General features: G+C 41.0%; 3 protein-coding genes across 5 annotated transcripts in view; all 3 read right to left on the reverse strand.

Moving 5' to 3' along the window:
- Positions 1–5,211, reverse strand: part of prkcea (protein kinase C, epsilon a) — a 48,603-nt gene extending 43,392 nt beyond the window's left edge. The window contains exon 1 of the mRNA XM_061708939.1: positions 4,219–5,211. Within this exon, the coding sequence (XP_061564923.1) occupies positions 4,219–4,563 (345 nt within the window). The 5' untranslated portion in view covers positions 4,564–5,211. The remainder of the gene's footprint in view (positions 1–4,218) is intronic.
- A 4,853-nt stretch (positions 5,212–10,064) lies between these two features.
- On the reverse strand, positions 10,065–13,429 carry six3b (SIX homeobox 3b). Its single transcript, XM_061707958.1, has 2 exons — positions 12,512–13,429; positions 10,065–10,911 (listed from the first exon to the last, which is right to left on the reverse strand). The coding sequence occupies exons 1-2, from the start codon at positions 13,219–13,221 to the stop codon at positions 10,773–10,775; spliced, it is 849 nt and encodes a 282-aa protein (XP_061563942.1). The 5' UTR covers positions 13,222–13,429; the 3' UTR covers positions 10,065–10,772.
- A 14,810-nt stretch (positions 13,430–28,239) lies between these two features.
- Positions 28,240–58,728, reverse strand: ppm1bb (protein phosphatase, Mg2+/Mn2+ dependent, 1Bb). 3 transcript variants are annotated; one of them, XM_061708985.1, is made up of 7 exons: positions 58,362–58,728; positions 44,628–45,471; positions 41,535–41,652; positions 38,837–38,948; positions 35,644–35,701; positions 29,773–32,739; positions 28,240–29,561 (listed from the first exon to the last, which is right to left on the reverse strand). In XM_061708985.1, exons 2-6 carry the CDS (start codon positions 45,456–45,458, stop codon positions 32,383–32,385), a joined length of 1,476 nt encoding a protein of 491 aa, XP_061564969.1. In that variant the 5' UTR covers positions 45,459–45,471; positions 58,362–58,728; the 3' UTR covers positions 28,240–29,561; positions 29,773–32,382. The 3 variants fall into 3 exon arrangements, with proteins under 3 accessions (XP_061564969.1, XP_061564968.1, XP_061564970.1); XM_061708984.1 differs by having other exon boundaries at positions 29,773–32,765; XM_061708986.1 differs by lacking the exon at positions 29,773–32,739.
- Between the last annotated feature and the right edge of the window lie 8,970 nt (positions 58,729–67,698).

Genomic DNA, 67,698 nt, shown 5'->3' on the forward strand with positions numbered 1-67,698 from the left:
ATTTCATTTACACACTTGGCTCTGGGATGACCTGAAATCATTTCCACATCAGGAAGCTCTTTAAAGGATCAGTAACCTTGAACATCAGTTGTCGACCTGCAGCAGCTGAACCTCACTGACCCGGACCTCTCCAAAAAAACAGATTATTCAGAATAACAACGACCAGGAAAGTCTGGTCGCTCCGTACCTGTCGGCGTGGGGCCGCTCATGCACGGACCAACCAGCTTATACAACACAAAACAGATGAGCAGCGATTATGAGACACGCGAAGAGAGCACGACGGTGCTCTCAGGTCAGAAAACAATTACACCGCTATCTCTTCACATAGCATATAACTGGTTATTGCTGTATAAAAAGGTGTAAAATGTTGCATTCTGGGCTTTAAGAAATGACAACGGTCACTGAAAAGACGAGACTCCACCACATCTCATCACACTCACTTACGTTATTACAGTCCTGAAAAACTGCCCCATCTTGGCAGAAATAGACGAGCATTTAAAAATGAAAAATTGGAAAAATTTAACTCATATGACTTATTTGATACATATACTATATATATATATATATAGATGTTAGATAATTCCCTTGGTAAGTCTAAAAATAATAACTTCCCCTACACTGGAGCAGAAGCAGAAGAAGGTAACGGTGTCAGGAGGAAGCAGATAGGACATGAGTGCAGCAGGAAGGGGAAGATGATGGTTAGATGAAGAGGGTGGGCGGAGGGGGGGGGTAAGTGTTAGAAAGAAGAGCGAGGAATTCACAGTTGGGGGGGGGCACAAGTGGCATAAGTGGTGAGTAATGGAGTAATGCAGGGAGGGGGGTGGAGGGGAAGTGGGAGGGACGGCGGTGCTCTGAGGCAGAGGCATTGACTCCCCCAGCTGGCTGATCAATAGGATGTGGTCAATCAGCGGAGTGATCCATATCCTCTGTCCTGGACAGCTGAGAGGCGAGCCGAGCGTGTGCATGCCTATTTATATATGCTTACGTACGCTGATATAGCATATGGTTGTGTAACTGTACATCAATTAAAAGCCCCCCCCCCCCCCAAAGAAACCTTTGGTTGAGGCTTCACACACGCCTGAGCTTGAAGTCGTGGACACCTTGGACATCCACAACGCTCACAACAAGGTTCTTACAGAGTTACATCTGAAAGTAAGCTTCCCGGGACATCAGATTGGAGATTAATTCAACACAATGGACATTTTGTTGCTTCTTTTTTTCTTTTTTCTTTTTTTTAACATTACATCATGGTCATATGCTAATCCAACTGAGAGCAGGAACTCTAATAAATACTCTGACATTCAGGAGACTCTTTATGCCACAAAAACAGCGTCTGACAGAACATTTGCTGTTTTGCTGGGAACTGTTGCTGCGTTTAAGGCCCCCGTGAAAACTGCTCACCTTTATCTTTGACACAGAATTTGCAGAGCAAAAACAAATCACGCTTGATTTCCCACATCCGACCGCCTCCTGAAGACGCTCGGCAACATCTAGGCTGCTGTCTGGTAAATACAAGGGCTCCTTTAAATACTTCCAGGAAAAAGGGAAAGAGAGAGATGAAGGCTTGAGGAGCAGCAGGCCAGAGCCGGGACGCCCAAATCAGTTTAAAAGCTCCAGGTCTCAGACGGACGTCAAAGACCGGAAAACAACCCCAACATCCTCTTTTCTAATCTACCACATTCTGACACTTGGTGATCTATGGCGGCATGTTGCTGTCAAATGTCAGAGAGGAGGAGAGGTGGAGGAATACTGAAAAGTGACTCCCATGACTGGAATTGAAATACTTATTTTAGTTGCACTTTCAGTTTACTTTTATTTCCTTTTTCTCACCTGTCTTGCTACAGCATTGTCCACACGCCCGGAGGGTCATGTTTCCCTGCAGGAAGAAGCATCTCCTCTATTTCCCAGCCACATCATCGACGGAGAACACGCTCCAACGTTTTTAAAGTGTTTTCAAGACGATGACAGGCGGTCATTCAGACCAACACTCCGCGGTTCGTTAATGGAGGTGGAAATGCGAATTCGAACTCTGATGTGGTTCAAACAAACCAACTCTGGTCCACTTAAAAACGTAGTCCGATTCAAGCGAACCAAATGCGAGAAGAAGCAGACTATCACGGTGCATCATGGGTAAACACAACCTAAACAAACACACGTGTGAAGCACGATGGCCCCGAGAAATGTCTAGCGGTCAGATGCGGTAAAAGCTCTGACAGTAGTACGGTCAGATGAAAATACATCACAGTCTGCAAACTAATTGGCGGGAACGCCGCACTACATCAACCAATGGATGACCAAGGTTTCTTCTTCGTTGCTTCCCTCGTCTCCTCTTTCAGTAAATGGTGATTCAGCGCCACCACAGGTGAGGATGGGGGGGGCATGTTATTGAAAAGGTTCAGTTCATTTGATTTAAGGACAGCGTGAAAGCAAACTCGGACCTCAACTGCACAGTCTACTGGACTATTAGGTGTGAAAGCAACGTCACTCTCCAATAAGAGGACGACTTTAGAGCCCGATGCTAAAGTATTAGTAACAACCCCCCCACCAGAACAACCAGGTGTCATCTAAACAGTCTGACAACATATAGACACTGAAAGAGAAAATGAAAGACGGCGATGATGATGATGATGATGATGATGATGATGATGATGATGATGATGATGATGATTATAGTGACTATGTTCAAATCCACAAAAGCAATTAATAACACTAAAAAGGTCCAAACTAAAGCCAGAAATGTTCTGAACAAAGCCGCTGGGGGATGACTGTGTACCAATACATGCTCTATAATCAGCTGAATTGCTCTCGGCCTTTAACACTTATATAAAACTTTACACTGACTCTTTACACTGACACTTTATACTTTATAATTTATTTATACAACTACAGTCACTCTATTGTAAAAAAATGTTTGACATTCTTATATTTATATATATTTTTTTGTACATAACGAGACATGCCCCATTTATCTGTTCATTTTATTCTATTTTACTTCTTATTCTATTTGATATTTTCAACGTCTTGCTGCTCAGTTGTCTTGCAATTGCCCCTCGGGGATAAATAAAGTTTTCTAAATCTGAATCTGAATCTGAATCTGAAAATACACTTTCACCTCCTCTTAATGCCATGACATTCAGGTTGAATCAGGGATCCACTCCTGAGGAAATCAGACCAGCACTGTGATCCACAGCGAGATTAAAGTGGAGGTCAGTTCCACCTCACCCCGAACACACTACATCACACACACTATGCAAAGCATGGAGGCCTAACTGTAGCGCTGTTTGCTTTGTTGTTGGTTTTTTTTTTTTTTCCTTCCTTTGTGGTTAAATCACACATCACACACACACACCCCACGCTCACTGTCAGCTTGCACATGCAAAAGCAACTCTCTGGGTGCCCCGTGCAGCCTGACACACACACACACACCAGGGGCGTCAATTGGGTATGGCAAGGTATGGCAGCCGCCACACCTTTGCTTCAAGGGTTAAATGTAAATGTTTGTTTTTTTAAATACATTTATGGAATAACTACAAATGCAAATAAGAACAACATGATCGATTTCACTAGTTATTATACACTGCAAAAACTCAAAATCTTAACAAGAATATTTGTCCTATTTCTAGTTAAATCTCATTACATTTAAGACAAGACTCAAAAACAACCATTTTCACCTGTTTCAAGTAGATTTTCACTTAAAATAAGTAGAAAAATCTGCCAATGGAACAAGATTGTTTTGCTAGTAATGAGAAGATAAATCTTGTCCCACTGGCAGATTTTTCTACTTATTTCAAGTGAAACAGGTGAAAATGGTCAAATAACAAGTTATTTTTCTGGTAATGACTCTTGTTTAAAGTGTAATGAGATTTTTGACTAAAAATGAGACATTTTAACTAGAAATAAGACAAATATTCCTGGTAAGATTTTGAGTTTTTGCAGTGAGCGAGACTGCATTTGAAAAAGTTCCAATTTTCTTGACCACACAGATAAGCTACATAGCAGACTTCTGTGATGAGTATTTGCTGGACGTGTTGATTGATACTCTAGATCTGTGACTCGTAACCTTGCCATACCTTAGCTTCCACTGAATTGACGCCACTGACACACACACACACACACACACACACACACACACCCACACACACACACACACACACACACACACACACACACACACACACACACACACACACACACACACACACACACACACACACGTACCCAGTCCTCGTAGTGGCGGGTTCCGTTCTGCAGCAGGTCCTCCAGCTGGATGGTGCAGTTGGCCACGAAGTCGTCGTATCCGATGGGCGCGTCGTGGAAGACGGACAGCTCCAGGCTGCGGCCCTCCCGCACCTCGGTGCAGAACTCCTGGTTCCAGGCGGGGCTGTTGGTCTTGGTGCGGGTCTGGGTCTGGCCCAGGCGGGTCTGGTCCAGGTTCAGGGCCAGGTACGGGTCCAGCAGGAAGGAGCCGCTCTTGCCCACGGCGTGGCGCAGCGCCCACGGGGTGGGCTTCAGGTCCACGGCCTCGCACACCCGCACCTTCAGCAGCCCGCTGAACACCGGCATGGTGCTGTGTGTGTGTGTGTGTGTGTGTGTGTGTGTGTGTGTGTGTGTGTGTGTGTGTGTGTGTGTGTGTGTGTGTGTGTGTGTGTGTGTGTGTGTTTAGGGTCTTGGTCCTGCTCCTGCTCCTGAACGCAGCGCGTTTCCTCGCAATAACCGGGGGGTGGGGGGGTCACTGCTCAGTCCCGCTACATCCCATAACCCCGACGGCTCCTCAGTCGGACCCAGCCATGGTTCCCCATGTGTGTTTACGCAGGAAAAAAGGAGGGGACGGGCCTGGATTAGGAGCCACACAGACCTGGTGGAGAGAGCAGCAGCCGGAGAGGCTCACGTGGACGTCACGGGGCTGTGGCCGAGGTCCTGTCCCCCTCCCCGGGTCACGGCGGGGGAGAGCAGCCGCGCCTAGCCATCCGGGATCGGTGCCTGGTCTCCGGCCAGCCGCTCCTGTCTGTCCGGCCGGGAGAGTCTCCGGCGGTCCGAGCTCCGAGCAGGGAGGAGGAGGAGGAGGAGGGGGGGTTGTTACGGTCTCTGTCGGGCTCACCAGCCCCCCGGATACATCACAGAGTCCCGCTCGGTTTGGGGCTTTTTTTTCCTCTGCCTCCGGTTCCCTGCGCTGCTTTCCCCTCGTTTCCCCTCCTGATCCTGAATCCGTCAGTGCGAGCTGCAGGAAATGCGCAAAACGCGTCACTCGCGCCGGATGAGAGAGAGAGAGAGGGAGGGAGAGAGAGAGAGAGAGGCTTGTGATGTGTGTGTGTGTGTGTGTGTGTGTGTGTGTGTGTGTGTGTGTGTGTGTGTGTGTGTGTGTGTGTGTGTGTGTGTGTGTGTGTGTGTGTGTGTGTGTGTGTGTGTGTGTGCAGGGGCGAAAATCCCGTTTCATAGTTGGGGGGGACAATAAACAGTAAAATTTTAGAGAATAAATCCAGTGGGGGACAAGGAATAAAAGTTTTAGCCTTCCTTTAATACAGCATTTTGACATTTTCAACTCTATCTCGCAAACAGGCAGAAGACCTTTCTTAGAGTAATACAAAACAATGGTATTAGGTGGAAGGTGGCAATAATACAGCACATCTGACATAATACACTGCAAAAACCCAAAATCTTAACAAGAATATTTGTCTTATTTCTAGTTAAAATGTCTCATTTTTAGTTAAAAAATCTCATTACACTTAAAACAAGACTCATCACTGGAAAAAAACAACAATTTTCACCTGTTTCAAGTAGATTTTCACTTAAAATAAGTAGAAAAATCTGCCAGTGGAACAAGATTGTTTTGCTTATAAGATAAATCTTGTTCCACTGGCAGATTTTTCTACTTATTTCAAGTGAAAATTTACTTGAAACAGGTGAAAATTGTCAAATAACAAGTTATTTTTCTGGTGATGACTCTTGTTTTAAGTGTAATGGGATTTTACAGTTTATTATTATTTTCGATTTCGGTTTCAGCCACAAATTTTCATTTTGGTGCATCACTACTAAATACTACTGCATTGTTCCAAAATTATTAATTCTGTCTCAAATTATTCTAGGGGGGGACAGCTTTACTAATGGGGGGGAATTGTCCCCCCTGTCCCCCCCGGGATTTTCGCCCCTGTGTGTGTGTGTGTGTGTGTGTTGACATGGAAGAGGTATTTTCAAGAGACGCAGGGAGAACGGAATTCACCCTCAGGCGTGGAGTCTGGACGCGTGGGTCATGGCCAGTCAATCAGTAGGTCGTCCTTATGCATGGTCACAGACCAAGGGCGTAGGTTTGGTCTCAACATTGGTAGGGACGATATAACAGCATAACCTGCATGTACTTTTTGCTGGGGACGGGACATTAATAAGACCAAACAGATTGGGTGAAGGGGTTTTTTTTACATTTGTCACGAATATGAACCTAATTAATTGATAGGCTAAATGATAAATGCAAAATAAATCTGTATTGACTTATACTAACTTTCATGTGTATTGGTTCACCTGATACACAGTTCGATTCAAACCTTCGTTTTCAAAAACTACTAAAGAAACATTTTTAAAACTTCCAGAATATTCCAGGATTTTATTAGCAATTTAAATTGAAATATTTGAACATAACTTAAATTATATTAACATACACAATAAATACAAACTTATTAATAATCTCTTAACTACTACTTAACCTATATAAGGAACTACATGTTAGCCTACATTGTCCTTCACCACAAGAGTAATACATTGCTTTAAAATAATTCACTTAATAATGGTAGGGTCATTTCTATCCTTACAACATTTGGGAAGACAATCTAAATTACCAATATATCTGAACTCATTATATAATGCAAATAAGGTTGCTTAAAAGTTGGTGGGGACAATTTGAGCCTCCTGAAAAGTTGGTAGTGTTATGTCCCTACCGTCCCTATGCAAACCTACGCCCTTGTCACACACACACACGCACGCACGCACGCACGCACGCACGCACGCACGCACGCACGCACGCACGCACGCACGCACGCACGCACACACACACACACACACACCACACACACACGGGCAACAAAGTAAAGAAAATGTTAAAAGCTATTGGTTATATCTATCTATAATCCTGGAATAGGATTGATGATAGTGGCCTCAAGGTGTTGCCTTCTTTCTCCAAGTTTAAAAGACAACTAAAAAATCTTTTACTAACCTATATATAATATAAAATGCTTCTTCATGGACTGCTGGGATGTATGTGTGTGATTGTATGTGTATGTAATGTTAAGTATGTATGTTAAGTGTTTTTTTGTGTACTTTGTATGCATTTTTCCATCACCATCTTTTTACAGATGGTAACTGCTTATACCATTGACTGTACCACTACCCTTATATGAACTATGGGCCCCCACCTATAAGCTTTCCTAGCTTCCTTGGGGGACCCATTCACTCTACCCACTTAATTTGATTGTATTATTATAACTATTATTATGGTATTGTGAATAAACTCAAACTTCAAACTTAAAAAAAAAAGCCACATAAAGAAAACAAAGAAAAACTATCAACTTGTTCAAAGCGACACATTTTGTGAAAAATATATGCAGCAACGACTCAAAATAGTTAGAGCAGGGTGGCTTTTACCAATATGAACCCCTTTTCTTATGTAGGAATGTTCCAGAGATAACAAACCTTTGGTTTATTACTACACACAGGAGTATACACTTTGTGAATCGAATCTGTTTTGAGCCAAAACTGAGTCCATTTGTCTGCAGCAAAATCCAATTAACCATCGCCCAGAGGGCCCGTCGTGGTGACAGAATAAACAGCTATTTTAAGCCTCTGACATGACTCAAAAATGTCATTCTTCTGAAGGACCAGTGTGTGATTTTAACTGTGTGAGGGTACAAAAACTCTTGGGTTGTTCTTCCATTCACGCCAGCTCTGGTCGGAGGCCAAAACTTCCCTGGAATTGTCTTACTGATCCAGTTATAGGGAAGCCATGGCCTTGAACTTTCCTCGTAATTTTCCATCTATTGACAGTAGTGATTGGACATTTAATAGTTGATTGGTACGACGCTTACTGTTTATAGGGCAGGCAATAAAGTACTTGAAATTTCACTATTTCAACTCTACAGGGTTGTTGGAGAATACCAAAGGACCTTCTTTACTTTGTAACTTTTTCTTTTGATGTTCATAGTAAATTCAGCTACATAAGTTACCAAATATGGTTACTTGCCCTGGTTAGGATTCTTTATTTTTCGCTTCATATAATTTGTGATGGATGGATGGATGGATGGATGGATGGATGGATGGATGGATGGATGGATGGATGGATGGATTGATTTACTTGCTGCGGTACAAAAAAATTCCCTGTTCAAAGATTTTAACCAAGCACCAACTAACCTTGAAGCCGACCTGGAAGTAAGAGAAGTTGCAGTTTATTGATTGACCACTGGGGTTCGGGTCCAAAAGAAGTCGATCCCCAAGGATCCCCGTGTAGAGAGATGTTGGAGTTCTCCTGCTCTACATCTCTGACTTCTGCTCATCAGCTTTTCAGCATTCGAGGCCTTTTTTCTGATCATCAGCAGGTCTCTGGAGAGCTCAATTCCACATGTCGACCACTCTCTGTTGTCATGTAAGAATTACCAGAGGAAATCCTCCAGAGAAAGCAGCATTAGGGACAACTACGGCCTGGTCTACAGAGAAGAGTTGGAGCAGCTGGTATGCTGGTCCAGACAACGGTCTGATCTCTTCAGGGAGAACCAGCCCGGCCGGGCTCCACTCCTCATCAACGACAGGGCTGGAGGTGCTCAGCTGAACAAAGTTCCTGGGGGTGCACATCCAAAACAACCTCACTGCATCACTGGTCAAGAGGGCACAGTATAGCGAACAAGCTTCCTGCAAAGGTAGAGCCCCTCTGCCCCTTACTCTGTGTACAGTTAGATGTTCATCTGAATGACAATAACGTCTAAGTCTAAACATGCAAACCAGCATGGAAAGGTTTCAAAAATCATAGTTTCAATGAAAAAAAATATATAACAAATGAAATCTCAAGAAGATATGAAGAAACACAGTCTTATCAAGGAAACTGCAACAAGCTGCCATTTGAGTGGCAGCATTATTGTAGAATCATCCTACAGTCAATAAAGTGTAAATATACCATAATTTAGTTCCTGGTTATGATTTGAATAAGAGTTCATATATTAATTTAACCTGCAAGCTCATCAAAATCACGAGGAGAGCGTAAAGGGGTTGAAAAGCTGAACCGCAGACCTCGGTCACCAGGCCGGCTCACTGGTCAGTGGCGCCACCTGCTGGCGTGCAGGGCGTACAACCGGCATGATGACGTCAACAGATTAGGATTTCACTGAGTGGTGCGTTCAAGTGCTTCTCGGAGTTCGAGATGTCCTATTCGGTTTCGTTTTCTGCATAAATGAAATTAAATGTCGTGTTTAAAAATATATCAGTAGTCCTCTTATTTTTCCCCTTTCAACATAATAAAATAATGGAACATTTTTATGATTCACACCTGAAAAATATGAATATTAGCAGGGGGTAATGTAATTAGCTATGGAAATATATTGGCTACTTTAAAATAAGTGCATTATCTTATCAGAGCTGGTGTTTCTCAGCTTGAACGTCTACATTTTTCAATAACTTCCATCAAAGAATATGAATAAAACTTGTTGGCAATGAAAAATAAATACGTAGACATTTAAGTTAACGTTTTGGTCACTAGGTGGCGCTGCTGTGTGTTGTTATGCCAGAGTCCTATGTAGAAAGGCTGGGAATCTCAATGTATTGACAGGTGTATTAACTTCACGTGGTCAATTTTTTTCGTACTTTCTATTTGAACAGATCGGTTGTGACTTTTGTGGGATTTTGTTTTTGCACCATAAACGTTTGCCCTGTAAGAAAGTAGAAGAAAAGCTCCAGCGATGTCAGTTTTAATTAAAATGTAAGAAAACTAAGAGGTAGAGATTTAAGAGGACAAAAAGTACACACTCCACACTTATACATGCACACAGAGTCCTCAAAGACTAGTTTTCTAACACGGTGTTATATTAAATAGTTTTATTCATATAAAATACCAAAACATTTATTCAGCACTTGAACATGGGAGATGACATCACTGCACAGTGAACTTTAAATAAAACTGTGATGAAGGCAAAGAGAAACAAACATGTTAAACATACAAACAGGCAGGGAGGTAGAATTGGTGGAACTGATTGTCTACAGCAGTATACATCCAAGGGGCCCCCAGGGGCCTCTAAAGGAACAACTAGTTTTATTGGATAATAAAAGAAATGAAAGTAAAAAAAGGTGGCTTAAGAAAATAAGAGTGATTGGCTCTTTGCCAGGTTTCAGTCTGTAAAGGTCTTGCTCTGTGGGGTTCCCGGGGTTGAAGGCCAGGATTCAGATTGATGTCCGTCTAATTAGGTTGATGATGTAGGCTGGGTCAAGAGGCAACATTTCAAACCAGTGGGATTAAACATGAAAATAATGGTTAAAACTCCAGACCTGCACTTGCAGCGCCAGAAAAGTAGAAAAAACAAGTAAGGAGTAGACAAAAACCATTGTGTTGTCATAAAACAAAAGGAAAAAGGTTCATACCTTCATGTAATCCGCATTTATATTATCGGTGTGTTGGAGTGGTTTAAAATAAAGATGGTATCCTGGCCAGATTTTTTTTCTTTTGTCCTACATAACATGTCCTTTTCACAATTAAACGCCGACGGACCTCCACAGGGCGCCCAAAAGGCCCATATAATCCGCTAAAAGTTTCAGACATCCAAGTCTGAGTCACTGTCCGTTACTGAGAGGAAAGTTTCCCCGTCTGCGCGCTCCGCGCTGCCATCTGGACTGCAGCCTCCTCTGCCAAGTGCACGGGCGCTGTCTGCACAGATGCGGTGGTGCTGCAACCTGCACACGGAGGGAAATTAAGAAATGTTGTCAAAAGAGAAAAAGGTGACAATATTCCTCTTAAAAAAAAGAGGCATCCATTTGAATCAAATTCTATTTCTATCTTTATCTTTCTTTAAATCAGGGTTAAAAACATTACTGTTTACTGAAGTGTACTCTTAAATTAAACCTGCTCTAGTTCTACTGCCCTTATTTTTTTTAACAGCTTGTGCTTTTTATTATTTTACTTCTTTTCTTATTCTTACCTTGTTATTATGTCTTGCCGCTTTTAATGTCAATGTAAAGCACTTTGAATTACCTTGTGTTGAATTGTGCTATATAAATAAATTTGCCTTGCCTTGCCTTGCCTTCTAATTGAATAAAAGAAAAAATCTACTTTGCATCCAAACCTTATAAAAACTGTTCAGGTTTACTGTAAAAAAACAACAATAAAGTAAAATAAAAATAAACGGCCCCTTCCTAGTAAGCAATTGTGCTTATGCACGCTTTAGCCTTTACCCCAGCATGACTGACCCGTACACTCACCCTGAAGCAAATTGTGCCCTAAGAGAAGGGGAAGAAGGATCGAGCAGGTCATATTCCCTGAAAGAAAACAAAACTCTGCACGCTGAATGGCTGTGCGCTTTTACGCATGAATGGCGCTTTTACGCGGCACCTTTTGCTGTCTGTGGTGAACTGGTTCATGTCAGTGTGAATGAGCACAGTATAACTAAGAGATGGACAGCATCAAAATGACGAAATACATTGCAGATAGGATGCATGTTTGTTTTTAACTGAGCAACACGTGGGACTCTCAGTTTGGAGCTGAAACTTATAGTGATGTCCAAGTCACTGACCCAGGGGCGTCAATTGGGTATGGCAAGGTATGGCAACCGCCACACCTTGGCTTCAAGGGAAAATGTAAATGTTTGTTTTTAAATACATTTATGGAATTAGTCTGTGTCTATTTGTATTGATTATTCTATTACTTAATACATATCGATTTCACTATATTATACACTGCAAAAACTCAAAATCTTAACAAGAATATTTGTCTTATTTCTAGTTAAAATGTCTCATTTTTAATCAAAAAAATCTCATTACTTTTAAGACAAGACTCAAAAACAACAATTTTCACCTGTTTCAAGTAGATTTTCACTTAAAATAAGTGGAAAAATCTGCCAGTGGAACAAGATTGTTTTGCTTGTAATGAGAAGATAAATCTTGTCCCACTGGCAGATTTTTCTACTTATTTCAAGTGAAAATGTACTTGAAACAGGTGAAAATGGTCAAATAAGTGTGATGAATCTTGTTTTAAGTGTAATGAGATTTTTTGACTAAAAATGAGACATTTTAACTAGAAATAAGACAAATATTCCTGGTAAGATTTTGAGTTTTTGCAGTGAGCGAGACTGCATTTGAAAAAGTTCCAATTTTCTTGACCACACAGATAAGCTACACAGCATACTTCTGTGATGAGTATTTGCTGGACGTGTTGATTGATACTCTAGTTAAGTTCTGTGACTTGTAACCTTGCCATACCTTAGCTTCGACTGAATTGACGCCACTGGACTCTCAGTTTGGAGCTGAAACTTATTACAGTTATGTCCAAGTCACTGACCTGTTTTTGGCTGCGGCTGCACGGTCTCTCTGTCTCCGGTTTTTAAACCAGTTCCCGACTTGAGTGGGCGTGAGTCCGGTGGCGTTTGCCAGCTCTCTCTTCTTGCCCGGGTTCGGGTATGGGTCCTGCAGGTACCACTCTCTCAGCAGTCCCCGGGTGCGCTCCTTGAAGCAGTGCGTCTTCTGCTCCCCGTCCCATATAGTCCTCGGCAGCGGGAACTTCTTGCGGACCCGGTACTTGTCCACGGGTCCCAGGGGCCTCCCCCTGAGCTTCTCCGCTTCCCGGTAATGAGCCTCCAGCCACATCGCCTGCAGCTTGCTGTGGGACTGGCGCGTAAAGCGGTGCGTCTCCAGGATGCGGTACAGCTCTCGGAAGCTGCCCGTGTGGAAGGCCACCACGGCGCGGGCCCGCTGCACCGACTCGTGCTCGGAGATGGAGTCCCGGCCGTCCGCGGTCACCGGCAGCGACCACAGGAAGCGGGCCAGCCGCTCGATGTCCCCGGTCTCCTCCAGAGTCTCGCACACGCTGGCGATCTGCGTGGCGGAGAAGCAGAGTCCCGGCAGGGCCAGGGGGGGGCAGGCCGCGGGGGGAGGAGGAGGAGGAGGGTTCTCCGGGGACCGGGACCGGGGCAGGGCACCGGGGACGTCCGCAAAGTGCGGCAGGAGAAGCCGGGAGGCCGAAAAAAAGTCGAGCGGAGACCTGAAAACCATGTCCGAGCGAAGCCAGAGGACCGACTGACGGAATCAAGCTGAAGTCTGACAGTTTAGTTCACCTGAGAGTCAAAGAGGGACCCGGAGTTGACTCCTCATTGGACACCCGGAGCTGATGCGCCGGTTGTCATGGCAGCGCTGTCAATCAAAGAGGATTGATCTCACTCCGGCACAAGCTGGGGACAATGAAATCTCCTCTGATCTGCCTCCTTAATGTCATTTTATTTCACATACTTGTCTATTTGTCATCTAAAAGTGCAACACTGACGTCGACTATGCAACACAAAATGGCATTAAACACAATCACAAACACTTAACTTTTCACTTGATAAACAGGCCACAGTTTTCTTCCAACAAAATCTCTGCAGGAGGCCTGCAGATAAACACATTATTCTTGCACTTGTACATAAGAAATTTGTTCTTAAATTGCTTGCCTGGTTAAATAAAGGTTAAATAAATAAATTTAAAAAAAATTCTTGACTTTTGATGAGAATGGAGTTTCTTGTCCTTAGCCGATACAGCACTACACTGTAAATTAGTTCTAGGTCATGTTACAGAAATGTGACCATATCTCATACAACTGTAATGACAACCCTTGACTTATAGTTATAAAAAAAAGGGTTCATTAAGAAGAAGAATGTGGCCCCAGCTGTACTCTTGCAGTTTACCTTCTGATGTGCTCGGTGTGTGCTGTGTGTACTACACAATATAACCTTTTTTTAATTTACACAGTAACTGTGTTGTATCTATAGGCCTATATGTGTCGATTGCCCTTTTCTTTTTCCTTTTTTTTCTTTTCTTTTCTTTTTGTTTGTATTGTATTCTGTTTTTGATTTATACCTTTTGTGTTAATACTGAAAATCAATAAAATATTATTATGAAAAAAAAAGAAGAAAGTGAACTAGGTATTGTATTTGAGGAGGAACTCTGTGAACCATCTGAGATAAACTGAACCGAGGAGAACTCCCAATGCAGTCTGCTATCAGCTAAATCTCATAACCTTTGCGGTCCTGCCGGTAAGCTGCTTGGAGCAGTAATAGCAGTAATGCCGACGGTGTGATCAGAAATCTCATCCAGACCTGAAAGCGTATGTTTCTCTAAGTGGTCTCCCATCACTCTAATCACTTTCTAAACACTTTTCTATTCTCTAAATTCTCTAGTACCCACAAACTCAGAGATTTGGGATTAGCACCGGGGCTATGCCGCCTACTAACATTAGTGTAATGGAGCAGTATTTTCAATCAACATTAACATTTGGTTGCCCCGGGCCATATGTTTTGGAGTGTGGCACACTTCACACTGCTCTGTGTGTGTCTACACTTGTATATCACACCAGTGGGGACATAAATCTGTTTGTGCAGCCGCACTGTGAGGACGCCTCTGTTTTAGGTATAAAAAGTAATATTCCCTGATGTTATTCACTCAACACCCTGATCTAAACTAAAGAAGGGAGATTTGGTTTAATGTGAAGCAAGAAATGATTATAATTAGATAAGTCTCTAAACTTATAAAATACAATCCAAAACCCATCAAAGTGATGGAATAAAAACTGTTAGTGAATTAAAATCAATTCATCAAATATAAGCACAATATAAGGAATCATGGATGCAAAACAAAACAAAAAAAGGCATTATTTTTAAGTTGTCACACAAACACACGCCGCCACATGCCCCAGTGCCGATATGTTGGGGCCCCGTTAAAAAGGGGGTCACCTGTAGTTTAAAGGGTTAATGCTAATTACTCCAACAGACAGATGTCACTGCACGCTCATGTGAGGTGCTTGTGTGCCACTTTTCAAATGTAGACGAATCTAATCAAAAAGAGCTTTGTACTAATAAAGTAGGCAACAAATTAAAGTGGGCATCAGATGGCCACATCCAGCTAACGTCATCTTATTTAGTTGACTTCAACATTAGCGTTACAGAGATGGAACCTACATCTCTGTAACAGTTTGTAGTTACTTAAGAATGCTTAATATAATATATATATATATATATATATATATATATATATATATATATAATATATTTAAAAAAAATTTGAAGGAATATTCTGACATTAAAAAAAGCTTCCGTCTGTTATTAGATGGGAGAGAGACATGTCACGGTGGGGGTAGAGTAAGACAGATGCAGGAGAGACAAGGAGGCAGGAGTTCCAACAAACAGTGATTTATTAACTTAGAAAAAGGAAAAGCGTTGATGAGCAGTAACTACAAAAAAACAAGCGCTTGCTCATGAAAAATAAATAAAAACACGGCAGGTAGGAACGGTACAGACCAGCAGTGAGCACGAGAAAGACAAGACTAGAAATACACAAAAGGCTTGACGAGACACAGGTGCAAACAATCAGGTCAGATGGGAACAAAGGGGGTCAAGACATCTGTACACAGGATTTCAAAATAAAACAGAATCCTAACTAACCAAAACTGTGAAAAACCCCAAACCGTGACGAGAGGAAACTTTTGTTCGGGACCAAAACGATGGGAATCAAAGCAGAAATTAGTTGGAGTGGAATGTCTTTGACAAAAAAAATATTTATTGTTAGCATGAATTGTTATTTTTGGTACAATTCACCTACTGAAAAACAGAATGTATTTTAAGCCTCTGACGAAACTCAAATGTAGTTGCACTGAAGTGATAGTTGGTTTGGGTTCTTACATATGAACTGAGATACTTTTAACTCTCTAAATGTACAAAAAGTTAATAAAGAAGATGGTCTCTGCTGTCTATAGACACAAAAGGAGAATTCACAACCACTTGTCTATATCGTCACCCGTTTCTTTGGAATCAGGTGAATGTTCCCTCATACAGGACTGTCTCAGAAAATTTGAATATTGTGATAAAGTTCTTTATTTTCTGTAATTCAATTAAAAAAAACAAAAATGTCATACATTCTGGATTCATTACAAATCAACTGAAATATTGCAAGCCTTTTATTATTTTAATATTGCTGATTATGGCTTACAGTTTAAGATTAAGATTCCCAGAATATCCTAATTTTTTGAGATAGGATATTTGAGTTTTCTTAAACTGTAAGCCATGATCAGCAATATTAAAATAATAAAAGGCTTGCAATATTTCAGTTGATTTGTAATGAATCCAGAATGTATGACATTTTTGTTTTTGTAATTGCATTACAGAAAAATCACAATATTCTAATTTTTCTGAGACAGTCCTGTATATGATATGATGATGTCTGACTGGTCAAACTTCTGCAAGTTTCCCGAGTGTTGAAGTGTAAAGCAGCCCATTGTTTTGGATTGTCTCTGTAATTTACCCCTTCCTAATAAGACCTATTGTTGGACATTCCTGCTCAAAAGCATATGTCTGTATGTCTTTGAAAGATGTGTCTGAATAAATTTGATGTATACACAAACCTAAGAAAGCCAGCACCACTCTAAATGAGGCATATATAATCAAGGTGGTGGATAGCATAAAGACAACAAAACCATATGGAGCATTTGCTCAGCTGTGAGCGTTTGAGGAAGGCCATAGCTGAGTAATGTCTTCTCTGATTTGGATGATTGACATCTCTGGGGAGTCAACGGGTGGGTCACAAATCCAAGTCACTTCAGGTAGCAGCCAATCAGAAAGGCTCCGGATAGAACTTATCGATCTATTTCTGCACACTTCTGGGATATGATTTATGATGCTGCAAGACTTCAGAGTTAGTTCATATCTTTTTTTTTTTTTACGATATGTTCAATTGGTGTTGGAATTGTGTTTTGCTTAGGCTGGAATGGTCTTTGTAGGGTTAAAATTGAACTTATTCATTTTCATGCTTTTTACACTTAAAATGGGCTGAATAATCCCTGAGTCATCCATCCCAGTACCTGGTTTGCTACATTGCTTTTTTTCCCCACACAAATAACAATTTTTACCTTTGAAATGAGGCTCCTCGTGATCTTTTCCTTTTTTCGTCGTGATGAAAAAGTGATCCTGCAGGATCATCTAATTTAAAAGACCAACAGTGGAAAATATTACTGTTTAACTAATTGGGTTTTTTTTACTGATGAATTGTCCAGCCGCTGAAGCTTGTTCAGTGTCAGTTTACTTTGTTTTCCTTGTTTCAACAAGTGGATAATCACATCGCGTCACTCAGTCTGCTCTCGTGAAGACGTCCTCGGACAAATGCAGCATGTTTCTCTGTTGTAACAAGCAGCACAAAGAGTAAACACTCGCGGGACTCGCGCTCGGAGCTCCTCAAACTCGAAAAAGGATTCTTCTAATCAATGCAGGGAAGACATGCCAAACATACTTGAGGAAGGATGCTTGAGGTGTGGGGGTGTCGTGACAGTTCCAACTAAGTTAATTCAGTCCCGTCTCCTTTTAGCAACAGAACAATAATCAGGGTGGAGGAGGGAAAGTGGAGCTGGCTAAAAGCAGCTGGATGACACTTCCAGGATGGCTGGAGGAGCACAACGAGGAGACCGAGTGAATCGCCACCTCATCTCCTTATTCCTTGTCAACAAAAGCCGAACTCCTAATTAACCTCGCTGCTGACCTCCACAACTTAACACTAACCTCTTAAGCCTCGAAACTTTAACCCCCTTACCAGTTTCTTGGAAAAGGCCATGCATCCCTCTAACTCCCTTCCCAAAGCCGCCTCCTCGTTAAGCCACTAATCACTTCCTGAGTCTTTGTTGTGCTTTTGTGCTCCTACAGGGCTCCCGGAGAATCTGGTGGACAATGGTACCCGGACAAAAGAGGGGAGGGGGAGTAAAATGTAGCAGACTGAGAGGGATGATTACAAGGATGTGGAGAGAGCTGGAAGATGATGCTTTTTGTGCTAACCTCAAGTTCTCAGGATGTATGTTAACCAAGCATCCCTCGGGAGTCTCGTTTTATTTAACGATCATGTCATGTTTTGCAAACAACAGCAATCATTAATTAATTGAGAATTAAGAGGGGAGTGTTGGACCACAAAAGAAGGAAAGCTTACGCTGCTCGCGGACTGATGGATGTAGAGCTGCGTTACGTCGTGCATCTGCCTGTGGTCGACATGTGACCGTTTCATGACCTTTGTGGAAGAAAGCCGAGGATGGCAGGTACTCAAATAACTGTACCTGAGTGACTAATCACAGCGTATGATTGTGCTGTAACTCAATACTTCATGCTAAACTAATCCTGCCGATTTATCCGGACGGCGATTGTGCAGCTAAGTGGGAGCTGAAACAGCGGGAGAGGTCACAAAACACCTAAGCAGGTTTGTGTCATGCAAACACGTGCAGATGCTCACAAATATGTACCCAGATGGGTGACACGGAAATTAAACACAAGCACCTTGCAGAGAGACGAACAAACAAAGTAATCAGATAATTTGACTAATAATTCCTCAGATGTGCTGCTCTCTGGGCTGCTTTAAGACGACAGATTAGAACAGCTGGGCCAGATGTAAAGGTTATAATAACGTAATTATCCCGTGTTTTGTTAGTGTCATCTCACCACTCACCAGCGTTTTTAATTAATAGCTCGGGTGAGATAAACACAGCGGCGCCCTGACAAATAAACACCAGCAGCCAAAAATACAAACAGCTGGAGTCTGAGCAAACAACTGGCCCTCAGGTTTACCGTGGCGGACACGAACACCCATACAGGCTGAATAACCTCATACACGGCTAATGCTTTCACAGCCTCCGGCTGATTTCACTGGTTGAAAGAAAGGAAAGTGTGTAAAGGAAGAGGAGATCAAAATTAAAATCAAAGTTCTTGTTTTCATTTATCTAGATATTTTGCTTTCAAACGCTGTGATGCTGAGTCTGAGCTGAAATAACGATGCACGTCTTTAAATTTTCCTGTTATCATCAGATATTCATTCTTACTCAGTTAGAGGTGGGAAGAACTTTCATTTACCTCTTTGTCGTACCTCCAGTCACCAATCCTTTATCAAATTCCATGGCCCTCAACTCTGGAACTGTTTAGATAGATCTCTTAAGTTAGTGTCATCCTTAAAAATGTTTAGGACCAGCTTGGTGGGGTATCTTTTATTTAGACAAAATTAACAGGGTATTCTTACTGAAATGAAATTGCCATTTCATGGATATTTTTGTTTGTGTACTTATTGTATTTTTCTTTGTTTCTTTTACCTTTTCTTTTTTCCTTTCTAATCTTTTGCTATTGACTGATTTGTTTTGGTGATTTTGTATTGAGGGGGAGGATTTTTTATAAGCCCTTTGGGCTTCTTTTCCTCTCCTGCATAAATTATTTGTCCTTGTATGATAAAAAAAATTATTGTGTTATCACTGTGCAATTAAATAAATAAATAAAAAATAAATAAATTGTAGGTGATTTCCTGGCTTATCTGCAACAAAACTGGAGAAGACAGACAAACCAATACATCCAACAACCTGTTGAAAAAATAAAAGAAACCTATGGAGCGGTTCACACACTGAGATATTTAACACTATACAAAGATTTACATCAATTTAATAAAACAGACCAGAGACGCTGAACCACAGAGAAGAACAGTAGAACGATGTCACACGCAAGAAACAACATTTTGCAGAAGGAGAACAATCAAGACCATCACACTGGCCGAAGACACTGCTGTTTGGTTGGATTAGGGCCAGATTTACTAAACTTCACTAAACTGGGGACATGAGTGCAAATCACCAACAGTGAAGACAGGAGTTTCTGGTTCTGTGGGTTTAGTGCATAGACTTTGAGAAGTACCAGAGAACCCTGTGAATTTTCAGAATAAAACACCACGAGCAGGCTCTGATTCGTAACTGGACATTTCCTTCTGGAGGCTCTGGGTGAATTGTTCACAGGGTTTCAGAAAAGATTTGAACCATGAATAAGATGAGCTTCAGTTTAGAGATCAAAAAGCGTATTTTATTTTGAAACCACTCATGCTTTGTGTAAGTATAATTCTAGAAAGACCAAGGACTGGTAAGATATATGTATTTAAACGAGCAGAACAGTGCAGCATTCTTACAGGATCTAGAAACCTTTGTGTAAACTGAGAATCACATGATTCCAGCTGAGGAAGCAATGCCTGAAATTGTCCTGTTTTGGAAATGCTCCCAGTGAGACCTGGGAACGGAGCACAACCGCTGCAAAACTGCTGCAAAACTGCAGCAAAACCGCTGCAAAACCGCTGCAACCTCCACCCCGCGTGGGACTCGAACTTTAGATTTTCAATACTCTTCAAGACTCGTGTCAATTTAGTGAATGAATCAGAGGATCCAGTTAAACCTACAAACAAACACAACCAGTTCATTTCAGTAATGACTGAAGCAGTCTACCAAGATCGATGCAAAAGAGCAAAAACGTGTGAGGAGTTTAAGCAACAATCCCCTGCTCTCATACCAGTGTCATCAGACTTAAGTTTAACTGCATTCAAATGTTCTTGTTGTTGGTGCTTCAGGATTGTCTTCCACATTTTCAGGGTTCGTGCAAGTCCTTGAATGGCTTGAAAATGCAGGAATTTTAATTATGTTTTCAAGGCTTGAAAAAGGTTTTGGTTTCATGCAAATTCCTTTAAAATGGTTAAAAAAAATGTTTTTTTGACTGAATATCTTTCCACTTGAAATTAAATACTTCAAACTTAAGATTAAATCTTTTTCTGCCTGTAACCACCTGTAACCACAGAAATGTTATCAATGACATCTCCGTGACTAATAACTGTTGGCTAGAGACTTACAAATACACATCACAGAGGAGAAAAGGTGGATTGTTGACATAAAAGGTTACTTATGTCAGATGTCTATTAACACAAATCAACTAAAAACCCAAATAAAATGAAAAACCTGTCATTTATGCATGTTTTGGCAATCACGTTGTTCTGATAATGTCTTCATCTGCCATCACAAATAGATTTGCAGGAATGGAGAATTTCTTCCTTCACACACACGTCACATGCAGAGGTGTGAAGTGGAAACTTTAACCCAGGCTTTATGCCACAAAGCTTGGCAAATGAAATCTCTTTTTATGCCTCATTTAAATAATTTCCTCTCCAAATTTGGAGTTCTGGAAAGGAAACCATAACTTCATCTGCAACATGGCAGAGTTAACTGACCACTGTGGGTCATTAGTGAGTACTAACTAAACCTAAATCATTCACTTATAGTACTGGTTTTGGAAAGAAACACTTATTGGCATAGACCCCTCAACACAAGGTCTACTACATGCTGGATTGCGCGATTTTCCTCTGTTACCATAGAAACAAATTCCACAGCATATTAGTGCAGAGCAAAAACACAACATACGGTCCAAGGACACCTACTGTTTAAGGGGGCTGTTAAATAACTTTGTAAAATGGTTGCAATCCCAGTGCGGACATTGAAATAAATAAAAGATAAGGAAAGAGATTGGTAACTGGACCGCAGAGATACATTGATTGTGGAGGCAGAAAGTAAAAGGGATGAGGGTGCAGGAATTAAAAAAGGCTAAGAGAGGATAAACCAAAATGAAGTTGGGATCAGAATGAGTGAAAAGAGGAGGAAAGCTGAGAGGGGAGGGTGGATTGAGGGAGAAAAAAAGGGGGAGGCATGAGGGAGGAGGCGGGAGCGCCTGTCGTGTCTGGTGTGGTTGGGGGTAATCTGGACTAATCTGCTGGATGTTAACCTATCTGAGCAGCAAGAGCCAGATTATCCCTCTAACAATGGCCAGCCGCTCATCTGCTAAATTACTCCACTCAAAATCATATGCTTAGACACACAAGCACGCACTCATCATTCCAGCTCAGACACACATCAACACAGGATTTTGGAGGCCTGTCGGTATAATATATTACCCAGAGTGCTCCTCTTGGAGCGCTCGTTGGCTGAATTAAATTTAAATGCACAAGAGAGGTGTTAAGTTTGAAACATGATGTCTTAACAAAATCACTTCCGCCTAAGGTTGTGGAGAGCGAGTGATAAGAGCCTTGATATTGGTTCTGGATGTTAGTTCTGACAAATCTGTCCAATAACTTCTGAGGTATTTGACCACAAAAAAAAAAAAAGAAGCATAATATATGGACTTCTTTGTGGCACAAGGACAAAAATGATAAGACCAATCAAGTTAGCACAATTCAGCTTCTGGACACCAAGATGTTTCCATAAAATGTGCTTAAAACAGAACACCTTAACCTTTGGCCCGAAATGCTTTTTAAACTTATTTAGTAGTCATGAATGCATGGCGGCAGCAAATTTCAAAAGAGCTCATACACGAGAAGCAACTTTACTGAATCTTATTAACCATATCTTGTCTTTGCACTGGAGAGTTTCAAACTAGCGCTGATGGATGCAGCAAAGGCACTCGTGACTCACATCGCTTTTCAGAGATTCTGTTGAGCCCACACAGTTATTTTTATGACAACATTGTGTCTGCTTTAGATGCGGTGTCTCCAGAGTGCCCGAGGATCAGGAGCGTTCAGTACAGATTTCTGCCGTGTCCCATGTGTACAGAGATTTCTCCAAATTCTCTGAATTCATCCATCTATTTTCTTCATCCTGTTCAGGGCTGGGAGCGGAGCTTTAGCCTATCCCAGCTGTCACCGGGGAAGAGGCGGGGCTTCCCTGGACACAAACCAGATGAACAATCACACACACTCACACCTACAGTCAATTTAGAATTACCAATCAACTTAACGGACATATTAAGCCCCTGATGTAGCACATATACTGTACAAACCCTTCTGAGACCTCTGCACCAACCCCGGGATCAAAACAATATTAATAAGGAAATTAAACAATTTAAAAAATTCTGAAAAATATATACAATAAATAGATAAATAAAATTACCCAATGTATTAAAAGTGATACAAAAAAAAAATTGTGATTGTTAAAGACAGAATTAAGAGTTTCTTTTATTTCAATGTATTATAAATAATATGTAAAATTTCCTGTGCATTATTATTTCATATATCAGGTGTCAACAGGTTAAACTAAGGGGGAGAAAATGGTTAAGTCATATTGATTAAGATAAGATTTTCTCTCGGGATGACAAGGAATGATGGGATTAAACAGTCAGGGTCTGATGTCTTGGAGACAAAGTAAGAAGCTAAACTGAGATGCTTTGGACACAAAAAGAGGGGGATAGTGAATAGTCATAGATTGGCTGTGCAGATGGAGATGTTAGTGAGGAGAAAGGGAGAGGCTTCTGGATGTGGAAAAAGAGGATACAGAGTTGGTTGGTGTGACAGAGGAAGAGGAAGACAGGAACAGATGGAAACGGGTGACCTGCCCTGAAGGAAAACGCTGAAAGAACTCTTCAGTTTCAACATTGGATATGTTGTCTTTGTACCACTTTCACCTAGATGAAATATTAAGAGAATGCTTCCAGTGGTTTCCAAACATTTGCACATAATCCCATTTTTTTCTGGAAGATAATTTATTTTATTTTAAATAACAAACTTACAGTCAACATTGTTAATAGTAATGCTTCTAGTAAAAGGCCAATAAAACAGGACCAGAGTCAGAACAAAGATATGCAAAGAAGTCCTGCAACTCATTTACTGTGTGGTATTCTGGGACCCTGATTTTTTTTTAATATGGAAACAAGATTAGGTTATGTAATGTAGGTACAGAAAAGGAGAAAGAAAGAGAGGCACGTCCATTGCGATAACTTTTTCTTAAGTCAACTAGTTTGCTGGTACAATAAAGGAAAGGCAAACTCACAAAGATCACTAACATAGCTTGAAAGTGACAAATGCTATTTTAATTAATTCACTGAAAACTGACCAATGAAAACCAGATATTTGAATTGTGGTTCATAAAATAAGAAAGCAAATTAAAGTGGCCTGAAGAAATGAGTTGGTACTCCTAGAAAAGATTAAAAATAATTTGTCAAAATGCACACTGGCAAGCCACGATGCTTCTTTTGGACTGATGAGAGAAAAAAAATAGCAACATGGCAAGTCACCTATTGCTTTATGTTAGCAGAAGCAAAACGAAAACACTGAAGGAAAAGAAGGTTCAGTCATTTACCGGGGTTGCTTTGTTGCATGTGACACAGGGGTGTCTTAAACTGTGCAGGGTTACGATGAAATCTCAAGACTTTCAAAGCTTTTTGGACCACAATGCAGTGTCAGAAAACTAATGACTCAAAACTCTCAGCTAAAAACAGCCGAGGGTGGCTAAAAACAAAGCGTTAGATGAGTCTGAAGTGGCCCTCCATGAGTCCTGATCTAAATCCTACTGAACACCTGTGGAAAGAGCTGAAACATCCAGTCTGGAGAAGAAACCCTTCGAACCCAAGACAGCTGGGGCAGGTTGATCACGAGGAAAGGACCAAACCAACCGTCCACATGTCCACAGTCTCATTGAAGGTTACAGAAATTACTGGATTTCAGTGATCGACTCAAAAGCTTATGCAAAAAATATTAAGATGAGGGATCCTTTTTATCCAGTCCAGTTTCATTAGTTGTCTTTTTTTAATGATTCTATTGAAGCACAATTCAAAAGCAATGTCTGATTTTAGTCAATGATTTAGTTATTTGCCTCCGGCAGGAGGGTCCCCCCTTATGATCCAGGTCCTGCTCAAGGTTTCTTCCCTCCTAAAGGGGAGTTTTACTTGCCATTGTTTGGCTTAAGGCTTTTCTCCCACTAGGGGAGTTTTTACCTGCCATTGTTTATGTAATAATTGCTCGGGGGTTTATGTTCTGGGTCTCTGGAAAGCGCCTAGAGAAAACTTTTGTGTTGTTTTCTCTCTTTAATCGAAGGCGTGCCCACAAATGTGTCAATGTGTCAATGCTAATTTTGTACATCGAGTGTTTCTACTTAAATTAGGTGAAATTAGTCAATATTTTTCCTTTTTATCATTTTGGAACAGTTGGTAGACATTTAAAGTGGACAAGGGAAAAAAAATGAGTACGCCTAATATTTATTGTGGCTGATCTACATAACCGTCATTAGTGTCGATGTCAAAACTATGCCGTCCTGAGCCTCTTGGACTCATCTTGTTTTTCCAAGTTCATTGTGCTTCTGTAAAAACAAATTCAAGTGGAAGAGATTAAACATGAATTAAACTGGGGTGTCCAAACAATTTTAACAGGTCAGTGTCTGTCTATTGTTTTGTAATATCAGGCTTAAAGTGGATTCTGTGGGTGCACAAGCGGCACACTTTGTGCCCCACCCGCCATCATCAAATTAAATTTACCGCTCATATGTATTTGGATCGCTTATTCACCCTCACACACACACACAGCAATCGCATAATCCAACACCAGATTGAGAACACCTTTAAGATACGATGTGATTATGATTAGGGATTATGATCAAATTATGACAGAGTGACAGATTAGACAGGGGTAGTGTGTGTGTGTGTGTGTGTGTGTGTGTGTGTACAGGGATGTATGTTGGTGTCAAATGTTGTGTTTTTTTTTATCAGACCAAATACATTTGTGAAGATCAAGCAGAAAGCTGTCACAGTAAATTTCACTAATCTCTACACGACTTCATCTGCAGATGCACCGGAGATCAATTGTCACCACTTCGCTCCAGATTTGAATTTTGAAAACCAAGTATGAGACAGAAATCCATGAGGCTTTACCTGAGTGCATTCTGGTGAGTCTGTTCATCTACGTGAGCCATCAGGTCACCATTTCAGGAGAGACCCTGACACGGTGGCGTTCGAGCTCTCTGCTTCATTGTTGGATAGGGAAACACCCACCGAGGTGAGTTTCATGGAGTATAGCAGAGAAGCAGCAAAGCACAGAATGGTCCAACAAATGTTCTGATCCCTTCGTTTTGGCGGAGGCTGCACTTCTGCCAAAACTACTTTGGCGGAGAGGGCTGTTTTAGTTTATCTGGTATTTTCGTTCATCACCAAGTAACTTAAAGTCACACTTGTGTTTTATACTCAGTAAAACTCATGAAGGTAGTTTTAACATTATAGATGATTATATATAGATAACAATAATCATGATGGATTTGCAGATGTAAACTTTTCCAAGGTTACACATATTATCATGTGCACTTTCAGAAACTTCCAGAGGTGGACAGAGTACTCGACCCCAGTACTTGAGTAAGAGTACAAATACTACTGGTCAAAATTTACTCCGTTACAAGTAAAAGTAACTCAGTCAAAATATTACTCGAGTAAGAGTAGAAAAGTACTTGCTTTTAAAGGTACTTATGTATCCAAAAGTAAATGCTTTTAAATTTACTTTAAGTAAAAGTAAGAGTAAATTTCTTATTTTCCACATCAGTAAATTACTATATTTTTTCTAAATTAATTTAAGGATCTTTTAACTCTTGTTTCTGAGAATTAACTCTTTGAAACCAGCTGCACTGTTGTGCTGCTTTTAGAACCACAATGTTATATAAAACCTGCAGAAACACCAAAAACAAATCAAATGAATGGGATTATAAGAGGACAGCAGATGATGCAGAGTTTATTAACAATCATGAACTGAAACCAAATGAACCTGCACCATCCAACTAAGTCTGGATCCCCCTCAAAGACCACTGCTTTACAAAAAACTACATCTCTGCTTTCAATAACTCAATGTTGTAGCCGTTGTTGCGGCTCTGTCTTGACTTGTTGCGGCTCTGTCTTGACAAACGCAGGCTACTTTGGCGGTATCGTTTTGAGGAGGCTTGACGTATTTCCGCTTTCCGTACATCCCAGTGGAGAGCGTGCACTGTGATAGGTCTCCTCCTTTGACAAAAACAGCTTGTGTCCAATAGGATTTTAGGGAAGAAGAAAAAAGAGCAGACCTGAAAGTAACGAGTACTTTTCAGCCTTCCTAGAAATTTACTCGAGTAAAAGTAAAAATATTTGTCTTGGAAATGTATTCAAGTAAGAGTAATAAGTACCAAAGAAATCGATACGCAAGTAAAGTACAAATCCTCTGGATATGTACTTAAGTACAGTACTCAAGTAAATTTACTCAGTTACTGTCAACCACTGGAAACTTCCTACTGAACCAGGTCTTGAAACGTAATAAAAGATCCCATTACACGATGTTAGGCACTCATACTAGGTGTGTGATATCCGGATTACGTCATATCTGTATGTATTTCAACAAAATAGCAGCAAAACATGGACAGCTAGCTCCTCCCTTCTTCCCTCTCCATCAGAGGCCGGCCATGCTGGAGCCATGTTTGTTGAGGTTTGGAGGGCAGGATGAACCAACTATGTTTATACTTTTATTAAAGCGCCACTGATTGATGTTGTTCAGTTGCTCCCCGTATCCTCTAAGTACGAGTTGTCGCTTTTCATTCATCGCCACGACTGCCGTAAAGTCACACAGCAAACAGAAACCCAGCAACCATCTCGGCTCCTTCAAAGTTGATCTCGTTTGTACTCCGTTTTCTTTCTCTTCAGCATAGCCATCGTCTTCTTCCTTACATTTATTGATGGTTGGAAAACAGTGAAAGTGGTGCACTGCTGCCACCAGGTGGTTCGGAGCAGGGCTTTCCCCGAGTCAGTACATCCTACCCAGACACGAGGGTTGAAAGGACCGAGGTGGTGACCCTTGACCCCTGCTAATCAAAATGCTGTTAATATCCCCAAGTGGCATGGAAGCAGTGAGCCACAGGTTTATTATTCACAATCCTGATTAGAGACATCATGATGTGGACAGCAGACTCTAGTGATGGAGGGCTGTTAGCAACATCTAAAAAGGTTTAATATTGTCTAAATATTGGTCTTTAATCACTCTTCTTCACTCATGTGCTTCCCAATCCTGAACCATAACGCGTAAGAGACAGTGGAGTTTTATGACACTTGTGAGGATGGACGTCATTAGTCAGAGACTCAGTAAGAAGCTTTTTTTTCAGATCTGAGTTTAAAGGAGCCAATTTAACCTCTACTCACATCCAGGCCGATACAACTTGTGCTAAATTAATCACATTTCTGCTCATTTGTGATTTTACATTAATTCCTGGTGCTACAACTGCAGGGAACTTAATAGACATGAATTGGCGGGACCCATTTTGGTAACAGTTTAGCCGTTAAGGATTTGTGAGCGCACGGCGCCTTGGCTGGGACAGTAAATCTGCTCGTTGTGGCAGACCTCAAGAGGACACACAGAAACATATAGACACCATGTGACTTCTTGCATTAAAATACAACAGCCACCACGGGGCCCTTGGCAGGTATTTTATTTCATATATAGACGCTTTCTGTAATCAAATGTGAGTGCAATCAAACAACAGCAATACAAACATTACCAATGCAGTCTGAGAACCAGGAACAGGGTTAAAACAGGGAGTTCACTCACTCTACACAGCGAGCAGCTAGTAACCTCATGGACAACATTTAAAAAATGAAAACCTTGCCTCTGTTGGGACAGTCTGCTGTCATGTGCACCTCCAACCGCGATGATGCTGAGGCTTACACTCTTCATACAGAAAGTCCAACCAGTGATGCAACAAACGCGCCCCCTCGCCCAGCCGACCCGTCACTCCAAAGCCATGAGTCCCACTCGCACTCGGCTCCGCAGCGGTAACCTCCCAATGTCCCCCATCGTGATTATCATCGTCGTCATCCCAATAGTATCAACAAACAAAATTCAAATTCAAATCATTTCCACTTCTCAGCAGGAGTCAAATCAGAGTCCGGAGGTCCTTCAGGTTCAGTCAGTGTCAACCGTTGGATGATCGGAGAACCACGTAGTTGCACATGAAGAACCAGAGTCCTCGTGCAGTGCCCTGCGCCGGTGGCACATCACATACGTGCACAGGTGGAAGTGGGGGAGGGTACTTATGTGTCTGTATGTTTGTGTAAGAGAGTGTGTGTGTGTGTGTGTTTTTAAAGAGGGAAGAAGCAAGGATATTAGGCAGTTATCAGACTCAGAGCACAAAAAAAAAAAGAAAGAAAAAAAAAACAAGTCCAGGAGAAGAAGAGTTAAATACAGAGTCCGTATGGACCTTATACGTCCTCTTGGCCCTCATTGAAACTTTCACACACAAACTCTCTCGCACGCCGGCAAACATACGTGCACAATAGGTCCTCATGTCATTGTGAAGTCAGGTGTTCAATGTTAACATTCAAGGAAAGAAAAATAACAACAAAAAAAACACCTCAACGGTAAAAATCGTCTCTACCATCACAACGCTTCAGTCCATAAAATCTGGATATTTCTGAAAAGTGATTCAGCTTTTCATCCTGGTTTAAAGCAGTATGCATGTGTTTTAGTTGTTATAGTCTTTGTCCCACTGCTGCGAGCACACACACACACACACACACACACACACACACACACACGCACACACGCGCGCGCACTCACGCACACACAACCAACATACGCACACTCACGCACTCCAGCACACACCACATGTCCTCTTTGAATGGAGAAAGACATGGCGCAAAGGAGAGACACTCCTCCTCTGGGTGGATGCATGGATCCTGAGGAGGAGACGGGAGCTGTTGCCATGGCTACCAGGGGTCATCTAGCTCACCAGCACTCTGGGGGAGGGGGATAAAGAGAAAGAGACAGGGACAGATGTTTATTAGTGTTGTAACTTTCACTACACAATATTTACTTTCACTGATAGCAAAGTCAGAACCTCCCTCCTGTTCACAATCTACTGGTACTGAATGGGGAATGGAGGAAGACGGTGATGTTGCGCTGCCACCAGCCTGTGAGTTCACACAACCAGAACCTCAGATGACTCACCTTACAGAGAATCACGAGGCCAGCTGTCAGGCTGAAAAACAGGAGAGGAATGGAGAGAATGGAGTCCCTAGCATCTAAGCAGCTTCTCTCTCACTCGTCGTTGCCAGCTCAAAAAAAACACAGTAGCAGGTGTTTATAGGCTTCACACACCACCACTATTGTTTTACAGTAGACAAGTGGTCAAAAAGAAAACTTTGGGATTAAAGCTTCAAGCTGACAGAGAACAGCGAGGAAAGAAATAAGGACTTGGACTTTGCTTTGACTGTTTCCAAAAAACTTCACAGGCCACAAAGACACGTACAGGCCACACAGAGCGGAGTGAGGACACGGCGCCGTTTCAGTAAGTGTCAGGGGTTGACCCCGTGGCAGATGTCATCAGATTGCCATGATATTTTAATGCCATCTTTCAATTCAATGTTTTGAGTGAATTTTTTTAGCTTTTTTGTGTCCTGTTACAGCCCTGATCTATAAACAAGCAATGTGACTGATATGACAAAGGACAAGAGGCTACAACAGAAGTTTACAGACAAATACTCATCCGGCTGACAAAAATCATACCATTATACTTCAAATCTCTTTTTTATTTGTTCATTTGTTACTTGCAGTACTGATTTGTCCACACAAAAACCAAATACAACTCATACATACGCACACATACACAGTGCTTTGCATAACTTCGCCTCTCGTTTTTTCTTTTCAAGTGCCTTAAAAATGTTGAAAATCATAAGTGCCGTACATCCATTACCACAGCCACCAGGTACAGACCCATAACCTCCCTCTGGGTACTTTTAAAGAACGCTGTGGGTCGAGCCGTCCGTTTCAACGGAACGGTCAGAGAGATTTAAGATGGCGTTGTTCTGAAGAAGCGTGGTCTTAACCTGCGAGGTATCACATGTGTCATATTTGAGCTTTTATCCAGTCATGAAACTCAGAAAGCCACAGTACAGACATGTAGCCGTTAAATTCAAGCCTGGACTCGAGAGCCCCGCTTCGATGCAGACAGACATTGACAAGTATGACTGGATGTGTGAGTAAAACAGGGCGACAACTGAAGAGTCCATCATTTTGATCAAGAGTAGCTTCTTTTTTTTTGTAATTAATGAATGAATATGTCCTGCAAGGCTCTTCAACTTCAGATCAAGAGTTTACGACAGATCTGTATTACTACTGAGGGCATCTCTATAGTCGTCTTTCATATGATTAATACAAGTGAGGATGTGAATATATACCATAATAAGCAAGAAAACACAAACATTGCACTCTAAAGGTTATGCAGAACTGTTACATGAAACTTTTTAGGATGTTGACATTCATTAGTTTGTCAAGTGGAGGTATATTTGACAAAAAAAAAAAAGTGGGGATGTTTCTGTAAGAAAGAACGTTGCTACCTGCAATAAGCGTTCAATAATAATATCTCAAGTGAAGCTCCTTTTTCTTCTTAAAAAACTAAGTTGTCAGATTCAGATCAACTCAGCTTGACTTTCAACCTTTAATAGCTGCTCTTAAGCTACAATGTGCTTTGAAATGAAGGCCGACAACGGCATCCTGCTACTGACATCTGTTTCCAATACAAGCTCCTACCGCTCTCATACTAACGCATTACAAATATAAGCTACACTGTACAAAAAGAAAAAGAACAATCTAAGCTGCAGTTCAAATTATTGCATTTTTGATAAAAAGATTTTTGTTTTTGTTGCTTTGAATCTCATGTAGCCTCCACACATGACATCCACCTGAACACCACCGACCTGGATCACATATCGCAACCTGCCGAATCCTGCGAGGCTCCGTTCAGAAATGCAGAAGCAACATTTTTCAGTGCCCAGACTGTTCAGAAGCACCTTACGTCGCTGGCAGATACGTGGGTGCAGTCCAGAGTATTACAAAAAGAGAAACAGGACTGATGATTGGCTCCTCTCTCAGTCACTCAGACTCATACGGTCACATGTGCATACATACATACATAAACATAAACCAGCGTGTTCTGAGTCCGTAGATGGAGCAGGCCTGGAAACAATGCAGTACTTTGTACAGCTGCAGTTCAGTGTCTCCGCTCCTGTTCTTTGTCAGGTCATCCACTGTAAGCGGGAGTGGGATGAGGCGGGGAGGGGGGACGGGGACGGGGACGGGGACGGGGGGGGGGGCTAAGAGGAAGAGGAGGGGCAGGGAATCAGCCAGAAGCAAATACTGGAAAATGTCAGCCATATAAAGCAGGGGTCAGTTTGCTTCACCCACCACTTTTGAACATAATACTAAATGATCGAATTATGATTGGTGATGTAAATGTTAAGAGTGGTCAAGTTCTAAAAGTGACCAGCGTGATTGGGAAGCAAATCATCCAAGCAAAGGTGGAGGAGTGTAAAAAGAAAAAAGAAAAAAGAAAGAGTTCTCAGTATTTGGCAGGAATGATACAGTGTGAGTGTTGGGAGACAGAATTTGAAGAGACAGAGGCCATTTTAGTTTTGAATTAACAAGTAAGTGATTAATCATAAAAGAGCGTTGGATGGCCAGAGTGCCCGTTCTAGTTCTGTGAAGAGGAAAGAAAGGTGGGAGATCATATAACATTTGACATATCTCTAGAGTGGGATGAAAGGGTGAGGGGGGGTGTGCTCAGCCAGAGGAGGTATCGGACTCGGGTGCGGGCGTATCTTGACTGGCCTCCGGCTCTGCAGTGAAAGGTGAGGGCGGGGGCGAGGGGGGAGAGGGAGGGGAGGCGGGCTGCTGCCGTCCCGCGTCGTCATCGCCGCCGTCGCCGTCTCCGTCGTCGCGGGGCCTTCTGCTTTCTCCTGCTTCCTCGACGGCACTCTCCCCCCGCAGGTGGTAGGCGGCCAGGGACTCCTCCAGCACCGTGCGGTACTGCCCCCGGTGGTGCAGGCGGAACTGCCGCAAAGCCTCCAGGAGATGAGCCGCCGTGGTGCCACCTCCCTCCTCACTCTCCTCCTCCTCCTCCTCTCCCCCCGCACGGGCCTGAGGTGACACGCCAGGGTCAGACTCTGCAGACAGGCTCCATGATCAAACACACGAGCATACATCCAACAAGCAGCGGCACAATGTTCCCATCACCGACACGCAAAATTCTAGTACAGCCGAGTGTGTCGACGTCACTCGGATGGGCCGGCAAAATGCCACCTTTGAGCCCGTCACCAACTCTTGTTATATTTGCTAAGCGGTGTAACGGGGGGGGGGTTGAGGGGGGGAACACTAGAGCCACACAGTCCAGATAAAACTGCCTGCAAGTAAAGACTTGGCTGACATTAATACAACAAAGAGACAAGTTTTTTTTTTGTTAAACATCCTCACACTCACCCTTGAGGGCTGTTTAACCTCATCCTACCTGCATCTACAGACTGACTCATAGGAGCGTTTGGGGTTAGCGGAAGAAGCTTTGCATGGGTAGGCACGTGATTGGAAAACAGCATATAGCAAAGGTGAGGATAAAAAGCGATTCTCCTGCAGAGACTACTTTGTTTTGATCTTTGTTTCTCATTTAAGGGAGATTTATCAAGACACATATACACAGTAACATATTTTTGGACTAAACATTGTCGGTTGCAGAGATACCCAGTGGACGGAGCAGATAAGAGAAATCTACATCACACAGGCCTCGTACAGACACAGAAACAAAGAATTAGCTTTAGGACCAAACATCTGTTTCATATTCAGAATAAAGACATTTGTACAAACAGCGTGGGCCGTTACAGGTGTTCCTTTAAAAAGCTGGACCTCAAACATTCCTCATACAGACAGCTGTGGATTTCCTGCTGTGTACACACAGTTCTGAATCTGGTGAAGCTTTAGATGTTGTGATTATGCAGCTCTGTTTCTCCTGTGAACCAGGAAAAAACCTCTTAATCATGTGATTTTCTTTTAATCAATATCTTCTGGTTAGATACAACCTTTGAATCTTTGAACTTCTGCATTATCGGCCTTTCAGATAGTGGGCGGCACGTGCTGCACTCACTGCAGAGGTTGGGGAGCAGCACGGGAGAGTAAGGCCCAAATCGCATCTAGGTAAGGCGCTAGCTGCTAGGCGACCAATGAGCTCTCCAGGAAGTGGTTAGCAGGCGTTAACTACTTTTGTCGAGTCACTGAGACGGAATAGCTTTCTACTCGTCACTGAGGAAGCTGCAGCAAAGATGACGAGGATGTGTGAGTTGATGCCGAGTTGATGCCGAGTTGAGCGTTTTTAGATTCATCTTGGAGCTGCAGTTGTATTCTTTCAGGTTTACTTCTGGAGTCAGGAGAAGCTTTACAGCCCGATTGCATCAAAAGAAAAAAATAATTTCAAAATAAAAGAAAAAAAAACACTTTTCCTCCACTTTTTAAATATACGTTGTAAGTTGTAGGAGATTTCTTTCAACACCCAAGTTTTCCTCTTTAAGTCACAGTAAGTCTACTATGGCACTGCCCAGGACTGTCACTTAGGTAGGAGCACTGGGTGATATAATGGGGGAAAAAATCAGGATAAAAATATTAAAAAAAAAAAAAAAAAAAAAAAACGTAAGTCTACTAAATCATCAGGGATGTATTACATCACCAAATCCAGCTTCATGTTAATGGGTTCTGGAGTAAAGTGCTGCACCCTTCGTGTCCTATCTGAAAGGCCTTTCACGTTGCTTTGTTGTTAAATTACCGTCACCGGGAACCGCTGCATCTACATGCCATGCACATGCTGTGTGACCGTCCTCCACCGCATCCATGTAACCTTACCATGCCCAAGCAGACCTCTTGAAACCAGCTACTGAGCAGCGCTAGACTACAGCATAAGAGCAGTCCTACTGATCAAATAAGCCAAACTTTAGGGGTCAGTCGTGCTTGGGCATGGTAGAGAATACCTAGTGTGAGTGCACCCGAGGGTGTTGAGACCCTGACACGTGAAATTGGCGTGAAAAACCGTGAAGATGCAAGATCCCTCCTTCTCTGTCTCTTCTTGTCGTCTGGGCAAACAAGAAGCTCGTAAAGACACCACGAAGCCAAAAGTGCAACTATAACTGACGTAGACTCTGTGGCACAGATGGGAGCAGTAGTTGATATGTTATAGTGCATCTTAATGAAACCAGAAAACAATAGGTTAAAAAAACAACAAAAAAAACATAAATGAAAGTAATTTAAGAGTCAATTCACCATTAGTTCAGTTTTTAATGCACAACATAGTCCAAGATCAGTTCCTGTTATCTTTATTATCATAGTCATTATAAGTTGTTTATTGTGATTTATTAAGATTTAATATATCATAAATTAATAAACAGTTGATTTTAGTTTTGTGTCTGTTAGAACTCCAACATTACATTGAATAACCAATGAGATGGATGTCAATGAAAGACCTGAACAAAGTGAAAATTACAACTAATGTTAAGATGTTCAGTCTCTCCCAACAGTGGACTGTTGGCTTTGGTTTTTACAGCCTTTATGTTGACTCTGTCATCTATTTTATTAGTAAAATGAAGCAAACAGTTGACATAATTTACAGGATTTATTCTAAAGATTCAATGTGGGTGGGTTTCCTGTCATGAAATTCAAAATGCTTTGCAGACAAGGTCGATGGAGACTTAGGCACTCTAAGCAAGGGGTTTGAAGGAAAAGCACACAATGCTGAAGAGTTCAGGTTTACCACGGTCCTACTGTCCCATATCAAGGAAAATTGTAAAATTGACACAGGACGTTGATGCTTTTGAACATGGATCCACTGAGTTTCACTAAGCTTTACCAAAATTATTAAATTTGTTCAATCCTCCACACATTTCTCTCACACATACGTGCTCATACACCAAAAAAGTGCCCTTGTGTGGGGTAATGTCCCTTCATGAGGTCATCCTGAGGGAGGATGAACAGTTTGAGAAACTAAAAGGCTTCAGAAAGCATTACACTCACCCCTTCCTCTTCTCGGTGAGGATTCAGCCTGTTGTACACTGCCTCGATCACACTTCGTCTGCGAACATAAAACCAGACGCACAGTAAGCTCCTTAGAGATGGACAACATCCAATATAACGATTCTCCATTCATTCTTAGCAAATGTATATTGATTCAGATGTTAATGGAACTGGTCGTAGAGGCAACACAACCTTATATAAGTACTATCCCATTCCGATCAAGTCGGCTGACTCATCTTGCACTGACCCAGCCCCATTGAATAATAAAAAAATATTCATATATACCATATTTTCTGGACTATAAGCCGCACCTGTATATAAGCCGCATCCGCTCTATTTTTAAAAAAACAATAAAAAAAGATATACAAGCCGCACCTGTGTATAAGCCGTATCCGCTCTATTTAAAAAAAAAAAAAGATATGCAAGCTGCATATATTTATGTTGTTAGATTAGATATTTACTACATGTACGGAAGGATTTTGAACTGTAAATGATGTACATGTTTGTACCTAAATAGATCCTTTCCTAACAGTGTCTTTTAACACGGCAACAACTTTGCTGATTAAAACGGGACAGAACCAAGAGAAAATAACCAGTATTTATTTATCTATTTATCTGTTTGAAATCTGCTTCTACCTACTTCTATCTGCTAAAGAAGAAGTAGCGTATTCTTCTTTGCATTTATTTTGTCTTAGTTTTTATTCTAATTCCGGCTGGCACTCCCCCGAACGGTGGAAGAAAAATCCACAGAATAGCCGCACCTTTGTATAAGCCGCACGGTTCAAAACCTATGAAAAAAGTAGCGGCTTATAGTCCAGAAAATACGGTAATTCTAACTAATGTGGTAATTAGAATGAATATTTATTGGGGCTGTACTGGACTATAGTCAGGATGAAGAAGGAGAGTTACACAATAAAAAAAAAAAATCCCTCCTACGACTTCTGATTAATTGACTGTGGTCCCGGGCTCTCGCTTCGAAACAGGATGAGCAGCTTGGCCATCCGGGAGGGGCTCAGAGTCGAGCCGCTGCTCCCCCCTGTCAAGACGAACCAGTTGGCGTGGCTCGGGCATCTGCTTAGGATGCCCCCCTGGGAGGTTTTTCAGGCATGTCCCACTGGGAGGAGACCCCGGGGAAGACCTAGGACACACCACAGGCACTATCCTGGCTGGCCTGGGAAGGCCTTGGGATCCCCCCAGACGAGCTGGACAAAGTGGCCGTTGAGAGGGAAGTCTGGGCTCGCCTGCTTAGGCTTCTGCCCCCTGCGACCCGACCTCGGACAAGTGCAGGATGGATAGATGGAGGGATGGACTTCCTTCCTCTTTCTTACAGCACCCATTATAATTATAAACAAATTGTAAAGCCAATAGCTACTTTCCTTACTGAAGTGTTAGCAATACTTTCTGACATCAATGTAGCGCAAACGTTAAGTGGGTTCTGTGAATTTTAGGGTGCTTTCAGACCTGTGGCCCGTTTGTTTTGTTCCGATTCAGTGGCTAAATCGATACAGTTGTTTCGTTTCTCGTTTGTGGGGCTTGTGCTCACAAGGCAACCGTCTGTAGCGGTTCAAAGCTGTTAACAAATGCCATGCGCAAACCATCTGTTCTCTCATTGGTCAGAAATGAACGCGGAAGGAGTTTCCTCTTCCGTACCCCGGGAAAAACAACAATGGCTATAAAGCCCCTTTCACAGAGAGAGCGCAAAGCCGCCGGCGATCCCATTCATTGTGTGTGTGCTACGGCGGTGCAAGAGCGGACCCGCTTGCCTGCCCGAATCAAAAAAAAATTAATTTCACCGTCCCGTACCGTGCCACCGTGGCGACATCTCGGCACGTCCAATAGGAGAGAAGGGAGAATAGGGAGAAAGTTGTGTCCAATAGGAGAGAAGGTGGTGGAGGCTGCACCGACTCTTCTCCTTGCGCCGCGGTAGCACACACACATGAATGGAGTTGTGTCGGTTGCTGTGTGGATTATGTTCACACTACAAACGCACCGCTCCAGGTCTGGAATGGAAGCGAGCCGAGACCACCTCTCCTAGGAGATCTCGGCTCGCTTGTTATGTGCTGCATCCGAGCGCGATTGCTGTGTTCACATATACCAAACGAACCGATCTTTAGGGGGAAACGCTCCCTGTTTCGGAACAACTGCTCCAAACGGGACAGGTGTGAAAGCACCCTAAGAAATGTGCAATTTGGAATAAGTTCAAATTGGAGCCCAGCTGCAGTGCTACAGAAGCTTCTACTCCTTGCAATTTTGAAATTGGTTGTGTTGTGGATTGTCAAAGTCTCACTCAATCTTGGGAGCAAAAAAATGTTAAGAGGACATCATTTGTGTTTAGGTAATGGCTCTCTGACCACAGGTTTTGCTCAGAAAGCCAATGCTGATTCACCAACAAAGGTGGCGTCTCTAAATAGTCTTTACAGGATCTAAAACTAAGATTGAACAAGAATCCATTTTGAATGAATTTCAGGCTATATCTAGCATTTATCCCAACAGAATAAGTTGTGGTATAACATATTGCCAGCATTACCAGGAGCTCCCCACCAGAGCGGACCTGGTACCCGGGCCCAGGAAGCGACAACCAACCCAATCAACCCAACCCAGCCCTCCTCCCAGCACCTGTTTTTTGGGGGGTGTTTTTGCAAACTGCTGGCTGCAATATTCAATGCCCTCACCCACTGCCAGCCATGAACATCAACTGCAGTAATGCTTCAGTTATTTATATCTGTTACAACAGATGGCACGTCTGAGACCTCAGTAGTCTGGACCACTTTAAATTGAGTGATGACAAGTTCGCAGATCATAAACTCCTTCCCTGTCACTTTTATTTAAAGAAAAACATGTTTCACTTGCATTCAAGTTCCCTGTTCTGTTGCACACTCCTCGGGTTGGCACCGCATACCTTAATAACATGCTTACTCATGTTCGTCATGGTCACGGGTGTGTGTGCTGCACCATGGCCTCACGTGTGTGGACCAGTGCATCTCGGTTATGCGCCTGTGCGGACCTCACTTGACTGCACTCATTTGGTCATGCAGGTGTCAGCCGGGGTGGTTTCATGCCTTATACAACCACGGCTTCCAATGTTTGTTCTAATCTTAACTCGAGCCCATAAAATGAAAATTGTGTTCAGGTGAGGCCCACTATGTTCTACATGTATATGTGTATAAAAAGCAGTTAGCTGTATTTTGTTTACTTGCTGGCCAGGCCTCCACCAGGTGGAAGGTTAGGGATGTTCTCTGAGGCAATGCTCCTTAGGACAGACACCAGGTCAGGGACTCCTGTCTCCCCACAGTTTCTCACAAGCTCTACAAGAGAATAAGGGAGAGTACACAACATTTTAGTATATTTGACACTGAAATTTGAGATTTAACTTCCACATTTCTCTACAGATGCTGAGATATTGCATCAAGAAGTGGGTTGGGTTCCGACACCCCACTTCTTGCCCTCTTGTGGCAAGATCCCAGAGCAGAATAATATTAAATAATTGCAATATATAACAATGGTTTTAAATGTACAAATCTTTTTTTTATTTTATTTTTTTATTTTATTCTTTATTTCATTCAAAAAATAAAACAAATCAATACAAATACAAACACAAATGTTTGTTGGTAAATTGTGAATGAAAAGGGAGCAAAAAGAAGAAGAATCTTATCTAATCTGCCCCTTTTTCCCAAGAAATAAATTCACAAATAACATAAATTAAAAATGTAAGTAAATAAAAAACTAAAATAAAATAAAATTACCGCCGGCTATGGGTATGTCAATCAAACCTAACTAACATATTTCATTATATTTACTTAACATACAGGCTTTAATTGTTCTTTAGAATGTAATGTTTGATTTGGATTCTTTGGTTTCTTTGTTCAGATTGTTCCATAAACTGATTCCTTTCACAGAAACACAACGTTCCATCAATTTAGTCCTGAATCTTGTTTTTTTTTTTTAATCTCTGTTCCTTTTCAGTTATACTTGCTTTCTCTTTTTTCAAATCTTTTCTGAATGTTGATTGGTAAAGTTTTTTTATGAGCTTTAAACATAATTTGCAGAATACTATAGTCTACTAATTCATGAAATTTCAACAATTGTAACTGAAGGAATAATGGATTTGTTGGATCTCTATATCGTTTTCTACTGATTATTCTTATGGCTCTTTTTTGCAAAATGAAAACTGACTGAATATATGTTTTACAGGCATTTCCCCAAACTTCAACACAGTAAGTCAGATATGGAACAATCAGAGTGTTATATAAAATGTACAATGCTTTGTTGTCCAATGAATCCTTTACTTTGTGTAACAGAGCAATTGTTTTTGATATTTTTATCTTTGTATAATGTATATGTGATTTCCAATTCAAATTCTCATCCAGCATGACACCCAAAAACTTGGTTTCCCTTACTCTATTAATTTCAATACCATCTATATTAATCGAAGTGTCCGTGTCTCTCCTTCTGTTACTAAATATCATGAAGTTTGTTTTTTCAAGATTCAGTGATAATTTATTTACCTCAAACCATGTTTTTATTCTTTTAAATTATTTTTTAACCACATTAAACACCTGAGTTATATTTTCCCCAGAATAACAAAGTAGTGTCGTCTGCAAACAGAATACATTTGAGCAGTTTGGATTTATGGCTGATTTATGGTTCCGCGTTTAAATCGACGCAGAGCCTACGGCGTAGGGTACGCGGCGACGCGCACCGTGCGCAGCACGTCACCGCGTAACCTACGCCGTAGTCTCTGCGTTGGTGTAACGCGTAACCATAAATCAGCCTTTATTCTGGTGAGATCTGAAAAAACGAGCAAGCGAGTGATTATATACATTCACTGAGTGAATATTATGAAAGTAAAATATATATTTCTCGCTAGAAATGTAATCAAAACGCATTTTTATGCAGAAACTAACTCAAAATATTGATTTTATTCACTAAAAAATAAGAAATGTCCGCCATGTTTTTTCGTTTGATTCAGTCTGCAAATGATGACGAAAAGCATTCTGGGAAATCTTTCTGGCCCTAGGTCGCGAAGTCAGCATCTGAAAACTCTCGCTCTGAAGGGATAGATTGATAACCACTAGCCCTCGTTTTGGCCACTTGCCTTAAGGCTGAATTATGCTTCTGCGTCAAAACGACGCCGTGTCTACGGCGTGTGGTTTTTGTACACGCAGAGGACACGCCGTCACATGCGCCGTCAGTGACGTGCACCTCCCGAAAATTGTAACTACGCGTCGAGGAGACGCCGACCACACGCAGACCGAGAGGGCTGTGATTGGTTCGTTTGAAAGCGAAGCATTTCCGGTTTCCGGTTTGAAGCAGTAGTGAACTTCCAGGGCTTTTTTCTTCGTTTATGTGTGATTTTTTTTGTTTTTGTTTTTTGCACAATAGTTGTCCTTATTTCTTTGATTTACTGTGACCGGAAAAAGTCGGATAAACCATTCAGAAAAAGATCGCTAACTAGTGGCCGCGGGGGGTACTGCACCGCGACCAAATGGAGAGACGGAGAACTCTGAACGATTCGTGACGGCGTCACGACTGCGCCGTGTGCTCTGCGTGTGTGTGACGCAGAACCATATTTCAGCCTTTAGATGAAAAGAGGAATTGGGACACCACTACCCTCACGGGAACGCGCAAAATTTAGGGGTAGTGCTGAAAAGTAGGGGTAGTGCGTGTATTGGGACTGGGCCTAATATCATGTCCATATCTACACCGTCAGTGGATCCTTTACTTGCACAACTTTTTACAATATTCAGTATTTCTTCTTTTTCTACCTTACCAAGAAAAATACTATTCACATTATCCATTATTGTGTTTTAATATGTATGGTATTTTATTGTTGGCATGTTTGCTGCAAGACTAAACAGTATGTGTGGGTGTTTTAGCGTCAAAATGCTAACCTTCAACACGGTTTTCTAGGTATTTATCCAACTCCTCCTCCTTCTTCACAGCCTCGTCTGAAACCTTGGGAGCTCCAGGTAAACACACCACAACCACGCTCATATTATCCCTGCTCCCCTATGGAAAGAAAAAAACAGCAGAATTGAGTTACATTGCAATTCTATAGTAATTATAAAGTAATTACAAAGGACCCATGTTTTTACTGGACTGTTGAACAATAAGTTACCCTACAGGGTGGGAAATCATTTTTTTGCCCACCTGTCACTGTGGCATTTGAAATCTACTCCATATTGTTTTTTAACGATAGACTTTTATAGGCATGCTTTCCTCGTATAGACGGGTAAAAAAAAGACATTTCCCCCAAGACATCAGCTGTAGTAAATAATTCTAATTAATTTTCCCCCAAAAGGGCATCAATAAGCTATCAGCTGCTCTAATTTCTAATGTATGAAAAAGGGATTGAGAAAAAAAAGGGCGTTAGTCATAGATTTGGAAGATTGATTTACTAATTGATTTTATCAAGTGATTTTTATCACTAATTTAATAATTCATTTTTTTATGAAAACACTGAAATCCATGCATGTATTTTACACAAGCACAGAGTCGTTAGTCTTAGCTCTCGAGAAGTTTTCAGTGAGTGGATCAGAGAGGAATGTTGCAATGTCATTTAAGGCACAGTTAATACAATATTTCAGAAATGATTTAGGCTTTTTAAAAAAGCATTAAAACAAGATAATTAAGATATTAAAATGACTGCGCCACATTCTCTTTTGCAATAGCGCCTCTTGCCATACAAATTCAGCATACCCACTTTCTTTCACAGTGGCACCGTTTTGCTCCCACCTTAAAAACCGAAAGCCAACACCTGACAGACTGTGGGATGTTTTGACATGTTCGAATCAAGATAATGAATAAAATGAAGTTGGGAAAACGAATTCAGCCGTTTAAAAAACAGTCAACGAGTGAGACGATAAATATAATGAATAACCATGATCAAAAGTTAATAAATTATCGTATATATAGACCAGAATCTCAAAGAATTGTGCTCCAGTCCAGCAGTGCTGAAAGAGTCTGTCTTACTGCCAGTCGTTTCACATTATACCAGACACCTAAAGATGTGAGTGATCAAGTAGTCAAATGTCAGCAATTGCATGGAATAAAAGAAACAGTAAACTCAACAAGGAATCTGAGGAAAAGTTGGTGTTTATTGTGTTATTACTAAAATCTTTAAAAAAAAAACAAGGACAGACAGCAGACAAGACTGCAGCTCTGCATCTTCTTTATGTTTTTCCTTTAATACCAAGAAAAATATTTAAAATAATAATAATTTAAACAAACAGGATATAACCAATTCATTTTAGTTCTCTCACCAGATACTGTAGAGCTCTTAAGTTGCTTTTTAAAAGATCATATTAATTTAATTAAGCTTTTTCTTTAAGTTATTTTAATTAATAAACCAATTATTAATACATTATGTGAATGTATATCAAGAAGTGTAAGAGTTTCAGGGGAAGAACAAGTACAGGTGTATGTATGTATGTATGTACGTACGTACGTACGTACGCACGCACGCATTTGAGACTCCAGCCGACTGGCTGAGAACTGGTGTCAACAGTGAGTAAAGTGTAAAGTATAAAAGGACTACATCAAGTCTTTTCTTTGCATCAGGTTCAAGATCACAATAGTGGCCAATCTTGAGGAAATCCGGGTTTAAGCATTGCTCTCATAGAAAATTTTAATTCTTACTGGAGAGAACATTATTGAATTGAATCACCAGAAGAAAATAAAAATAACTTGAAGGGACAACAAACAGCATTGACAAATAAAAGTTTAATTTCAGACTTCATGGTTTTCAGAGTCAGCTGATCATTCAGGATCTGAATGATCAGATGACTGACAGAAACTTGTTCACACGACAAGTTTCTGAAAACCACATTTTATCAACAAACCCAACATTTTCAAAAGTCTAAAGGTGTTTGGTTACATGTAAAACTTTACTTTTGAGAATGGGATGATGGAGAAAATGAGCAGTGCAAGTTGTTTGTGTGATTATTAGTTCAAAACACAAACAATAAAATGAAAAGACAAAGAAAGTGTCAAGAAATAGATTAGCAAAAGAAAGTGGAGATACCATTAATGCCAAAAAACAGTTGGAAGTGAGTATATAAAAAAAAAAAAAATCACTTCTATTGAAAAAGTAGCTGCCTGCTGTACTCTTGTTTTGCAAATGTCCCTTTTGGATTCCCTTCCTCAAGGAAATCTCACCCCCGGCCTTTCATTAGCTTCAGCTAGAACCAGGATTCATTCACCCAGTGACTCCAGATATTTGGTTTAATTCTTGGTGGCCATTGGCAATGGTTCAGTGATGCAATTACAAGCATCTTTTAGTTGTTCGTATGGTGACAAAGCCCCTCCCACCTTCCAATTTGTCAGCAACACAACAGCAAGCTCTGTGACTGGCAAATGGGACCTTATATCAACTTGTCTGAAAGAGCCTCAAGCTAAATGTCAGACAGATGCAAAGCAGTGTTGTTGTGGAAAACAAACAAACGCCCTGCCCCTTGTGTCAATCAATCCGCTAGTTTATTGAAAGAACCATTCTAATAATTATTGTTCAACACTTTCAATATTTCATTGCAATAATTTGCTGCATATGAAGGCTGAAATATGAGCAATATTACCAACAAGCTTACCGTGCCCCCTCCCTAAAAAAAAAATCTATCCAAGGTTGTGGCATTTATGATATAACTAGTTGCATATGTACAATTTTTTTAGTAAACTATATTTGAGCAACAGTTTGTAATAAACAAAGTATGAGATTTCTAAACATATTTTGACTATACACATTCATTAATTTATCTTTTAAAACCAACTTTATACTCAATAGTATCTGTCAAACTGTAGCCACAAAATAGTTCTGCCTTATTCACCACAAACTACAACTTTAAAGATTGTCTTAAAACAGCCACCTGCAAAGTTTAAAAATCGTATTGAAATTAAAGCTTTGCTTTATAGCTGTAAAATGAAAGACCGTTATAAGCTGTTAGTGTAATTTCATGTTATGTATAAATCAATTGTAGATAAATTCTTACCTTATGAAGACATGTGTCCACCACCGAGTTACACACCTTCTCCAGGTCATCACAAACCAGCAGTCGTGAGCGGACAAACTCACACAGCTCCTCGTTGGACATCACGTCCCAGATTCCGTCACACGCCAGCACCACAAACTCGTCTCTTTCGGCCGCCCGCTCTAGCACACAGACCTCGGGTTCAGGGCTTACCAGTTGCTCCGTGGGGCCCTTACCATCCACACATTTGTAGTCATAGTCCCCCAGGGCTCGAGACACAGCCAGGGAGCCATTTACCCTTTGGATCATGACTGAGCCGCCAGCATTCTGGATGCGCTCCTTTTCGCGGGGGTTGCAGGGCTTGTGGTCCTGGGTGGAGAAGCCCACCTTGTTGTCTCGACTCAGCACGGCCCGTGAGTCGCCGCAGTTAATGAAGTAGAGGTGACTGGGGCTGAGCAAAACGCATACGGCTGTTGATCCACTGCGGTCGAGGCCCTGCCGCAGGTCAGAGAAGTTGCGCATGTATTCGTCTATGTTCAGGAACCCTGAGCGGATGCCATCCTTCACGCCTTCCACGGAACCCGGTCCTGGACCAAACTCGGCCCCTCCTGACAAGATGTGCTCGAGCAGGTGCCCAGAACAGTAGTTGGCTACTCGGGAGCCGGCGTGGCCATCGTAGACTGCAAAAAAGGACCAGTCGGTGAGGCCGTGGGGAAGGCCGACCACGGCTGTGTGGGCATCCTCCATCTCCACCCGCCAGCCCTGCATGGAACTAAGGCCATAGCGTAGCCCGTTGCCCTCTCCATGGGCACTATGTTTCTCTGTCTTCGGCTTGTCCAGGAATGCACCCATTGCTGTTTATAAGCTGCGGATCAAACAAGAGAAGAGAAAATAGAAAATAAAATAATCGTCTTTTCTTTTTCTTTTTTTTACCAAGTCAGCCAATTTCATGATAAACAAATATGCCATGTACAGAGCTAGAAACAGTATTAGACCAAAATGTTTTTGTGGATAGATCTGCTTGCATCAATTTAGTGCTCAAAACATCTGTGAACATTAATCACCATAATACAGCAAAGCGAACCAAGGAATACTAAATTATTAATCATATCTAATAAGAGCCAAACCTAGAAACCATGACTTTTCCCATTGGTAAAACTAAATTCTGTCTTTTTGTGCAGGCCCACCCAAGTCTGAAAATATGTCATCCGTGTATGGTTCAAGGCTGCATTAGTATTGTACATTAACCCAGCTCAGAGAACAATTATTGAGCCTATCCATCTGTATCTCCACCATTGATCTAAACCCACAACTTCGAATTGTGCTCCATTTGCTGTGCCTCGGAAGTAGGAAGCTACTTACTCTTTTGCATCTGGGTTTTACTTTGCATCTAAAAGCAAATTCTCATCAGACGTGTTATGGTACAGTTAAGGAAGAAATGAGTTAATAATGCTATAACAGCACTTTCTTTAATGCTTTGCATTTCAACTAAGAAATCTGACTTCTCACTTGCCTTCTTTAATTTCCTCCCAGACAAATGTACATTTTCTGAATTGTTATTGATTGCTTGGATTCGTAGCAACACTGTTCCTACTTGCATTCACCAGTAAAACAGTAAAACCCATATAAGCAACTGTTCTTCTTGTTTTAAGCACTTTAAACTTAGAAGAATGGGCCCATAGTGAAGCCCAAAGCTTATCAATGGCTGTTACTGATCAGCAGTGGACCGTTTCCGTGAACTAGGCCAGCTGAACACATGATTTTGACAATATGGTATCTTAAAAAAGGAGCATAAGTAACAAATGATACTGAAAGGAGACCAGACTGTACAAACTGTAGGACAGATTGGTTGCAGCGTACTCTCCTATGACGCCACAATTCCTTTCCTAAACAAGTAGTTAATTTAAATATAAGAAAGGTTGTAACATGAATCAAAAGTCTAAAGCTGTGAAACTAAAATGTCAAAGATACCGAGGACACAATCAAGACATTTTCTTTCTTAAGGGACTCCCAGTTTAAGCTTGTAGGTGTCTACAAGCTATCACGACATCATACAGTTACATGCAGAAGATTCAGATAGTGTATAGAGATTGTAAATATATATATATATATATATATATATATATATATATATATATATATATATGTTTATTTCTGTCCAGTGGTGTGGCGATTCAGCACTTTGACTATGCAAAACAAGCTTGTGATACACAACTAATAATTGTATGAGGATTTTATTATATATTTATAACTATATGCACGTCTTCCCAGGTGTCGCAGTTAAATGTTATATCACAGATAAACAACAGCCATCCTCAATTTAAGCATCACTACAGCTGACATGAGTTGTACAGCTGAGTAGGAGGGAAAAATAATTCTCGTGTTTCTCATAAATAATATTATACATTTATTCCACAATCTATTATTCTGTGAACACTAAAAGATCTGTGAACAAATAATACATATGGGCTCAATACCTAGCTATTCAAAAAGCACTGTGTTCTCTTCAGTGTGTTATCACATAAAATTAGTATTTTTTTTCTCAACAGTCAGTGGTTTATTATAAATAACAATATTATTAATTATTATTATCATTATCATTATTATTAACTACACAACCTAAAGCACTTCAGCCACTCAGAAAGGGTTGCAAGGAAGTAATGGAACAAGCTGTCAACAAAATTTTGTATGCCGTCATGATTGACGTAAACGGAAGTTTGAAATAGGAACTACATTTGCCTATATTCAACTTTTTGGGTTCATCAGAGCTCTATAGATAGGCCATTTTAAAGGTTTATTTGCAATTAAAAAAAATGAAATTGAAATAAATACATTTGATACCCTGTGTTAGTCACATATAATATAACATATAATACGCTTGGTGTCAGTAAGTCAGTTCTTAATGGTTGTAGCTCAGTAGATTGCTCCCTGCTGTAGCTACAGTGTGCGTTTAATTACTGAGTGGATAGTGTGAGGCAATGACCCTGAAAAGAAAAAGACAGCTGATGAGGATCTACAGACTTGAGGATTACACTGTAGCTGCAAAGCTTCTTTCAACAGAGCTTCTTTGAATTCGAAAACAAGTTTAAAAAGAAAAAGTAAACAGACAACAGACTAACATTAACTCACATCAATCATTGATGTCAATGATTAAAATCCTTCCCAATCCCAGAGGGTATCTTTGTGTGCCGTTTTTAGACCATGTTGGGTAAGGTGTGCTGGTTCAGGTACAGATGAGACAATAAAACAAAAGCTATTAAGGCTAGATTGGCTTATTCAAGAATTTTAAACCATATCAGGGGCCAAATCATATGGCAAACCATTATGTAATATCATCAGCAGGTTGTTTTTTTTGAGTGCTGTAGAAATCAATATTTGGATGCAACAATTGTGGAATGGTTGCAGAAGTGTGATACAAAATAACAACCGATAATGTGTCCTTGGATGTATTTGATTGATCATTTCCCAGGTTTGCTTGCTGATACTGCGTTGCCGTATGGAAAATGTTGCATCTGGCAAACATGTTTTTCTGGACAACATGCCAAACAGACCCTCTGACCTGTATGTTTTAAATGTTTCTCTGCTCATACACACATGGCTAAAATCCGTGGGAAATTGACAGACTCGTTGAGAACATGAGGGCAAACTGATGGTGATCCAATCAGGTGTGTTTGAGCAGAGAAGCATGTAAAGCATGAAGACAGCAGGCCCTGAGGATCTGTACTGAGGAACACGCAAAAAGAAATAGAGCAGTATATTAGAGCTGACAAAAAATACATTTTACTTTAAAAAGAAATAAGCGTGTACATACTATTATTTTGATTAGATATGTTAACAGCATCTTCACATTGCCTAACTTAAGTCTTCTGATGCTTAGCCAGTTTCATATTTTTGGTGTACACTTTTCTTCCCTAATCATACTTATCAGTTCAGATCTTCAGACCATAACAGTGACGTTATGTACTCCTGTTGTTGGTGTTGTAGCACTCATGAGATAATGAAATAAAAAAGGAGGAGGCAAAAAAAGCACCCTGACAAGATTGAGCTTTTTTTTTTTGCCTGGAACGACTTCCCACATTAGCACACACATGGCATGACAGGCATGTGTCCAAAAAAGGCAGTTACATGCAAACAGTGACTACAGCTGGTTTCAGAGGAAGGTGTATGTGTGTGTTTGTGTCCGCTCTGCGCATGTGCTTAGTGTTATAGTCTATGTGCGAAAAAAAGATGCTCTATAAATAAGCCACGCCGGTTTAGATTTCATGACCGGAGTGAAGCAGAGGGGTCAGGCCATTCATATTTCTGTTTGTTCGCTTTTATAAACAAGGGATTATAAAAAAAAGAAAACCGTCACTAAACGAGTGTTAACACTTAGATTTTGTCTGTATTTTTATATGGATGAGTTGTTGCATGTTTGTATGAGAGAAGGAAAAATCTGTAACATTCACCAGCAGTGATTCTCTCTAAAAATAAAACAAACACTCTGCCATTGCTTAGCAACCACCCACCCTGCAGTGCAAACATCCAGGCTAAGCTTCATTCAGCGACATCCCCCTCCCAATGCCTTTCTCTCACATGCTGAAAGAGAAGCACACACATACTCAGCCGCTTGGTCGCGGGAGGAAGACGAAGTTGCATCATCCATCTATTAAAGCAGCTGCAGCGGCAAGAACCAAAAAGGAGACACGCAGACTGCAAGGCCATATGCAGACACTGTGAGGTTTTGCTGCCCGTCAACAGCATACAACGTCGGTGACGGTAAAGACAAACATAGGAACGGAACAGAAAAGCCAACAAAATAATTCCATTGAGACATCAGACTGAAACCAGGAACTCTCAGTCTCAACCACTTAACCCCGTCAAAACTGTTCTCACCCAGGCTGCAACCACAAGTCGAAACCAACGCCCCCAACGTAAGACACTTGTCTGCCAAATACCAATGGCTTCCAAGAGGGAAGTGTAACGTCAGGGATTACATAATGCTGCAGAGAATCCAATAGCTACTCTAAAAACACATTCTGGAGGCACATTAAAAAAATGAATGAATAAAAAAAATAATTTATATCACAAATTCATAATATTCACACAAGTGAATATTCAATTGCTTCTGAATATAATTATCCAGATTTAACACTACTTGTTTTTATCCACTCTTTCTTCAAAGGGTACTGTTGGCAAATCTCTTACACTTTACTATACTCCAACCATGACATTGTCGTCATGTCGCTCTGCCACAAAGCAGAAGAACCAGCATTGCCCATTGAAGTTGAAAGGTAATGAGAGCACCAATAAATGTGAAACACATCCATATCTGGCAGTATAGATTGCTGAGTGGCATGAACTTAATTGTTGGACTCTGTGATTGTGATCTTGTAAATCTCATAAAGCAAGCCATAGGCACCTGAGAAAATTGAACACAATTTTTGCTGCACTTTGACTGTCTTTTCCTATTATTTCTCAGACAGCATGGTACAGAAGGCCATATACTATAGTGTGCTACTGTTAATATTAAACAAAACCAACAGCTGTAATTCCTTAAAACCTAAAGCTATTAATTGCTGGGCCACTTCCGGTAATAAACTACAGACAGTATCCTTTTTGGCACCTTTAAACACCCAGTGAAGAGTTGGTGAAGAGGGCTGAGCGAAAAGGGCAACATTTTGATTTACTAGTCAATGTTTGGTTCCAACGCACACTTATGGTAATTAGCTGTGGCTACTAATTAAAAAAACGAAATTACAAGTTCAAGCTGCCAAAATGAGTCCTGAGAAAGGGTGACTGGGCTAACCCTTAGCGACAGAGTGAGGGGCTCAGTCATGCAGGGAGGGACTCGGCATAGACTCGCTCTTCTTCTACACTGAAAGAGGCCAACTGAGCCAGTCTGGACGTGGCTAGGACGGCTACCGCACACTTTCCACAGGAGGTGTTTTGGAAAAGTCACATTGGAACGTGGCCTCAGGGAAGACTCGATGGAGAGATTATATCTCTCAACTGGCTTGGTAACACCTCATTAGGTGGATTTCCATTACACTTTTTTGCAAAAGAAAAGTGAGACTGAATTTCTGATAAAGGTAGCGCTGCAGGGCGTCTGTGTTTTCATTGAACAGCGTTTTTCTTATTGTGAGCAAAACTCTACTAGTTCTCTCTTTCTCTCCATATCTCATCCTGCAAGACTTCTCTTCTAAACAAAAAAAGATCTCCACTATAAAGAACATGGACAAAAATAACTTTAGTTTTTGACAAATTATTGTGAATGCAACTACCACTGCTGTGGGAATTTAACAGAGGATGAAGGCAGCAGATGATCATTCAAATGATTATTCAAAGCCCTTATTTAAACACATAATGATTATGTAAGCATAATTACATTGTATCAATGAGGCCATAACTGCTGGAAATTAGATTTTGATGGCTGTGGATTGATCGACTACATCCCATCCAGCGCTGCCAAAGATGTTCAAACGCACGAAAAGCATTTCCTTTTCAAACTGGATAATCAACACATCTGAAATACCACCTAGTGAGAGCGTAAAAGGGTTTTTGTGGTATTTGTCCGTTTTTTCAAATTATGGCTGTTTACATTACAGGTTGTTATTTGCAATATTTAGGTTTGATGCAAATTTAGGGTTAATGGAAATGCAACTACTGTCTCCCCAGTACAGCTGGAGGAATTGATTAAGGAGAGGGATGTCAGGTGGGTTTCAGCCTAAACAGGTGCCCTGGTCCTGGACTTTTGCCTGGTTCCAGAAAATGTTCTGGCTGGGTGGATCAATGCTGGACTCAAATGTCTGCCAGAACTAGTATTTGACGTTTCAAGAAATCCATCTTTCATAGAGTGTGTCACAATTAAACACATTTTACCACATGAAACCAATTTTTGGGGGACTGAGCGCAACTAAGTTTTGCAACAAGACACATATAATATAGGCTATGGAACAATCTTTATGTGTGTAGGTGTGTCATATGTGAGTGAGAGAAGAATGACCTTTGTAATGAATAACATTAGTAGCTGGGCGCACAGGTTGTCGTCCCATTCAGCAAGCATTCTGGTCTGACCTAGCTTAGCAGTTAATTTTACAAACAAAAACATAATTCTGACTCTCCTGTGACACCACAATTCAAAATATCTGATCAAAATAAGATGCAGAATATTAAAAAAAAGAGAAAAAAACCCTTTTCCTTCTGACGTGAAACATTCATGCAGTTTATTAGGCATAAACTATTCAGAAAACTAGTTCTGCCACTTGACCACAGGAGACACTCTTTTATGCTCATAATTAAGCATGAACTCTGCCGAAATAGTAGAAATGAACTGAAACCATTTTTTTTCCCCCTTTCTGATAATGATTTACACTTTGGATACTGGCCAACATTGAGCATTAACCTGATGCAGTCACAAGTGCAGTCACAAATATGAAAAATAAAAAATCCTTTACATGTCGACATCTGACTCCTTTAAACATACAAGTGTCTGCCATAAGGCTGATTGCCAGCACTTATTTCGGCTCACTTGATGTGCATACCAATTGAAGGGCGCTCCCTTCAATTGGTATGCACTTACAACTTTCAGAAATGCACTTCCAACAATGGAAACTGGCCCGAAACATGATGTCATATGACACAGTGAAATCCAGCATTTCTAATGACCAAAAGGGGGTAGTTATCCAGGACAAGGAATTCTACAGGTTCATCCATCATTGCTCTGAGTCTCTGTCTTTCTTTGGGGAATTTCTTTCATTTATGAAAACGCCAGATTTTGCTGCTGTGGTTGATAATTTTTGCCATTTGACTTGATAAATTTGTATTTTTTCACATGACTGTTCCTGAAATGCTTAATAAGGTTACTGGTATTAGCTAGTATTTCTGAAACCGGTATGCGACACTGGCAGTGACACATAGTGACGCACAGTTAGAAGGTTTAGCTTACAAAAACGCTGTTTTACTTTTAAGGGAATTATTTATTTTGATAATTCCCTTTGATGTTTAATGCAAGAATCCTTCATGTTTAAGGATTATTGTAGAGTTGATTTAAATGGTGCGCCTAACATTTTCAGTCCTACTGGTGGAGGAAAACCTCAGTCTGGCGTCCTGCACTAAGAGTTTATTTATCAATTATCAAGCCCATCAATCCACTATAACTCCACATCACCCATTGCTTCTCTGCGTACATTACACAGTAGACTTGAGTGCATATCACTTAAATGTAAAATCATTCCAAACTGTATCATCTTACAATAACTGCATTATTTCCAAGTTAACATGCACAGTATTGCTTCTAAAGAACAAGAGGTATGAAATAAAGCAGACACCACAGACAGTGTTCTACCTCTAAAAATGACACCAACAAGCCTTCTACTTACACAATCCAACTATAAATAACAGACAGAGTACTCCGCGCCTGGTACAGGGACTATCAACAGAAATGTACGTTTCTGTTATAGCTCAAAAATGGGCAATGGACATTTAATAGGAGCGCTAAAAAACAGATTTCTAATCAAATCACAATTTTAACTAATGCAATTTTTTTTTAAATCACGAAGGTCATGATTAGTTATGGAGCTTAAAATTGATTATTTTGGAGCATTTTCCTCCCTGAAGCGAGACAGTGAACATGTGCCAACATTTGTTAAAGAACCACTGGCAAACGTACAATTATTATGAAGCACATCAGGGACACAGTAGAAGTCCTGATTCTGCCCAAGCAGTGCTAGCAACACGCAAGATACATTTTTGAAAGTATTGTATGGTGGGTAACAAACCACATTTTTCAGCACCTACTGAATAGCACCTAAAACTATGGTAATTTTATGATTTTGAGGGGGTACAACAGAACAAAACACTTTTTTGGACTTTTTGATGCAAGTAGGCCATGGACCAAAACTTCAAAGGAAAACTTTGCTTAAGAAAAGCAAAAGAATCCTAAACCACATTATTTGGTGTGGTGGAAAGTTACAAATGTACTGATTTTCAGTATGACCGGCCTGACCAGTGACCGGAAGGTCTCCCTCACTTTTGTACCGATTACATTCTGGCCCATTTTGCGAAAAGCACCATTTAATGTACACAACACATTAAACGTGAAAGCGTTGTGTATGAAGCGAAGCAACAAGTTAACGTAGAAATGTTTACCGGCCATAGACTTAAATATTGTTGGACAGATGATCTGCAACGTCACGCCATGGTTTCCTGAAGAGCAGTTTTCACGTCTCTTTTTTGTCGTAATGCAGGGCACCTTGTTTTAAACAGGAAAACAGGTAAAGGAAGCCAACTCGAGCATGCCCACCTTAAATCAATTAATAGGCATTTTTTGGTTTGGATCCCGCTATTATCGCTGGATGATGAACACGTGTTTAACGCATGTTGGTAATATAAACTCAAGGCGTGTCATTAGCCACCCCGGGCCTGAAGGCGAGTTGAGGGGAGGGAAGGTGAGTCGGTAGGCGCTATCCGCGAAACAAAACCTAACGTGTGGGCGTGTAGAATGACGCATTGTCCCTACATCAGCAAGATTTATACGCCGTCAGGCAGGTCTCATTTTCAAAACGAGGATGGATAAACATCGGGATGAGTGTGTTTTGGCAGGTTTGTACTTGTTGCAAACCCCCGGTTTGTCATTTTTGTGGCCACTTGTTCAAACAATGGACCATCCTTCGTGGTTCTTGACATACGCCGGTTTATGGTATCCTTGGCTCCGAGGCCAAGTAGCTCGCGGATCTCCTCGTCTCCCCAGTTACTATCTTGCAAATAAAGGCCCTCCCTGTGACGTCCTGCTGCTGTTGTTACTCTCATCATTTGTTTCCTTATTTTATAAAATAATAATAAATAAAAATCTCCCTGGTGGGTTGTACTCAGGTTACGTGAACAAAAAACACCTCTCAAGACCCGCGAACCTGCGTTAGTTCTGTTTACATTAGACCTGACCCGCAGTTAAGATTACCCTTGGAGGAGAGTTAATCGCGGGGCAGCTCGACACGCCACCCAGCATCGAGCAATGTAAAAGGGGCACACGACACGCTAGATCTGCGTGTTAAATGCGGGGTATTCGCCAATGTAAAAGGGGCTAATGTTACCTGTGGCCACCAGCTACATCTGTCCATCCACGATGGAGGAGCTGCTGGTGAATGTTTACAATGGAACATTACGTTTCACATATCATTTTGGTGGTGAAATCAGAGATGCGTTGAGGTGATGCTGGGTGTCAAGCAAGTACAAATTGCTGATTACTTCGCTAAGCTTCATAGCATGACGATGACTGATGAGGAAGTGATGATTTCTTTATATCAATTCATCTGAAGTTGTATTAGAGGGTTATTTGATGTGAAATCTAGTTATAGAGACCAAACTGTTTTTTTAATCAGTATTCAAATATGTTTATTTCTGATCCAAAGTTGCACATTTTAATATGGAATTCAATAGAGGTGGATTTATATAAAACAAAGACATTTTATAAATTCACCTAATGTGGTACAAAATGATAATATACAGTAGTGAACATTTGGAGTGGATTAAAAACACATTTACATGTTATGATAGAATTTTGAATAATGTCACTTCTTGTCAGTGGAAAACTTTATTTGAATGTTTTGATCCACAGTTGTTGATGACTGTATATCTGTATCTGTATAACCTCACAGCTGGAGGAGCTTACGAGAAGGTTCAGCGACACTGAAGAGAAGCTACAGTTCACTCTGGCCAAGTTATTGATCGCAAGCAAGTTATAAAGTCAAAGTTTATAGCCTACTGCTTCTATAATAATGTTTTTAAGTTATACAAAGCAGCAAATAACTCACTGAAAAAAAGAAATCATTAATCAGAATTGGCCAAGAAAATTGTAATCGTTGCATCTCTAGAACAAACACACTGGCTGAATGAATAACTGTCAGTTTCATAGATGGTGGAGAAAGAACATGTCAGCATGACAATCCTTATCACAACACCAAAAATTACAAGCTTTTCTTAGAGCAGTTAAAAGTTTTGTTCTGGTCAAAGTTTCTGTTTCCTGACTTGAATCTGACATTGTTGATGTCTATTAAATTTGTACATTACTGACTGGAGGAATTAATGTATCATGAAATACGTTGCAAAAGCAGATCAAAAGAAAAGCTTTAAATCAGAGCAACAAAAAGCATACAATACATAGCACTAATTTTATACCGTGATGTCTGTATTCTTAAAGCCAAAATGTTATTTTATTTTACACATTAAATTACTCTCCATGACTGAATAATGTAACAATTAATGTGGGATCCAATTCTGAATCAGTTGCATTTTCACAGGGGTTTCACTTCTGTATAGTATGTATGCAAACACAGACTAACATATCAGATATCTATGAAGATCATAAACCATATAAGTGCACCAACATTAACTGCTCTTACCGTATCAGCTTCTATACAGTGCATCAATTCATCAATACGTATGCATCAATGCTTCTACAGCTGTTTATAGTTGTCTTAGTATCCTGTGATGAATATAGTTCCATCAGGCCACACTTAATGCCAGTAAGATTGCTTAAACTCAGCTTAAGTTTGCTAATTATCTCACTCTCTTAATGGCACTGTGTTACATCTTCCTCTCAGTCTTTACAGTGACTGCTGACTCATACAAGATTATCAGCTACTGAACTCTTCCTGTTATCTAGAGACCAGGGCACACGCTCAACACCCAGTTGTGTCATATACTGGTCACCTGTGCACCTTATCTAAGTCTGATGTACTGGAAAGGTCATTACTCAATATAAACACTGCATAATATAAAACTGATAAAGAACATTTGCCATAAAAACTTATATGATATAAATCTGCAATATTGTCAGGCAACGTCAAATGGTTTAATCAGCTGGGGTCATAAAAACACCCAAGCTTTAAGAGTAGTTTGAAAGTTCTTTCACAGACTGGCATTTTCAACACAAAATCTTAACAAATATTTATTTGTCACTGAACCAGCAGATACGTATGGAAATGTAAATACTTTTCACTTCGTTAATCAGTTAAAAATGTGAAAGCAGTCCTTGACATTTTAGCACCCCGGAGAATACTGCTGTTTAAACTGGGTCAAACTGGACATAACCCCTGGTTAAAAACAGCTTTGCAACATTTCTCTTACAGTCCTGGAAAAAAAGAGAAACAAATATTGTAACGAGGTTCAATTTCTGATTGGATTCTCGATCAGAGACATATCATGACTAAACAATGCTCAAGAAGGGGTAGAAATCAACATTTAGCTATTGGTTGCTCTCAAATCAATCTTGCCCATGTCAATACTGCACAGGTTTATCAATTAAAACATTCAGTCATTATATAAACGCCTATATATACGTGTGTGTGTGTGTGTGTGTGTGTGTGTGTGTGTGTGTGTGTGTGTGTGTGTTAGGAATGGGCGATATTTTACCGTTCACGATAAACCGTCAAAAAAATTCCTCACGATAAGAATTTGTCATCTCGCGGTAAAAACGATAAATTCCCGTTGATGACGTTTTTGTGTAAAGCCGGATTTATGGTTCTGCGTTAAATCCACGCACAACGTACGTGAAGGAAGGAAGGAAGGAAGGAAGGAAGGAAGGAAGGAAGGAAGGAAGGAAGGAAGGAAGGAAGGAAGGAAGGAAAGGGGAGAAGGAAGGAAGGAAGGAAGGAAGGAAGGAAGGAAGGAAGGAGAGAGCAGGAGGAAAGAAGGAAGGAAGGGAAAAAAGAAGGAAGGAAGGAAGGAAAGGGGAGAAGGAAGGGAGAAAACAAAGAAAGGAGGAAGGAAGGAAGGGAAGAAGGAAGGAAGGAAATGAGCCTGAAAGAAAGAAAGAAAGAAAGAAAGAAAGAAAGAAAGAAAGAAAAAGGATAAATTCCCGTTGATGACGTTTTTGTGTAACAAACATGGCGGATCTGAGAGCGAGATAGATTTATAGTTGAAAAGGTGGAGTTGAATTGGTATTTTTTTATGGTCATTTTTATCGTTATCGGGATAAATGCCAGAAATTATCGTGATACATTTTTTAGTCCATACCGCCCATCCCTAGTGTGTGTGTATTCAAATATAAAGCAATGAAACATTAATCAAAACCAATGAGCTGAATGAACTAAGTGAGATGTTGTCAGTTTTGTTGACACGCCTACTTGTCAAAATGATTCAGTTTTCTCAATCTCAATCTCAATGGGTTTTAACAAAAGGGTACAGGTTTATTGTCATACCAATTACTTACTGGAGGGATCCGTGTACATCACAACCCTCAGTACCAAGCAGCACACATGCTCCCTACTTGTTTTTTCCCGTATACCCAGGTTTAACCATGTGTCCAGCCTGGCTGTGAACTGGACTCTCTTCATGGGGGATGTTTCAGTTTGCTGTACAGCACAAATACCAGGGTTACGTCACAGGCTAATACTGACACCAGTGTGACAGGCTGCGTTCAGTGTCATTAGCTGGTCACGGCCAGAGCTGCAGCACTACCGTGCTGAATTACCTGGGATCAGCTCTCAAACCAAACACTCAACTGTTCACATCACTATAAACTGGCTTTTATACAAACACCGAACTTCTTATACTCAAGTTGTATTTATGAAGTTTATTTATGAACAACACGGTTTCTTTTTTACACGACCCAAAACGCTTGTATTCTTGTCTAAACGAGTCCCGTGGTTGTTTTCGTGGGTGTATTAGTGTTAAGTATCAGATCCTCGCCACAGGCCTGTTAGCACTTAGCTTAGCATTAGCTCCGCGTTAGCCCCACGGCTCAGCCCGGGCTGGGGACAACAGCCCCATACTTACGTGGATGTGGATCCGATCCCGGTGGTGTGACGCTGCTTTGGGCGCGGAGGGTGGCCGTGGACCGGCTGCTGGCGGCGCTGATGAGGCTAGCGGGCTCCGGCGGTGTTTCCTTATGTATCACAGTAATCGAGGCTGGTCTCAGTCGAGCGGAGATAATTCCTTCCTCGGTGGTTCCCTGCCAGGACAGCCTTGGTTTTTACGCATGTTTGACGCCAATTCTGTCCCTCACAGTAAATGAAGACAACTGCGATCGCTCCAAAACAAATATGGAACCTGTGAGTTGGGTATTTTATTATACAACACGGACAAATCTAGCACTTTCCTCCATTGAAAGGCCAGAGCTATCCTCGACTTTAGGTGCTGAACAAGAGGAGGTGTTATTTTTGGCATCTGCGTGCTGATTGGCTACAATATCTTGGCTAAGTGTCGTTGATTGGTTGGTGTCCGTGTCAATCAGGTCTGCCCCTGGCCACGCCGCGCTCTCATTGGTCCGTTGGGAAGTTCTACGATACGTTGGAAATGCGGGATGCGCTCGTAAATGTTACTGGCGTACGCCGACGTGACCGTACGTGGGCGGGGTCGGTCTTTAAATAGTAAAGTACAATTCCGAGGACGATGGCAATTGACATCACCCCGTGAGCTGATACTAAAACACTTATGAAACATACCGCGGCTGTTTTTAGCTCAAAATATGATTATTTTCTGAGTTTGAAAGCTGTCATACACGAACTCAACCGTCCTGAAGTGAATATCAAGCGCTAAATTACCCATGCATGGAGAAGCTCCTAAAGGATTGTGTACAATAGAGGGTTTTCACCGACGTCACGAAATGGGCGGTACCGCGACCCGGCAGCCATAGCGGCGGGATTATTTGTAGGCAGAGTGGAGGCTGTGGAGGGCTGGAGGTTGAACAACAACAACAACAAAGCGGCTAACATGCAAAATTTGACCATGTCAAAACCACGGAAAACCTCGGCAAAACGTGGGGAAGATACCAGATACCGGGAAGGACTTGGTCCTCCAGAAAGGGCGAGGTATAAAGAGAAATTAAACCTTTTAGGTGGCCATGATCCGTACGAGCTGGAGCAAACAACGTGGACCACGGATGACCCGACTATTCTGCCAACGATTAAATATCCTGACATCTTGAATTACCTCATTTTTTTTACCAAATGGACCCCCATTTGTACACTGGCAGAGTAGGGTGCTAGAAATTTAGTTTGAGAAACTCTGTTGTAAGGCTATGAAATGAATAAATCATGGCGAGCAATAACGCTAAATATACAGTAGATTATTATATTATTATATTTATTTTTCACTTACCTGACAATAAATGTGAAGAACAAACACGAATGTTTTCAAGATTCTTGCCCGTGAAGTTCTGTTTCAGTGCAGCAAGCCACAGACGTCTCCTTTCTTCTGATAAGTTTCGGCAAGTATCTCCCTGATTTGTGATAACTTTTGGAAGTCTGTAAAACTCCAGGTGTTTTTCTCGGTCAGACCGATTTGTACAACCGTACACACGGCAATAATTGACCATTTTCCACGCGGATTGTGATTACGGTTTATGAAGGAGCAGAAATGTGCAGTCTCTCATACGCTCTGGCTTTGTTTTGGTCTGGGGGGGTGGGGGGTATATCTCCGTAATGGCGACTCGCGTTTGGTGACGTCACGTGAAAGCCCTGTATAAGGAGGAGGTGTTTCATTAAACTATACCACCGACGATATTACTTATTACAGAATTTAGTCATGATTTTTACAAATTATGATTATAAATTAATAAATAAAAAATATGCAGTGTTAGAACGTTTTTTTTAGGCTTTATATAGATATGTGGCTGCCTTTTCAGGATTTCATTTCATTTCATTTCATTTATTTATTTATTCAAACAGGTTAAAACAAAAACAAAATAATCAGAATACATAAAATGTATATACCGAAAAAAACTAAGAACAACAAAGATAAGGATAATTTATACTGCAAAACCCCTTCTTCAGTTTATTTAATTATATTCTGTTTTGATTAGTCAATGTACAGAAATAAATAAATAAATAAAAATCATAATGCCACTACCTAAAAATGGTCATACTGCCAAGCTGATTATATGATGGACTTCAGTTTATTACAACTAGTATGTTCAACATCATATCTTTCTCTACATCTTTCCTTTATAAATTCACTACTCTCACATTCTGGATTTTAAAATGCTCTTTATCAGTGACCCCATAAAGAAAATACCTACTACCCATTACTCATCAAACTCATACTTATGTCTCTGGTCATTATGTGAAGGCAACAGTCAAGCCAAATCAAGTTTAAAGTTAATCTGATGGATTACAAACTAATATGATAGACAACATTTTGTTTAACAATAGTAGGGAACTTCCCACAGCACTGTAGTGTTGACAAAAGGTAGTATTTATTTTTTTATATTTTGCACAAAAGTTTTAGGAATAATAGTAGGAGTACAACTGCTCACCTTTGTCCTTGCAACACCTATCCACATTGAATTTGCACTTTATTTCTCTTTGACGCGAAAGGCTGTTGTTATTAATATATATATATATAAAGCGTCTAGAGACAACATCTGTTGTATTAGACGCTATATAAATAAAATTGAATTGAATTGAATTATTACAGAAACATCAAAAATCCATCATAATAACAAAAAAAAGGGGGGGGGGGGGGTAAACTGACTGCTTGTTAACATAACCCTGCATTAAAGGTAGGGTAAGCAATACTAAGGCTACGTTCACACTGCAGTTCCCAAGTGACCCAAATCCGATTTTTTGCTCATATGTGACTCAGATCCGATTTGTTTATGACAGTGTGAACAGCACAAGTCACATGGAATCTGATCTTTTCAAATCAGATTCAGGTCGCTTCCATATGTGGTTCTAAATCGGATACAGGTCTGATGTTTTGCAATGCGACCTCAGTGTGAACAGGCAGGTCGGAATTAATGCGACTTTGACGTCACACGCAGAGCCCCGAGCTCCAGGAGAGACACGGGAGACGGCGGGGGTCCCTCCGGGCCGCCTCCGCCTCTTCTCCTCCCACCGCTCACCTCTTTTTCGCCTACCCCTCAGATCAGACGAGACAACCCGCTGAATTTAAGCATATTACTAAATAAAGAAGCTGAGGATTCAAATCAGCGAAGCGGTCGTGGTCCCATAACCTGCCCGTTTTACAACGAGCAGGACCGTGTGTTAGGTGATAAACCCGGCTGAACGCCGGAGAGCAGAGCTGACACTCCGGGGAGCGGAGCTAGAGCCCTGCTATAGCGGGACTGTTTTCTTCATCCCGCTCCCGCCCGCTCCCGCTGCATTTCTGACCATTACCGCCCGCACCCGCAACGTGTGTGTTCCACTCCCGCCCGCGCCCGCAGTGTTTACATCCGCTCCCGCCCGCTCCCACAAAACTCTGAGAATTCATGCCCGCATAATGATAGAGATGCAAGAGAAACGTCCTTGACAAATCTATCTGATTTAATGTTAACATGATAATTGTGGAGCTTGATGGATAATTGGCAGTTCATAGGCACCTGTTGGATGCAAATCCATCATTGTCATCATCACGCGCCTCTGCGCATGCGGGTCAGTTCAGGGCCGCGATGCGTTCACACTCGAGTCGGATATAGGACACATTTTAAAAGATAATGTGAACAGCCACACAAAAAAATCGGATATGGGAAAAAAATCGGAATTGAGCATTAAGGACTGCAGTGTGAACGTAGCCTAAGTGAGTTTAAACCTACAACACCTTTTGTCACATTCAGTGAATGTTTTTATATCAATTATTAGAGGTTATTGCCATTGCAGTTGTTGACCACTACTTGATTCTTTTTTCTTTTTTTCTTTTTTTTTTCCGTTTTTCTGTTTTTATTATTCAAATATTTTTATTGATTTTTCACATAAACATTCAAACACGAAGCCACACAATAACAGTGCACACATAACCTATGGGGGGGGGGGGGGGGAATAAAACAAGTAATGTAATATTGATAAGTAAATAAGTAAATAAATACAAATTAAATGAAAGTATATTAACAAAAAATAAATAAAAAAAAAAAAAAAAAAGAAGGTATAATTAAAATAAAATTAAAATAGAATCAAGTGCCAGGATTGCCTGAATCAGCAGAACACTACTTCATTCTTAAGGCTGAGGTATGGTTCTACGTCAAAACGACGCCGTGCCTACGGCGTGTGGTTTTCGTCCACGCAGACCACACGCCGTCACCTGCGCCGTCACTGACGTGCACCTCCCGAAAATTGTAACTACGCGTCGAGGCGACGCAGACCACACGCAGATGGAGAGGGCTGTGATTGGTTCACTTGGAAGCAACACATTTCCGGTTTCCGGTTTGAAGCAGTAGTGAACTTTCAGCGCTCTTTTCTTCATTTATATGTGATTTTTTTTTGTTTTGGTTTTTTGCACAATAGTTGTCCTTATCTCTTTGATTTACTGTGACCGGAAAAAGTCAGATAAACCATTCAGAAAAAGATCGCTTACTAGCGGCCGCGGGGGGTACTGCACCGCGACCAAATGGAGTGACGGAGAAGTCCGAAGGGTTCACGACGGCGTCACGGCTGCGGCGTGTGCTCTGCATTGGTGTGACGCAGAACCTTAATTCACCCTTTAGGCTCTTAATTTGTTAATGACCTGAATTCTGTTTCTTGCAAAGCCGCTGTTTGTCAATTTAGTAACCAGTTGCTCCAATGATGGACAAACTTTTACAGGTCCCGTAATATGCCGGTTTATGGCATACTCGGCTCTGACGCTGGGGAACTTGTGGACTCCCTACGCCAGAGGCAGGTTATTCCCAGCTTGACACCTTACCCCATGTCAGTAAAGGTAAAAAGGAGAGGCAACAGGTTAATTTGGGGTAATAAATACAGGGTATCCAGCAATGTAAATCTACAAAACTACAGGTAGAAAAGCCACAGGTAGCAGCATTTTGACTACAACCAGTATCCAGACCCTTCAAGATGGCATGCCCAGACCAGCGGTTACCAGCGTGGCCCGGGGCTCCCAACTTGGTCCCCAGTACAGGCCAGCTGGTTTTCGGCAGTTGGGCCCAGCAGAGAGCTGATTCAGCTGCTGCCTCAGCTCTCAGCCAGCAAATCCTTCAGGCGGCGGGGTGATTCCTAGAATCTGTTTTATTTTAGAAAATAACAATCTCAGTTGAGGGATAACCAAGAGTGCTAAACTCCTGGCTTAATACAAAAAAGTAACCTCCCTCAGAGTTGTCATGGGTGAGTATTGAGTTATCAAGTATTTTTAACCAGATTTGAGTTGTAAGCACTCAAGATTATTACATATCTCTGAACAATCATGGTTTGAATTTCATTAAATTTGCTGGTAAATGCTGCGATATGCTATATTGGTGGGACCAACAGCACTCTGGTGGAAGGAACGTTTTAGCTACTCATGTAGCTACACTGAGTATCTAATAAAACTGGGTATCCAGTACATGCAACGTATGCGGGTGAGTACTACTACTACTACTACTGTCATTTAGCAGACGCTTTTATCCAAAGCGACTTACATCTGAGATGCACACAACATTTTCATGGAGCAATAAGGGTTAAGGCCTTGCTCAGGGGCCCAAGGTGGTTCATCTTGGTTGCCATTCTGGGGCTTGAACCTCCTCCAGACCCAAGCCCACCTCTGTAGCCACTAGTAGACTCTATTCTTTACATCGTTGGAAAATGTCTGCAACCTATTTGCTGGTATGTTGGCATAAAGACAACAAGGTCATGTGAAAGGAGTTTCCAAGTGTCGCACTTACATTAGCTAACCTTACTTAGTGCTGGGTAACATGATTAGAAATGTAAGTTATTTAAGTGGCGCTCACTTGCATAACCCCAAGTTACTCTTGCACTATTATTAAGAAGATATAATAACTATAGTAAAGCATGATAATGTAGCTACAAGGTAACCGGTACAAATTAAGACCAGATGGAATTAAACACGTTGGACATGTTTACTCCCAGTCAGGCTCTGCAGGAGGAAACTAAGCTGTCGTTTGCCAAAAAACCTCTCTTCTTTTTTCAGAAAAACATTAGAAAATATATCTTTAAAAACAAAAAAAATGCTGTTAATTCAGTGAAACAGAGCTTTTTCATGTGGATGCAGTTGATCAAGTGGCTGCCGACCAGCCTGACTCATTATTCTAATGAACCAAGCAAATACATCTTTAAATAATTGTTTTTCTTTGTCATTATCTTGTAATTTAATCATTAAAATGTAATCGTTAATGCATTAACATAAATATAATATAAGTGAATCTACATTATATTATCTTTACCTGGTGTGACGGAAGGATTCTTTTGATACCTTTGTGCCATGAGTTCGCCTGAAGAAAGCTGCAGGTGATGTCATTTTCCTCCCTGTCCAGGTGATGAGTGTAACCTCTAACACAGGGCCAGTGCCGGGCCTCACTATTCAGCAGGGCCCCGTCATGGAGAAGCGGGCCCTGTTTCTTTTTTCTTCCCTTCCCTGCAGCTAGATTTACACCATGTACGTTTTTCTTTTTGACTCTCTTGATTGAGTGCTGCATATCTTTTTATTTTATTTTTTAATGTTTGCAAATTATGCACTCATTGGGTAACAGCTGTGGCCGTCGTCTGGATTTACAGACGTTTTTTGTGAGGTCTTCTACTACTACTACTACTACTACTACTACTACTACTACTACTACTACCACTACTACTGCTACTGCTACTACTACTACTACTACTACTACTACTACTACTACTACTACCACTACTACTACTACTACTACTCAGAGGTGTCAAAAGTATTCACATTCATTACTCAGGTAGAAGTATAGATACTAGAGTTTAAAAAATACTCCTGTAGAAGTTGAAGTATCATCTCAAGTTTTTTACTCGAGTAAAAGTATAAAAGTACTGGTTTCAAAACTACTTAAAGTATAAAAGTAAAAGTAATGTAAGGGGGAAAAAATGTTATAATTTATCCTAACCTTTATTGGAATGTACATCCAAGTTTAGTTGCAGGAATCTGAGGGAACGGATGTAAGAACAAAACTGGACAAGAACATCTGAAACAACCACAACCAAATTCACTCAATCCGGATGGAGCAATTTAACTGGATAGATTTTTTTAAAGGCCGAAAAGAAATAGAGTAACAAGGCTGTTTTTAAAATGTAAGGAGTAAAAAGTACAGATAATTGTGTGAAAATGTAAGGAGTAAAAGTAAAAAATTACTCCAGTGAAGTATAACCAAAATTTCTACTTAAGTAAGGTAACGAAGTATTTGTACTCCTTTACTTGACACCTCTGCTACTACTACTACTACTACTACTACTACTACTACTACTACTGGCATTAAGCATACACCTTTAACACCAGCATGAAATCACTTTGGAGGGTCCAGCATGGACCAGTGCTGGTCAGACTGCTCTGAGTCCAGTTGGACGCAGGCGCTACCACGCCAGTGCTAGAATTTTTTATTTTTTTGTTCCCTTCCCGCCCAACACAACAGTCCCTTTATGCAAGAAAGCTATGTCTTAAAAGACATCATCATACGATAATCATACGATCGTCTAAAAGCCCTTTCTGAGTTTCTGCTTTTGGCACTAAAACAGAAGCAGAGTACCAACACATGTTTCAGCTGCTCCTGCGTTGAGTCTAATAACCCTCTCCTGCTCAGCCGTGTCGCTGCCACCAGATACCAGGTATTTGATGCTACCAGACATTGTTCGTTTGCCGAGAGCAAAACTGAATACTTGTGCTGTAACATTTAGTCACAGTAGTGTGGAAACGTCTAAGGCCACCCCTAGTTTTTTTTTTTTTATTACACTTTGAATAGCCCCATTTATTTTTGCTTTTATGCACAAAAGAGTGGATGATTTAAGAAAACAAGTAGAAGTATGTTAAACATGAGATGAGGGGAACTGTTTTGCATGTCAGAAAGGGATGTCGATCAAACCAAAGAAACCGGAGTAACTTAAACTCATATTCTGTTGCCGTGGTAACATATTCCATGATTCTAACCTGTTTGGTTGTATGTTTTATGAAGTAAACCCTCCCTATTCTCTGTGTCTTCAACACTTTATACAGTTGAAATGCTGTTTTATTCCTTCACCTCTTCAGTCTTGTGTCAGGCACATTTTCGGGAAGTCGTTGGGTGATATATGACAGAATGGCGTGTCCTGGCGTGTCCTGTATCAAGGTCCCAGTAGAGGAGGAGGCAGCGTGACTGACAGCCATTCCTCACCTGTGAGAGGACGCCTCACCTGTCAACCCTCCTGTGTGCCGGTCTCTGAAGAAAAGTCTGATCTTCCTCTCCAGCAGCTGCTCCGTCCAGGTCTCAAGTTCAGGAAAAATCGGAACACTGTACAATTTGAGCCTTTGTACAGTATATGACTGAGAAGTACATAAGAATGTAACAAAGGTTACAGTAACAAAACAACAAAATCAGGGACCTGTTAGATTTTTGTTGAGTAGTTTGCACACACGATGCTTTGAAGGAACCGAGGCAGCCTGTTTTTTTTCTTAGAGTTTTGTGATGTTAGTGAAGCAGCTGTTGTTGTCCCTGTCCTGCATTTGCTGGGATAGTTTATCATTTTAACTGAGGAGTCACATGATCCAATGTTTTTGGTGCATGCAGATGTAGAAGCTACTTCACTTTTACATTAGTTGATTGATTGATTGAGTTTTTATTTCGGTCCATTTGGATACAACATAATACAACATAAAAATAGTCCAATATTTTAAATGGCACCGAAAAGTTTAGGCTGAAGCCAAGGCTTATTATGCCTACCCTTTTATGAACCTCAACTCAGGAGGTTTTATACAAAACAAAACTAATAATTTGGATTTAAACATTGAAAAAGAATGGATATATTGGACAAGTAACAGAAGCAAAGACAAAAAAAACAAAGACAAAAACAAAACAAAAAACATACTATAAATTACAAGGAGTGGTAAATTAAGTGGTTTTTGGCTAGAGACTGTACAGCGCGGAGAGCAGATGTTATGAGTAGGGTGTGTAAAAATAATGTAACATACCAAGTGGCTTACAGGGCACCTGGTATGCGTATGGTGCTGCTTCACCACTCCTCGGCTAAACGGCCGCGGAGAGCGCTCATGCAAACACATGCTTCAAATTGCTACTATTCAATTCAATTCATATTTTATTTCGAGCAATACAACATAACATAAGTGACCTGCGTACAACATAAAATTAAACAAATACCTTTATCAGGTTTATCAGGTGCAAAATACAAATTAAGTCGTTAACACTCGAAAGGGAGTGGGAAGAAGAAAACTTATTTAATCCCACCCCTGTTTCTCATTAACAGCTTGA

Source organism: Cololabis saira, chromosome 19 (assembly GCF_033807715.1).
Source record: "Cololabis saira isolate AMF1-May2022 chromosome 19, fColSai1.1, whole genome shotgun sequence".
Classification (NCBI taxonomy): domain Eukaryota; kingdom Metazoa; phylum Chordata; class Actinopteri; order Beloniformes; family Belonidae; genus Cololabis; species Cololabis saira.

Excerpts from the sequence above, each read along its gene's own strand:
- six3b (XM_061707958.1), bottom strand. The coding sequence starts at position 13,221 with ATGGTTTTCAGGTCTCCGCTCGACTTTTTTTCGGCCTCCCGGCTTCTC. Across the intron at positions 10,912-12,511 it reads GCAGCCGCAGCCAAAAACAG|GTTGCAGCACCACCGCATCT; the intron begins GTCAGTGACTTG and ends CTCCGTGTGCAG.
- ppm1bb (XM_061708984.1), bottom strand. The coding sequence starts at position 45,458 with ATGGGTGCATTCCTGGACAAGCCGAAGACAGAGAAACATAGTGCCCAT. Across the intron at positions 38,949-41,534 it reads CCTAGAAAACCGTGTTGAAG|AGCTTGTGAGAAACTGTGGG; the intron begins GTTAGCATTTTG and ends ATTCTCTTGTAG. Across the intron at positions 32,766-35,643 it reads CTCACCGAGAAGAGGAAGGG|AGTCTGACCCTGGCGTGTCA; the intron begins GTGAGTGTAATG and ends GCCTGTCTGCAG.